Below are 72,089 nucleotides of genomic sequence, written 5' to 3' on the forward strand. Positions count from 1 at the left end.
ATATCTAAGTAAGCTGGTAAGCTTACCAGTAACATTATAACATTTATTCGCTCTTAACTGCATGCACAAAGTATATTTGTTATCTATCCAACCTATGTCAACATATAGTATATTCATTATCTTTTCATCTTAAAAAATTTACTTTAAAGGATAAATGCAATATCATTTTCTCTTTTGTAAGCAAGACCATTTCTTTATCTTTTTAAAATTGAAATTTAACTACAAAAGACTCTAGGGACCTTTAGACCAATAAGAATGATGCTTTCTTTTACACTTTTAGTATTGCAACACTTGATGCGTTCTAGAAGGTAAACTTGCAAACATAGCAAGAAAAGAAAATTTAAAGATAAAACATTGATCATTTTCATGAGATAAACCTGTCAAGCAGTATAATCATAGAGAAACGAAGAAATTAAAGAAAACATCCCATGAGAAAGATGATATATATATATATATACACACACACACACACATACCCGACAACGCCCACGGAAATTCGTCAATTCTTGGGATTAGCAGGCTACTATAGGAGGCTCATTCAAAACTTCTCTAAGATCGCCAAGCCACTTACCTCGCTTACGCAAAAGGGCGTACCATTCAAATGGACAGACAAACAAGAGATCGCGTTTCGAACCTTGAAACAAGCTCTCTGTAGCGCACCTGTACTATCTCTGCCTGAAGGAACGGAAGATTTTGTAGTCTACTGCGACGCGTCAAATCAGGGTTTAGGTTGCGTTCTCATGCAACGTGGGAGAGTGATAGCCTATGCATCCCGCCAGCTAAAGACGCATGAAGTAAACTACACGACCCATGACCTAGAGTTGGGAGCTGTAGTCTTTGCCCTAAAAATTTGGAGGCATTACCTTTACGGTACAAAGTGCACCATCTTCACGGATCACAAGAGTCTCCAACACATCTTAAACCAAAAGGAGTTAAACATGAGGCAACGAAGATGGGTTGAATTGCTAAACGATTATGAGTGTGAGATTAAGTACCACCCAGGCAAGGCCAACGTGGTAGCTGATGCATTAAGTCGGAAGGAGTACTCTAATCGTTGTACGAAAACTCTCTCGATAACCATTCAATCATACCTGGCCACTCAAATTGCAGTAGCCCAGTCAGAGGCCATGAAGACAGAAAATAGAGCAAGCGAAGTATTGCGCGGAATGGAAAAGAACCTGGAGGCAAAGGAGAATGGAGTATACTATTTCATGAACCGTATTTGGGTCCCTAAATTTGGAGGGTTTAGAGATGTTGTCATGAAGGAAGCCCACAAGACGCGATACTCCATTCATCCCGGTTCTGATAAGATGTATTTGGATATTAAAAAACACTATTGGTGGCCTAACATGAAAGCGGAAATCGCGACCTACGTCAGTAAGTGCCTTACGTGCGCCAAAGTAAAAGTGGAATACCAAAAACCCTCAGGATTGTTACAGCAACCGGCAATCCCTGAGTGGAAATGGGAGGGGATTTCTATGGATTTCGTGACCAAGCTACCCAAAACGTCGGATGGATTAGACACTATATGGGTAATAATCGACCGACTAACGAAATCTGCCCATTTCCTGCCAATTAAAGAATCGTACAAGATGGAGAGATTGACGCGTTTATACATTCGAGAGATCGTGAGACTCCACGGAATACCAACATCTATCATCTCGGATAGGGACAGTAGGTTCACGTCCCGATTTTGGCAATCACTCCATAAGGCGATGGGAACAACCTCGATATGAGCACCGCTTATCATCCACAAACGGATGGTCAAAGCGAGCGAACCATCCAAACGCTCGAAGATATGCTCCGCGCATGCGTGATAGACTTTGGAAAGTCTTGGGATACCCACCTACCCTTAATCGAGTTCTCATACAACAATAGTTACCATTCGAGCATCAAGGTGGCTCCTTTCGAAGCACTGTACGGGCGTAAATGTAGATCACCGCTATGTTGGGCTGAAGTAGGTGACACCCAGCTAGCAAAAACACACACGTCGGACAAAACACTAACGGGACCGGAGATCATCCGTGAAACCACTAAAAAGATCGTTCAAATCAGAGCTCGATTGCAAGCATCGCGTGACCGACAAAAGAGCTACGCTGACAAACGGCGAAAGTCCTTAGAATTTCAGGTCGGTGATCGAGTACTGTTAAAAGTCTCGCCCTGGAAAGGGGTTATACATTTCGGAAAACGGGGAAAGCTAAATCCACGATACATTGGACCTTTCGAAATCGTCGCTCGAATTGATCCAGTAGCATACAGACTGCAACTACCCATAGAGCTAAACGGTGTACACCCCGTGTTTCACGTCTCTAATCTGAAGAAGTGTCTCTCAGATGAAACACTCATCATTCCCCTTGACGAAATCAAAATCAATGAGAATCTCCTGTTCGTTGAAGAACCAATCGAAATCATGGACAGGGAGGTAAAACGTACTAAGCAGAGTCGCATCCCGATCGTGAAAGTACGGTGGAACGCAAAGCGTGGGCTAGAATTCACTTGGGAACGCGAAGACCAAATGAAGCAAAAGTACCCTCACCTATTCTAGCTTTCTCAAATCTAGCTTTCAAACAGAATTTCAGGACGAAATTCCCTCTAACGGGGGGATGATGTCACAACTAGAAATTTTATGTCTTGTAAACACTATACTCAAGTGAATGTGGAAATCAAAAACTCAAAAGCATGTATGATGCTTACTCAATGGAAAACTAAACCCCAAATTCACTACATCAAGCAATTGGAAAACCCTAGAAGTTCTTGTTAAGTCCATTTTGGACTAGAACTTCCTTATTGGATCCAAATGGACCAACAAGCTTCCAATTGGACTATCATGGGTTTAGAACCCTAATTGGGCTCTAATTGGACCCACATTCATTTATTTCAATATTATGGGCCATATTGGGCCTAGAATGAACTAAATTGAAAGTTTTGATCCATGATTAACCCAATCTAGCTTATTAAAACATAAAAATCACAATTTTATTTTATAGGCCAATAAATACCTAAGACTAACTCTAATATTGGGCTTAGGAGCAAAAATCCCAAATTTTCCTTTTTCCTTCCATGTTTTCGGCCCAAAACAAACCCAAGGAAGGTGGAAGAGTTGACTTACCATTGCCACCTCATTTTTATCTTTTGGACATCCATGCAACATATCACATATACCCATGCATACATCACCTCAAAGTCACTCTTCTTCTCCTCTCTCACTCACTCTCGTCCGAACAACACCCACACACACACACATCTCTCACAAACTCTCTCTAGATCACTCAAGGCTTCTTTCTTCTTCTCCATCCAAAATCTCGAGATTTAGGAAGCATTCAAGGAAGTTCTTCCACAAAAATCATCATCTAAGGTAAGGTTTTGCTTGGATCTATGACTTGTATTCCTTGTTTTATCAAAAATCTCTTCCTAATCCATGCAAAAATCGTGATCTTGCACTCTAGAAAACCCCATAAACTCGAAAACTTCATCAAGGAGTGCAAAGGCCAAAAATCACTTCATTTCTTCCATTCTTTCTTCAAAAACCGAATCAACACCCAAGGTGAGTTTCATACCCCCTTATTTTCGGTTTTTATAAGTTTTTGTGGGGGAGAATACAAGCAAAGGTGTAGATCCATCATTATGTGTATGTTGTGGTTGATTTCTATGCTTATATGTATGTTTTGTATGATTTTGATGCTAGATCTAGTGATGAAATACTAAAAACCGAGATATATATTTTATTCTAGCATAAAATATACTATTACATGCAAAGTATACTAAGAAAAATAGCCAAATGGCTTGACAACACTTATTTTGGGCTAAAAACTCATTTTTTTGACATAAAATGTTGAAAATACAAAGTTGAAGGGCCTAAAATGAAATATTTCGAAATCTGATGGGTGAGATGAGTCAAAACAGTTTACATAATGTATTTTCTGAAAATATACTATTTGGAGGGTTAAAAACATAAATTCCAAGCTTATTGGGCTAAATATGACATTTTCGGCCCAATGAGGCCCAATAAGCGAAATTTTCTATTTTGGAGGACCAAAACTGCATTTTTCTGTAAAACAGTGGACTATAAGTGTTCCATGTACTTTTCAAAGGTTTAAAATGCTTTTCAAATTTAAAAAGGACCAAAGTTGCAAAAATTTTCCAAATTGGGCCAAAAATGTAAAAATTGCGAAAAAGAGGGGTTATAACCGAGAAAACTGCAATTTCAAGGACTTAAGCTGTTTTCTATGAAAAATATGCTGGAAAATACTTATTTCAATAATTTTTGGTGTTAAAATGTCAAGAAAATTGATTTAAGGACCAAACCGGAAAGTTTTTAAATAAAGGGGTGAAAAGGGTAAATTTTACAAATAAGGAGGGACTGAAAACAGAAAATTCTCAAGGCTAGTTCAATACATGCAATTTGACCAAATGATGGTACCACGCCTATCGACGAAATACAATACATTACAATACCAAAAGTCGTTGTCAAACGAATTGGTTCAGTCTCGAACCAATAACAATCCGAAACTACTAACACGACGACACTATGACATTACGACATTACGATTCATAACTAATAACGATTGGGAAGTCACTATACATGCGAGTGTGCACAGACGTCTACGCACCATCTTTGGGCCCCAAAAGTGTAAAATCTTGTTTGTTGAGCCTAGCTAGCCCAATGACCTGATCTTAAGGCCCGAAGACCTCTCTCTCTTACGAAGTGTTGGATTTTACCGATCCGACATAACGTAAAAGGACTTTCAATGGCAAACATGCTGCTGGTCCCCAAGGGTCCTTCAGTGCTGCTAGTAAAGTCTGTAACTCACGATTGCGGGTTGGGCTTCGGGCCCTTCGCAATTGCAATGGTCTTGAACGACGCGGGGAAATACCGAGGGTTTCGCACCTTCTCTTCTTCCCTCCGGTCGTGGGACTACACAAGTCCGGGAGGATTGAGTGGTGTGAAGAATTACGAGTGACGCCTAAGGGATCGCTTGTAAGGTTGTCGATTGGACGTTTTCATTAACGCACGTCACAACACTTCACCACCCACTGTATTCTCAATGCCTCCGGAGCTCAACGGTTTCCTCTAACGCAACGAAACAACGGTACACAAACTAAGTAAAGCAAAGTGATAGGAAAACGTCGGGTTTTCCTAGGGTTTTCAACAAGTACAATTACGAATTACCGGTCGAATTTCACAACTCTTACGCTTACATCTATAGAATTCAAACAAGCATACTCATGGATCATCACATATTTTTACACTATTCTATTTTTAGAAAATATCGGATTTTCTGGTGGTTTTCAAAACGATACAAACATTGGATTTCAAACATTACTTATGAACTCACCAACATTTCATATGTTGACGTTTTTCAAAATACTTGTATTCTCAGGTAACAGATAAGGTGAAGGATGATTTGTACTCTATGACGTTTTGCTGTGGTTTAAGTAGTATCAAACAGTTATTTTTTTTTGAGAATGTAATGTTTTGAACAATGTAATGAATGTAACGTTACCAGTTGTATCATTCCAAATGTTGGTGATGTATAATGTTATGTTTCATGTATATGCATTGTGATGGTATTCAATGAGTCACGATAGCCCTCGGACGTTTCCGCCGTCTGGTTCGGGGGTGTGACAGGTTGGTATCAGAGCTTTCTTTATAGTGAACTAGCATATCTAGCCACACATGGATATGCAACTATAAACCAAAAAGAGGGACTAACATAACTCTGAACAAAACAAGTAAATAAAACACCCTTGCTTGCATTAGGAATAGGAACATAACGCCGAACCAAACAAAAATAATACTAGTGTCTCGGTTAATTCAGGACTGTTCTTAGTGATACCAAGGAGTGAATGCAGCCTGATCAACTACATTCTCTCCAAAGTAAAACTAACACACGTCCTGATGAGATCGGGATTTCTAGGGAATCTAAAACTATACCCCTACCACCGAAAAGAGAACGCCTACTTGATCTATGCGATAATTGTAGCATCCTAGGAATAACGTTAGCATAATTACACACTCTCGCAGACCACATGGCTCGTTTTCATCACCCTGGAGACCCCTACTTCCCTAACCAGGGGAACAACGGATGGTTAGAGGAAGAGCCCGAGGAAGAGCCTGAGGAGGAGCCTGAGGAAGACCCCGAAGAGGAATCTGACGGGGAACCGGAGGCCGAAGTTGAGGGCGAGCCTGCCGAATCAGAGGAAGATGAAGGAAGCCTCGAGGAGGATGCTGATGATGGAGAAGGGGGTGATTCGGATGCAGAGTCCGAAGTCATCAACCCCCCTTACCCGATCTGGGTGCCTGCCTATCGCGTAGGCCCCACTGGTCCTACACCTCCCTGGGGTATTGATCTTTGGAGATGGAGCAGACAGCAGGGACAACGACCCCCGTATGGCATGTCACGCGAGTTCTTTGACCTGAGAGACGGAGGACCGGCTGATCGAGCCCTTCCAGTCATGGTGAAACGGTTACGGAATACGGGCGACCTTGCCCAGGACACTGCGGATCAGGTGCGCCAGTTGAGGACTAGGGTCGAGCGTGCGGAGCAGGAGACGCGTGACGTCCTTCGAGAGTTTCACATGAGGCAGGTTCGGTGGGAGTCTCGACTTCGGGACGCAGAACGCTTGGTGGCTCGTCTGCAGGGAGCATCCACATCCTCGGCACCACCTCCGGGCGCAACTCATCGCGGTTAGGGATAGACTTATCATAGTAGGTCGTTAGGAAATATGCTATGTACCCCGACTCTATGTTTAAGTGACTACACTACTCATAGAGCCGTTATGCTGTCGAACTAGTATCACTCATGTATGCTCCTACGAGCAAATTTTCATGTATCAAATGCGGATAATATTAATAAATTTTTACGTGTTTTATTACGATATTGCAAATTGCTATGTGTTGAGATATTATTATTGATTGGTAAATGGTAGTAGTGTTTAAGTTCGTACCATGCACCTAGTCAGTAGGATAACGACCTCACCGAAACCACATACCCTCAACATCTTTCCGTTTTGTCACAAAAAGATGCCTCTCCGACCTACTCGCGGAAATCCAGGACCAACCCCACCTGAAGTTGACTCAGCCGCCTTCCAGGCAGCTGTATCTGCAGCAGTCACTGCAGCGATTGCGCAAATTCAACAAGGGAACAATGGAGGAGTCAATGGGCAAGGAGCCGGAAGTTCAAACAATGGAATGAATCAAGGACCCACCAAGACATGTACCTACAAGGACTTCACAAACACCAAACCACGAACTTTTAATGGCACTGGAGGAGTGATCACTCTGAAGCGATGGATCGAAAAGGTGGAGTCGGTATTCGAGATATGCGACTGCCCTGAGCACATGAAGGTGAAGTTCGCAGCCTGCACTTTGGAGGTAGCTGGGATACCTACCTTCCGTTGGCGGAGTTCTCGTATAATAATAGCTATCATGCGAGTATCGACCGTCCTCTCTTCGAGATGTTGTATGGGAGGAGGTGTAGGACCCCGATATGCTAGGGCGAGGTTGGCCAGAGGGTCATGGGGAGCACTGAAGTAGTGCTCAAGACGATAGAGAAGATTCAGCAGGTCCGGAGCAGGCTTCAGACTGCTCAGAGTCGGCAGAAAAGTTATGCCAATAAGCGCCGATCAGACCTGGAATTCCAGGTCGGGGATATGGTTCTCCTGAAAGTGTCGCCTTAGAAGGGCGTCATCCGATTCAGGAAGCAGGGCAAGTTGGGTCCCAGGTTTATTGGACCGTTTAGGGTCGTAGCCTGTGTGGTCAAGGTGGCGTACCGACTGGATCTTCCAGCCGAACTCAGTCAGATCCACAGCACTTTCCACGTCTCCCAGCTGTGGAAGTGCCTGGTGGATGACTCAGCGGTGATACCCTTAGAGGACATTCAGGTCGATGACAGCCTGAATTACATCGAGCATCCTGTAGCGATCCTTGACCGGAAGTCGAAGGATCTGAGGAACAAAAGAGTGGAACTTGTGAAGGTGCAATGGCAGCACTGGAAGGGGTCGAAGTGGAAGTGGGAGCCGGTGGACGAGATGATGGAGCATTACCCCGAGCTGTTTCAGGAGCGAGCATCAGAGTTCGAGGACAAAGTCTAAAATAAGTGGGGGAGATTTGTAGCACCTGATTCTCGGTACGTATTCTTGTATTTAATCCTCTATTTGATTTGCAGTTTTGGCCTTGGACTCGACAAGTCAAAGGACTGACTCACCGAATAGAAGCGGGGTGAGACATGAAGTTTAAGTTGGGACTCGACGAGTCGGGTCCCGGACTCAGCGAGTAGCCACTGTCTGGACAAAAACCCTAATCCAGGGGTTTTCACCCTATTTAAACACTCTAACTCGGCCTCCCGTGTCCTTAACACTTCAAGAGAGCTGTTGAGCGAAACCCTAGCCCCCTTGTTCTTGTGAGTGATTCTTGGCTTTGTGAAGGAAGTTTGGATCTTAGAAGAAGAAGGAGTAGGTTAAAGAGTGCAAGGAGGGGAAGTAGATCCGAAATCTACGCTGTGAGAAGTTTCCATTTAGGTAGAAAACTTCCTACCTTGATCACTAGTTCATTAGATCCCCTTTTTGTCCCTAATTGATGGTTTTCAAGCCCTACAACCTCAAACTCCATGTGGTTATGCTCTATGTTTTGAAAGGACTTCATATCTGGACCTTATGGACACCTTAGAAGTGTAAAGTCCCTGTGGTTGAAGTGATTGAGGTCCCTATTGAGTGTATGACCTCATAAAGAGCTTGGAATTGCCTTTTGGAGCTCATAGGGCCATGTATGCAACTTTACGTGATAAGCATACCCCAGGAGCTTAGATCTATGGTTTGGAACCGTTGCATGTATCAGATTTGGTCTGTATGGGAGGAGGGTTGAAGGGACTCGGCGAGTTCCAAAGTGGACTCGGCGAGTTCTATGAAGATGGTCTTAGACTCGGCAAGTTGGATGAACAACTCAACAAGTCCTTTGAAGATTGCCTGAAACTCGGCGAGTTAGATCGCGAGTCAGTCTAATCGTCCCAAGTAGTGAGTTAAGGGTGACTCAGTGAGTGGGAAGAGGGAATTGATGAGTTAATGCTGGGATAGTAGGAGAGGGACTCGGCGAGTCCAGTCAACTGGAAGTTGACTTTGACCAAGGAGTTGACCTTAGACCAGGGGTAGGTCAGTCTTTTGACCTAAGGTATTTAGGAGTGACTAATCTATGTTTATGGATTTATAGCCGGAGGATTGCCGGTGCAGCAGTCAATCGTCTAGCAAGCAGACTTTCAGCAACTACTTTTCGAGATGAGTTACCTTCCAGTCGCGGTAGGTCTAAGGCCACAATGCCGGCCCACCAGTAGGAGTTGTATATTAGATGATTATCTTTGTGATATTCATCTAGGTTTGCTACTACTTGATATGTTTATGTGCTAGCATGTTATGATGTTATGTGATAGTGGTAGTAGTGGTGAAATAGTCCCTGGTTACCGGTCGATATGACCGAAGGGGTAGTTTAGTACTCAGCTATGCTAGCCAGATTATGATATGTGTGATATGATATTATGTGGTAGTAGTAGGGATGAAATAGTCCCCGGTTACCGGTCGAAAGGACCGAAAGGGAGGCCAACACCCAGATATGTTAGGTAGTATCCGGTCGAAAGGACCGAAGGGGATGCCAGCACCCATATATGTTAGGCAGTATCCGGTCGAAAGGACCGAAGGGGAGGCCAGCACCCAGATATGCTAGGTAGTATCCGGTCGAAAGGACCGAAGAGGGGGGGGGGGGCGGTAGCACCCAAATATGCTAGACATTATCCGGTCGAAAGTACCGAAGGGGTAGGTCGGGCACCCAGATATGCCTGACAGTATTTGTATGTTATGTGATTGTATGGTATGTGGTACGATGGGGAACTCACTAAGATTCATGCTTACAATTTACAGTTTTGTTTTCAGGTACCTCTTCTTCGAAGGGGAAGGAGCTGGCGCGGTAGCGACACATCATACACACACATTGTTTTTCGCACCATGAGTTATTCTGGGATTTTATACTCTGACATTATGGTTGTTTTTATGTTTTGGTTTTTAGACACAAAATATGTTTTTGAAATGATAGAATCAAACGATGTTTATTCACAAATGTTTTCCAAAGTATTAATTTAAAAATGAAATTTTTGGACGTGAAAATCGGGTCGTTACAGTTAGTTTCATTTCATTCTTACTTACATTATATGTAGATTTAGGAAAATGTTGCTTGCTTTTGTATGCATCAACTGATGTCCATTCTGTCTCTCTTCCTCCTCATAAACTTGATTTCAAATATGAGAATTAGTAGTGGATTTAGCATGAAGTGGATGAGGTTCGAATTTTGTTGTTATACTACACGAGTGATTGAGTTCTGATTCCATGAGGGTAAATATGTCATTCTAATTTTAATTTTGAACAGGTTGTGTATCGGTCGAAGCTATTATTTTCAGAAATTCTCAACTTCATGATCCGAATGGTAGAAAAGAAAAACAACCAAGGGATAGGGTTAGTTAATGGTCGGACAAGAATCCCCCAATTTCTTGTTGGAGATGTCTCTTCTAAAAAACAACTACTAAACAAGCGATTAGAACTTACTGTGGATTTTGAAGAAGGGTATGCAAGTTTCCTTCTGTGGTTTTACATTTACAATGCAATTTCTTGTTACAAGTTCTTCAAAGTATGACGTTCTTGTCATAACTTATATTTGAATTGGTATTCTTACATGGAAGTTGTACAGTTCAGATTTGTACTAATTGCTATTAGTATGTATGGGAAGTTTTTCTAGGAAGTTATAGTCATGCAACTTCAATTCACAACTTGCAAATGCTCTCATCATTGACGGAGATTATCAGGGTTTTGTATCAGCACTGGAGCAAGGTTATATTTGTGCACCTGAGATGTATTATCTTAAGTTGCAAGTTTGTCTCAGTTAATGCATATTTCATTTCAGCTGGTGACTATGAATTCTTAACATTTGGCATTATGTTTGTGTCTCTTTTGTAATTTGACATTCTATTGTTGTTCTACCATATATATAATTATATTTGCATATGTCATGATGTATATAACATATGCATATTCATATGCATATGCATATACTTATTCATACACATATGCATATACTTATTCATATGCATCTGCATATGCATATACTTATTCTTATGCATATACATATGCTTATTTATATGTATATGAATATGCATATGTCATATACGTATATTTATGCATATGCATATACATAAACATAATAATGTATTTAATTGTTTTATGTATATACTTATTCTTATGCAAATGTAAATGTATATATCATATATTTATTGTCATGCATATGTATATACATAAGCATAGTCAAATGTATTTAATTTTCATATGCATATACTTATTCTTATGTATATGCATATGAATATATATATATATATATATATATATATATATATATATATAGACACACACACACACACACACACACACATATATATATATATATATATATATATATATATATATATATGCATATGCATATGCATATGTATGTGTATATACATATGCATATGTATATGCATATATTATTCATATGTATATTTATATGCTTACTTTTATAGATACATACGAAAGCAGTAAAAATGTTCTTTTAAAAATATGCATGTGCATATGCACATGTTTTTAAAAAATATGCATATACATAAAAAAAATATGAATATGCTTTTAAAAAAACATTGTTTGAAATATTCTTTTTTTAAATATTAATTCGAAATGTAAGGAATATATTCGTTGATTTAAAAAAAATAAAAATTTAATTTTTTTTTTCAATATGTGAATATATACCTTATATTTCGAAATTATGATTTAGAAAAAGAATTTTTCAAAAAAAAAAACATTTTTAATTCATATTTATATTATTTTTTGTGCAAATATACATTTTCAATAAAATGTATATATGTACATACATATAATTTTTTTTTTCAAATTTTTTTTTCTTTTGTAAGTGTCTTTTATATATATATATATATATATATATATATATATATATATATATATATATATATATATATATATATATATATATATATATATACCCATATGAAATTTGGTATCCAAATTCATAATAGATAAAAAGTTTGTTGGTTCTCTCATTCAGTTTGGTTTTACATTGATATTCTCTCTCTCTCTCTCTCTCTCTCTCTATATATATATATATATATATATATATATATATATATATATATATATATATATATATATATATATATATATATATGTTTTTTAGTCCTTTATGTTTGTTTTCACTTGTGCCTTATTTTATATCTTTTATTCATCACAAAAATAGTAATTACGTATGACTTCTATTGAATTGGGAAACGACATATTCATAAAAACATCTTTTTGATTGATCTTATAAATACGTCCCACACACGTTTATATACAATAATTGAAGACACATAATCGACCATGTAGGACCACTGATTGTAATATTGATTTTCTACGTACTACTTGTATTATGAATAGTTTGTTTTTTTAATATAATTATAGTTTTATGAAGATTCATGTATTCAACTATAATTAATCTTGAACACTAGCTATTACATGATATAATGTTTTCGGTTTCATAGTTGGTGACAATTGGCAGAATCTTTCATGAAAATGAGACTTCTGCTATTGGAAGACTTTACATAGGAATATCCATTGATTGGTTTGAAATGAAGCTAAGACGTAATCAATATTTACTTTAGTTGCTAATTGACGAGTATTCGATCTTCCTATTATAACTTTTATATAGCTTAACCACTATGGGTATAAAATGTTAAGATTTGGCAAAGCAATTTAGGCATACATGGGTTTTTTTGGAAGTTTTTTCAAATGAGAAAATTCTTAAAATTTGAACCTTTATTTTATTTTATTGAAGCAGCTTTTTTAAGGATCTCAATAAATAAGAAGCTCTCAACTTTTTCAATAATTTGGTGGGTGTTACGGATTTTTAAACAATTATAAAAAGATAACTTATAAAAACCATAATAAATTTAAAAAAGCAAAATTAGTCGACCTATAAAAAACGAATTAAAAAGCTTTCATATTTTTGAGATAAAGAGAATTTTTTATTTTTAAGATTTTTCATGAAAAAACTACACCGAAAAAGCTATTTTGTAGTAAATGCTCTAACGAGTTGCTTGAGCATACTTTGGAGGGGCAATTAACTTACGGGATATTAACAAAAAAAGAACACCAGAAATGTAGTATTTAATAAAAATAACTAATTTTATTGAGTTTGGGAAAATGATCTCTTAATGACTTAATCTGGAACACCATGTTCCAGACACACCATTTTGGATTTCGTACTACACTAAAGATTTCAGACTTACTGTTATGGATTTCGGACCACGCCAAATATAAGTTCCCTTTTCAAATATGTAATTTTAATGTCATCAACTTCTAAGAAACTCGGACCAACCATATATCAACTGATATTTTATTATCACACTACCACTCACATAACTATTTATGAGAGGTAACCAGATTCTCCATAGGCGTTAAAAATGATTAAATGAAAAAAAAAAAATATTAAGTTTAAGTATCCCCTAAGAAAAAAAAAAAATTCTAACTAGAAGAGATTATATGGACGGATGCAGGAATTGATAGTAGGTGTTACCGAATTTTTTTTTCCGACCAAACATAATAAAAACCGAAAAATAATTCATTACGTCTAATAAAAAAAAATGATCCATTACATAAAAAGTTAAAAACATAACAACGATTTATTACAATTTAAATTTGTTATTTTCATGCCGACATCTTTTGAAACTGCTCCAATACTTTTTCATTCTCAACTTTTACAAGTGTTTCGGTCTCAACATAGCAAAACAACACATCGTTTAAAAAGTCATCGCCAATTTTGTCGCGCAAGTCGGTTTTCAAGAGCTCCATCTTCGAAAAACATATTTCTACACTTGTGGTCGTTATGAGTAGTATCAAAGTCAACTTTAAAAGCTTATAAACCAAATGATAAGACCGATGTTTCCCCTTACTAACCATTAAACGAGAAAGGTCGGAATTCCTTTCAAACTAGTAAAGCGACCATCTTTGATGCAAGGGTGATAAAATATGTCAAGTTGTCTTTCAAGGTCTATCATATCTGAATCATTAAAGTCATATTTGTACAACTTACCCAACTTCGACAACTTTGATTTTTTCAAATTGTGCAAATGAATCACAATGACTCAAAGCACCCATGTATTCTAGTAGTTGGGTGGTTGTTTTATTATATTCCAACCAATCAAATCTTTAAACCATGAAGGCACGAAGCTTCTTAATCTATCACCTATTTTCTTTTTTGGAAACTTATGTGACATTATTTGACAAGGCCCTTGAAGTAAATAAGCTCTTCTTACATCAACTCTTACATATGATTTATAACTTGTAATCTCTGGCCTATCTACCGAGTCCTTTGGAAGATCTTTCAAATCAACACTTTCATTAGATTCATTAGAGCATGGTGTTTGTGGAATTGCATTAGAAACTGAGGGAATTGATTCATTGGTGATTGTTGTTTGGGAAGATCCTTCACCACTTTCATTAGGATTAAGTCTTGGTCTTTTTGTAAGAAAACCACTACAATTCAACATTAAGCTAAATAACTATTAACTTCAACAAATCATCCAACAACTTCAAAAAAAAAAAAAAAAAAAAAAAAAAAAAAACCAAATTGGTCAATAACATCAATAGAAACATAGAAATTTGACAATTTCAAGAATTCAAGATAAGTCAATAAAGACAATAAGATTGAGTGTTGCGACATAGCAATTTTATTTCACGAAATCAAGCAATAAGTCAATAACATCAATATAAACATAGCAATTTCAACAATTCAAGATAAAAACATAGCAATTTCGATTTCAGCCTAAACAAATTGGTAAAATTTCAACTCACTTGCTTCATTCTTAGGCTAGAGTTTGGAGATTACTTGGAGTCTTGGTGTCAAATTGAACAATTGGTGAGACTGTGGGAATGGGATTCAATTTTTGCTCTTGGAACGGAAGCACCAAGCAGTAATTGAGCGACTAACAATTTTTTTTTTTTTCTGTCGATTGTCGAAGTCGAGCACTGAACACAATGCCTCTTGCCTCTCTCAAGTCTTGACGTTTTTTTCCCGGTTTTTCCTTCGTTTGATTAATTCAAGTGTCCAAGTGGACTAAGTCCAAACTCCCAATTGGACTATTTTACAAATGCTATTGGGCTTTTTCTTAGGCTTATTTGTTTGTTTTTTTGTTGGGCTAAAATTTATAGGGTTTTTGTGTAACGATCGGTTCCTGGCATGTATTTGATTCTCAATTTATTCATTTTTGTATAGAAACTCAACAATTTGGAGGCCCCAAACTCGTCGAGTAGAGATGGATTTGGACGCGGGTTGTGAAGTCTACTCGACGAATCAAGGAGCCTCAATTCGCCGAGTAGGACTGGCAGAATGAAACACTAATTTTAAGGATTTTACACCTTATTTAATAACCTTAACCCCCATAAGCTGGCCTCATTTACAACCTCCATTGTCCCAAACCCTAGCCACAAAACCCTAATACACTTTTGAGAGTTTTGAGCCATTTTTGTGCATTCTTTGTGATTTTGAAGACGAAGGTACTTAAAGAAGGAGCAAGGACATGTAAGAGAAGAGTAGATCCAGAAGTTGAGCTTCATTTCTGGTTCATCAGAGATATAAAGCTCCTACCTTGCTTTTAGTATGTTTAGATCTAGTTTTAGGAGGTTTTCTCCGTATTTTGGTCGAAGAATGTTGGTCTTTAGGACTTGGACGTCCCATGCTGGAAAACCTTTCAGATGTAGGGTCTATAGGGGGCTTCATGGCATAAAGATGCCAACTTTATGGCCATGGAAGTCCCATGCAACTTGTGGACCACCTTTTTGGCCTTTTGAGCCAAGTAGTCTATGCATGCAAGTAAAGATAGGGACTTTACATGACCAAACTGTCCCTAGAATCCAGATCTATGATGCTATGGCTTATCTTGAAGTTTTGATGGTTTTTGAAGTTAGAACTAAGTAATTTTTTCTAGGATGGTTCTTAATGGGTAAAGTCATAAACGTTACCCTCCTAGATGTGTTTTCGACTCAGATCTAGAATATGGGACTTAGACTTGAAGAATAATGGCTTAAGACATTAAGAAAACTTAGCAGACTGAAGAACTCGACGAGTTGAGTCGAAATCCCCTGATTCTGAAAAAGGAAGGGCTCGACAAGTTCAAAGACGGACTCAGTGAGCTAGGTGGGAACGTCCTGATTCTATGGATAGGAGGAACTCGACGAGTTCATGAAAGAACTCGACGAGTTGGATCGCGATCTCAGTGTTTTATGATTTATGGAACTCGACGATTTGATGGGCAAACTCGGCGAGTTGAGTCAACCCAGAATGTTGACTTTGACCTTATTTTAACTTTGACCAGAATGTTGACTTTGACTTTGACCAAAGTTGACCTTAAGGGGTCATGAGTATGAAAGGGTAATTAATGAAATCTTTTATGTATAGGAGTTTAAGTTGGGTGGATTGTCGAAGTCGATGATTTCCAGCTACTTTACAACATTTATTGGAGTTTACTCTTTATTGCTTAGTAGCGGGTTAGAAAGAGATTTGAATAACTATTGCTTCTCGTCCGATATGACGAGAAATATTATTTTCTTTCATAGTTTGTATAAACAAGGTTTTACCTTTTCTTTTAATAATGAGAATGGTGGTATTTATGCTTATTATAATAGTGTTCTTTTATTTTGAAGCATTACCTTGCAATGGTATATGTGAAATTGTGATGTTTGTAGATAACTTAGGAAATAATTTGTTGTATATTGATTCATCCAATTATTTGGATAAGGCATGCTTGTGGCATTGTTGTCTTGGACATGTCAACAAGACGCGCATATGCCAACTTCAGAAGGCTAGAGTCTTGGAGTCATTCAACCTGAAAACGGAAGACACCTACGAATCTTGTTTACTTGGAAAGATAACCAAATTACCCTTCAATGGTACTTGTGAGGGGGGATAAGGTTTGTTGGATCTCATACACACTGATGTGTGTGGACCCTTCAGGTCTGCCACAAGGGATGCTAGCCGCTTCTATGTCACTTTTTACTGATGATTACAGAAGGTATGGCTATATCTATTTAATCAAGCATAAGTCAGAAACTTTTGAAAAGCTCAAAGAGTTGAAGTCAGAAGTGGAGAATCAACTAGGCAGGAAGATAAAAGTGTTACGATCCGATCGAGGAGGAGAGTATCTTAGTATCGAGTTCCACGACTAACTTAAGGAATATGGAATTGTTTCACAATTGACGCCTCCTAGGACACCACACCTGAATGGTATGGCTGAAAGGCATAATCGAACCTTGTTGGACATGGTTTGTTCTATGATGAGTCGAGCTTCGTTACCTATCTCATTTTGGGGGTATGCCTTAGAATGTTGCCCATATCCTTAATATAGTCCCTAATAAGAAGGTTGCCAAAACACATCACGAGATGTGAACAGGGAAGGTTCCCTCATTGGATCACATCAAAGTTTAGGGTTACGAGGCTTTCATGAGACACGAGACTCACGATAAGCTCGAACCTCAGAGTAAGTGATGTATTTTCATCGGCTACCCACAAAAGTCATTTGGATATCTCTTCTATAAACCGAGTGACAATGTTGTCTTCGTTGCGAGAAGAGGAGTCTTTCACGAGAGAGAACTCATATGCCAAGGGATAGTGGGATTCAAATTGACCTTGAAGAGCTTCAAGAGTCAAGAGGTGAAGGAACCTCAAACACTAGCAATCAATCTGAGGAGGAAACTCTTGTTGAGCCAATTGACGAGACCATATCTCTGAGATGTTCCAGTAGAGTTAGTGTTCAACCTGTGCTATATGGTTTTCATATAACAGCTAAAGGTGATACATTTATCAGTGATAGTACATTGATAAATCTGGATGAACCTAAAAACTACAAGAAAGCCATGGCATCCCCTGAGTCTGCAAAATGCAAAGAGGCTAGATTCAATCCATGTATGAGAATCAAGTTTGGAACTTGGTTGACAACATTCCGGGTCGAAAGACAGTCGGTTGCAAATGGATCTTCAAGAAGCAGACCGTCATGGATGGGAAAGTACACACATATAAGGCGCGACTGGTTACAAAGGGCTTTACTCAAACTTAGGGAGTTGACTATTATGAGACCTTCTCACCAGTAGCGAAGATTAAATCTATAAGGGTTATGTTAGCCATAGCTGCATTTCATAACTATGAAATATGGTATGTGGATGTCAAAATAGCTTTCCTTAATGGAAAATTGGTTAAAGTTGCTTTCATAGTCAGCCAGAGGGGTTTAATAATGCAAAGTACCCTAATAGAGTGTGTAAACTTAATAGATTCTTTTATGTAGTAAAACAATCATCTCGCAGTTGGAATCTATGTTTCAATCAGAAAGTCAAAGAGTTTGGATTTTTGAGAAGCGAGGATGAGTCCTGTGTTTATGAGTCAGCCATAGGGGTTTGACAATGCAAAGTACCCTAATAGAGTGTATAAGCATGAGAGATCCCGTTATGGATTGAAACAAGCATCTCGCAGTTGGAATCTTTGGTTTGATGAGAAAGTCAAAGAGTTTGGATTTTCGAGAAGAGAGGATGAGTCATGTGTTTATGTAAAGGCTAGTGGGAGTGTGGTTAGCTTTCTTGTGATGTATGTGGATGACATACATCTCATAGAAAATGACATCCCAACTTTGCAGGAGGTTAAGTCCTTGCTTGGGAAGTACTTTGATATGAAGGATCTTGGAGTAGTTGCATATATCCTAGGGATAAGGATATTGAAAGAAAGGAGTAAGAGACTAATAGGACATAGTCAGAGTACCTACTTGGACAAGGTGTTGAAGCATTTTAGAATGGAAAAATCCAAGAATGGTGAATTACCTAACCAAAGAAATAGCAAACTTAGTAAGACTCATAGTCCGAGTATATAGGATGAGATTGCAGAATGAGCTGAGTATCATATGCTTCCACATTTGGATCAATCATGTATGCTATGACTTGTACTCGCCCTGATGTGGCCTTTGCTTTAAGAATGGCTAGTAGATATCAAGGGAATCCTGGTAAAGGTAACTGGACTGCAGTTAAGAATACTCTTAAGTATGTGTGGAGGACTAAGGATTGGATCCTTAACCTCGGTGGGAGTGATGGATTAAGAGTGACAGAGTATTGTGATGTCGGGTTTCAGACCGACAGAGATAATATGCATTCTCAGTTGGGATGGGTATTTACCTTTAATGGAGGAGCAATAACTTGGAAAAGTTCCAAGAAGGAGACAATGGTTGATTCAACGTGTGAATCAGAGTACATTTTAGCGAGCGAAGCATCAAAAGAGCCGCTATAGTTGAAGAACTTCATCAGAGACCTTGGAGCTATGCAATCCATAAAGGAGCCTATAGAAGTTTTCTGCGATAATGAAGGGGCGGTTACCTTAACTAAGGATCCGAGAGATCATGGTAGATCCAGGCATATCGACAGAAAGTACCACTTCATAATACATCGGGTAGAAGAAGGACACCTCGTGGTGAAGAAGATATTATCACAGGATGACCCAACAGATCCCCTTACAAAGGGACTGAGTAGAGTTAAGTACTTGCGGCATTCAACAGGCATTGGGATAAAGGACAATCATAGTTTTAGTGATTAGATAAATTAGAAACTTGTAATAGCTAAATTGTAATTGACATTTTCATGATTGAATAAAAGGTATTTTTATTTATAAGTAAAGTTATTGTCTTGTGTCAGTTATTTACTATTGTTTCACTTTGCATATTTTGACTTCCAGAATAATAAGATTATTCAAACTATCCACACTCGATCATACTTTGGAAGTAGGTGCGAAAGAAGACTTTCATGAGTTGTCTTGTAGATTTGTCTAAGGAGTTAGACATAGAACAGGTTTGCTACACCATTCATGAGTACTTCTAAAATAAGATTTGAGTATTGGATCGACCCGCACTCACCTGAATCACTTCATGGAATTTATCACGAGTGATTATGAGATGATAATATCATATAATCTTCAAACCAAGATATATGAGTTGTTGACTACAAATTGGTTGTGCATTGATGATACGAAAATGCATCAATAACTTGACGTTATAAAACATATTATTGACAAAGATTTGACGAGTAGTTAGTACAAGCACATAATGTCGAAGTTTATCTGTTCCTTTTATCCTAAGAGGATTAAAAATGATATTTAGGCCCCTCAATGATTTGTTTTGACTCATGTGTCGGGCCCGGTCAGAACTAAATTAATGTGTTCAATTTTTTTCTATGTCAAACATATCTTAGATCGAGAAACTAATTGTAGGACAATAAGTATGACTGTATTCCATGTATTTGTCCATTGATATCTTGAAGAACAAAGGAATATGAGATCGCTTATCTAAGGATAATCACTAACTGGGTCAGAGTTCGACATCGGCTTTTGGAAGCTATGATTGCTAATCGGATCTTGAAGTTATATTGGCACTTATAGTTATTAGACTTATCCAAGTGGGAGACTGTTGGATTTGGTGTCTAAGCCTATAACTATATGTGGTAAGTACTCGACCCGATTGTAGCATGGTCCTTTTGGGTTGCCTTCACCAGTGCAATTTGATAGGATGGACTTTTGAGAATAAGGTTATTGGTGATTTATTAATATGCTATAAGTATAATATATTAATTGAGAAATCATATTAATTAATTAGTATTGGTCAAGAATTAAGTTGGAATTAATTTAATGGTCAAAATAGACTAATTAAATATATGGGGTTGATTGTGTAAATCGATCATTCTTATAGTGTGGGCCAATGATCCATTAGGATGAGCTAAATAGTCCATGGATTGTCCATGGAGCTTTAACCCATGGAGCCTAAGCAATATGGAAGGTCATGGTGCATTAGGGTTACATGGATGAAACCCTAGAGTTTGAAACACTACATAAAGAAGCCCCTTGAGCCAAAATTCGGTTGACCCTATCATACTAAGAGTGTGAGCCGATTTTAAGCTTAGTAAACCTATTCTCTAAAAGCCTCTGTTCCATTTGGTGTTTGTAACACATTAGAGGCATTACATTTGAGGCGCTAAAGCTTCATAGGCCAAGAGCTACACTAGAGGTAAGCCATCCAACTAGTTGTTATGTTCAATAGTATGCTCGTTAAGTTGTATGCTTTGGAAATTTTGAAAAAAATGCATGTATAATTAGAGAAAGCATAGTTCCAAAGCATATAGGGTTACATGTGCTCCATAGGAGTGTTATAGTGCTTAAAACCTAACCGTTATCTCCATTATCATCATTACATAATTAAGGACCGATATTTCTTGGATTATGGTAACGATTTCCAACATTACCACCATTGTGGTTTCTGCTTTTGCCTCCTATGTTTTTCCCCAAATTATCTTCGTTGCCAACATTGTGGCTATAGTTGTTTACGTTTGGTTGTGGTTGTGCTGTTGGGGTGATTGGCACACCAACATTCTTATTGTTTATGTTGTTGCCATTATTGTTGTTTGGGAATTGATGAGATACTAGTGGAACTACTGGTGGAGGATTATTGACCTTATCCTCATGCCTCTCGATCATATCATCCACAACCACATTATCTACACTCATAGTGTTGTGGGTAACCAAAACAAGATCTACACAATTCAAGCATAAAGGTAGAAGCTTTATACCTTCTAAAGCATCCCAAGATGGTGAAAACTGCAGATATACAAGCTTGATTCCTTCCTTGACTCCTTGATGCTCTTTCTTCTCATTCAATCTTACCAACAACACACTTTAGGCTCCAAAATTCTCTCTTATGGACTTGGGTTTGCTAAGAATGGTTTAAAGACTTGAAGGCTGGAAAAGATGATAGGAAATGGTCCATAAGAAGCTTAAATACTCTACAAGCCCTAAAAGTTAGGGTTTCACCCTAGCACTCGTACGCCCAGCATACATATGTGTATGCTCACCGTACTAGGGCACGCTCTAGTACGCTCAGTGTACTCACATGTACGCGCAGCGTACTACTCAAGTTCCCAAAATCGAAATCACCATTTTACCACTAAGGCCTCCCTTTGCCACTTCTTTCCAAACCAAGGGCCACAAATGACATAACTCAAAGTCCAAGGGATGAATTTGAGGTTACTTGAAACATGGGATGTTACAAATCTCCCCAAATTAAATTCGATTTAGTCCTCGAAATCATTCCTTACCATCCCCAGCAACCCGACATCTAGAGGGGCACATCCTTAACCATGACATTTGACGACCTTTGAAGAAGAATAACCCAAGAGAAATCTTTTCAGTCTGAGGAAGACGAATCCATAATCTCATGTAGAAAAACAACCCTACTTCACCTAAAAATCCTTAATCTAGAAACTTGAATTTGGTCTGACTCCCTTGACTGTCACACCCCAAAATCGAGAACGTCAGAAACATTATGGGGTGGATGACGTCATGTATAGTATCACAACACAATAATAGTAATAAGTAAACAAACATCATCCATTGCATTAAATATATAATTTTAATACATGTGTGTTCTGTGTAATGTAATAGACACCAAAAATGAATGATAAAAGACGAGTCTTTTCTGTGCTCCGTCTTCTCAAAAACCTGTCACCGGTACCTATCTACTGATGACTTGACAATACAAGTTATTTTGAAAGCATAGATCAACATTTAAGCTAGTGAATTCATAAGTATTTTAATGTCTTTGATTTGTAACTCCGTACGGAAAAGACTTGTAAATGTTTGAGGATACTGTTGTATAAGTGTGAAAACCCTAGGAAATCCTATATTTCCTACTAGTATAAAATGTAGTCTTCTACCAAGAGCCGACTGTTTTGTATGTTTGTTTCTTGTAAAGTGTGTAATTTTCCCATGTGTAACTATTATTATTAAAATATAGTCTACTTCATCGTTTATGTGAATGTGTCACAAAGTAAAAGTAAAAGGGGACATTATATAAACATGTAAGTATTATCCTTTGGTACTAAGATAAACACGCCAGAGTAACTTGCCGAATAGTATTAACCGTAGACATCCGTCGATGTGCATTTTCCCTCTGTAGCTAATAGCTGGGTGTAGAATGGTTAGTCCCGTACTTATATAACATTATCTACTCACATAATATGTAATAGTAACTCATCATATAGTATGTAATCATATCTCTTCCTATAGTATGTAATTGTATCTCTTCATATAGTAAGTAATACCATTGTATAGACTCATGAATGAACTGACTCTTGTATGTTCCATTTGTACTGAGAATAGTAGGTAGTATTTCTCAAACTATACCTATTATAGTTTGCTAGTAATGTAGTTTGAAGTGTCCATGTAAGTTTATACACCTTTGCTACACAAGGTGTTGGAGCTGAAGTCACAGCCATCCTATCAAATACATATATATATATATATATATATATATATATATATATATATATATATATATATATATATATATATATATATACTTACTACAAAAGTGTATAGATATGGTTTCTATGAATACATAAGGGAAAAAGAACTTTTGTAATACATTTAAAGGGTTTGAAACAATAAAATAATCATGACTTGATGTCAGTTTGAAAAGCGATTCAAAAGTAGTTTGTTTGATAAAACGGTTTGAAAGTATAGCAAATCCATCTATTTGGTAGTTATTAATCACATGTGATTGATACAATAGCTATGATATTCAGCTTATATTCCCCCCCCCCTCCATAAAAGGATTTAAAAGCATGCAAGAGTATTTAAAAGGTTGTTTAAGAGGTATGAACTCACCTAAAATGAGTGATGTGATAGTAGGATCGGTAAAGGATGCTAAGTGTCAAGTCAGGACTTGGGCACTCAATGATCCTAGTTAGCATATACGTATCTAATTAGTCAATTAACAAGTAATTAGTCAAGTTAAAACACCCTAGGACATGGAAACACCTTGATTCAAGTGTTATAGGTACCAACGGGTTGCATCTAAGGGGTTGTATGGCATGGCATTGAAGTTTATGGCCCAAGGACCACTCCTTATGGAATTTACGGCCAATGACCATTTACCCATGAGTTTATGGTCGTAAACTCATGGTACTAAGTGCCATACTGTGTTTTGAGGTCTTACAAGTCATGATTGAGCATCCAATGATCAAGTCCAAGCCTTAGGAAATCATTAGGGGCACAATAAGGGCACTTTGTGGAGTTTACGGACAAAGGACCATATCCTTATGTGTTTACGGTAGTAAAATCTCATGGGGACTTGTTTTGATTGTTGTTTAAGGTCTTAAACACTTCTAGGAAGGATCAAGGTTTGCATCCAAGGCTTAGGAAGGGACTAAGGTCCATTTAACCACCTTAAGAGTGGTTTACGGCCCAAGAACATCCTTAACCGTAAAATCCTTTGTTCTTATGATTCTTGATGATTTTCAAGTGTTATCAAGTTCATATTAAGCACAAAAGAAGCTAGGGCAAGTGTACTTACAGGATATAAGCTTATTTGGGTGTTTAAGGTCCAAGAACACTAGTGTGTGTTCTTGGTGTTTTGAAGAACACTTGAAGATCTAGTTGAAAAGCATGAATGAATGGATGAAATGATGTATAACTACTATATGTTAGGTTATAACAACAAATCAAGTCGAGAAACACTTATGTTTTCGGAATATCGGGTGAAGAACGGTATGCTAGTTGAGAGAGAATGGGGAGTAAACATGAGGGTGAAAGTGAGAAATGAGGGATTTGGGGAGTAAACTCATGCCTAAGGCATGAGTTCACGGCCATGTGGGAGTTCACGACCCAAACTCCCTCTTGTTTGGCCATGAACACCAATCCAACATGTTGGTTGTTCCTTTGCTATCCCGATATTCTAGAAATCATTCCCTTTTATCCGTTCGTTTCATGAATAATTAGTAAAAGTACTCAAATAGACTTTAAACTGGCTAGAATTTAGCAGAAAAGTATTTAACTTTTAGTTGAAGTGTTGGACTATAGAGTTTGTACGAATGAAAATTTCGGGTTGTCACACTGACAAACCGCCCATACTAACCATCACTAATTCCATTCCCATTATTCCTTAAATGGACAACTCAACCCTGGAACCTGAGGTTCCTACCAGAAAACAGAACCACAGACCAAACTCTATTGCCAGAAACTCTTTACTGGACAAAAGAGATTCAATAATCCTTCCAGAGAAGTTACTTCTGATGACAATATTTCCTAAGATATGATGAACAATGGGGAACAACTGGGAGATGAACCTTATGTGCCGACAAGACAATGCATCCTTTAACTCACGAATCATATACATATAACAACCATCTCACAAGCATGAACATTTATACCTGGCCCAATCAGCCTCAGGCTGGAATACCAGGCATACCTATAACGGGTTAAGTCATCCTCAAGAATGAATACCCTCGTCTCATGCACATGTTTGACCTAATCAATCCTCAGGTTAGAATACCAAACATGTCATGTCCAATCGATCATAGTGTTCGGTCATCCTCATGATGGAATACCATATATTGGAACACAATTTTATACATAATTCGAGCATAAACTCATAACCCAAGATCCAGGGACCTACCCTTGCATTTCACCCAAATCTTCTGATCCAACACAACACCTCACTAAACATGGATACAAAATTTCCTCAACCACCACTGAGACTACCAGTCCCACACCTGGTCCAGCCACCAGGTTCCCAAAAATCCGGAAGACAAGAATATTCAAACCTAGCAACCTTCGACTTCACCATCGATGACATTAGACCTTTTTCCTGGAACTCGCAACTCACCCCACAAACCAAAAGATTCTCTACTTTCCTCACAACCTCCCAGAATACAGGCCTTGTACGGATACACTTGCGATTCCCTAATTCGAGTTTCTAAAAAATCCCACTCAAAATCTTCTCGAAGACCCTTCTCTTCAACTGATGAGAATCCAATAATGAATCTACCCCCAGTTCCAGAATGGAGATACTACCAGAAACATTCGAAAATGATCCTCAAACACACCGATCATGAACCTCACCCAAAACCAAACCATATTAAACACCAACCCCCAATACACTCGACCCATGACCTGCCATTACAAACCCCTACCTTGATGACCAAAAATGTTCAGACCCAAAAATTCCCGTGATACTACAAACTCCTATCGACTTAGGTGTACCCCCACCAGGGCAACCACTCGAGATTATCATAATGGACTTTATGAGTTGCAACCTCCTGACAAATCCCCAACTTGAAATCCAAAATATTGACAACAGCTTGCGAACAAACAGAAATAACATGTGTACTTCTATAATACTTCCTAATACTTCGAAAGGACCTAAAAGACCCCCTTACAATGCTAACTGAGCACCAAAAATGGCTATCAAGCAAAACTTTTACAAAAACAAAGTCATACACAGCCCGCGGGTAGGATAACCGTTGCACTCTTGATCCCACATCAGAAACCGAAACCTAAGAGAACGACGCTCATCATTCGATCCAAGTGTCCCAATGCCCTATTGTTCAGCTGACGAGTAGCTAACACATTCCTTGACCTTTAACAGCCAGCACTTAAATTCTTCAAAGAATTCCCACTGAATAACAAACTCAATGACCAATGGTCTAGAACACCTTGGCACCCGAACCAGAGAAACCACATCACACCTGGATTCGAACATACCCATTTTGGAAGGGTTCACCAATCAACATCTACCCAACAAACCAGAAACCAACAACCAAACAGTGAACTAACAAATCCCTCAAAGACTAACACTCAACCTGAGAATCTCAATTCTCCCCTACATATAACTCGAACCACCACCCACTGGTGGTGAAACCAAACATAACCCAAACAGCCCATCCGGGTACAACCATACTTGACCATGGATTAAATCACAAGGTACTCATGCCACATCGATACACCTGTGCACACCAACGTTGACATATTGTCGCCAATCACGGTGACCAATAGTCCTTGAGCTGAAAATATAACCTAAACCTAAGGGTCACAAGCCCGGTCACTCCTTCAGACTCGAGAAACTGTAAGGGTACAACCCTTGCCATAGATAACGACATTCTGATCTATCAATCGACATTCCATTTTCATCTACAAAACTCCATCCGATCATAATCATCACTCCCTTCCTGGGTCCCCTAGCTTGCATACTCGGCCTCGAGCAAAACCCCCGAGGCCTCAAACCAAAACTCGCTAGGTTTGCACCAAAGAACCCGAATTCATAATGCCACTGGGCTCAAAACACATACCAGGTCCGTCCTCAGGCCCAAGAAGGCACAACCAAAATATTGACAGGAACAGAACCACTGTCACGATCAATGGTATCCAATCATTCTATCTTTCTTGACCAGCCCTTAGAATCCTCGAGAGCTTCCTTGGTTTGAGTATGAATCCGGTGCTTTTAGTAGTACGGGCCCAATACTACCTTCCACACCTATCCATAATTTCCTCAAGAATCATCTTGGGTCCTCTAAGTCATAGTCATAAAATACTCCTAAAACATGCTCAATCGTGAAACAACCGCTCTAACATACTTCCTAGGCTATCAAAGGACTCACCACACCTCCTCTTCCATCAGCTACAGAAGAAACCCTCCCAACACCAGCTAACCACTTCACGAATACAATTACATGCAACCGGGCTTAAATAATCCTTCGACTAAAGGACCCATCCCTACAACGTTTGACTCATACGAGAGCTACGCAATAGGTCCAAGTCCTTTATCCTAATATTATTTAACCCTCATAGCATGTAATTTTAATGTATTCATTCATGGTTATCTCTTCTCAACATGGGTCCCACAAATCACAAAGCAAGCAACATTCAAGTAGAGAAGTCGACTAGCACGAAGATGCAATAAAATCAGACATATCCTCGTATGAAATCCTCGATCTCAGACTTCTAGCACCTTGTGTACATCTTCGCCCTACCCTTACTTTCTCAAGAGTGGCTAATCCTTCCTCATCTAATAATGATATTGGCTGGCTGACCCCAAACGACTCATACATACCATCCTTTCCACACGAATCTCCCTCGGTGTCAGATGACTATTGCATGAATACAACTACATGCCTCATAATTTACACAATCTTAGGCTAAAATATTCAATCCCACAACGGTTTGACTTAGACGAGAGCTGCACAGAAGGACAAAACCTATTAGCCTAAGATCCTTTAAACCATGCAGAATGTGACTTGGCATATCCACTAAATAGCCAGTTCACACGTGAAAGAGTCACAGATCATCCAAACAAGAAAAATCTATAGGAACTAACGAATCACATAATCTTTGTAAATTTCTATGTGTATTCAAATAGGTGAGCTTTAAAAAATCGTGGAATTTCTTTGTCACACGAATCATCATCGCTATCACTTTCATTGTTTGTTATGTCCTCGACAATAATAGACTCCTTTTGAGAATCATAAGTTTTGGTTGTCAAAGATGAATCATTATTTAGCTTCATTGTTGAATCATCATTATCTTTGCTTGTAGCTATTGAAGTGGCATTAATGATAGACAATGTTGAGCAATCAACAGCTTTCACTTCCTCAATTTCGCTAATATTGTTAAAAATGATCTTCGATATCAACAAAATTTTGTTGAGTACTTTTTTTCGAGTTCTCTATTTTGTTTAAAAAGTTTATTTTTTCATTCTTGGTTGAAGTCTCATGCACAATATCAACCAATTCATCAGCATTCAAACAATCATCAATATTCACAACACCATATGCATTCGAATCATTAGGAACATTATCATAGTTAGCTACTTTACTTTCGCAATCAAAGTTAGTTTCACCCACTAATTCACGTTTGAAAACTATAAATGGGAGCTACTTCCTATGTTGTTCCTTACATATGTCTGATGAATTATAAAGGTCGGTTAATTTTCCATATAGATGCTTAGCTGTATTACAGTGAATGTTACAATGTTTTACCAACATGCTATTATATCTAAGAATAGAATCCCTATCAACCATTACATTTGTAATTTTTAACACTAGGCCTTCAATCCTAGTGTTCTTCTCTTCGAAATTATTACGTGTTTTGTAAAGCAATGTCTTAGATTTATCCGCTTCGCTACTCACATAGATCAACATATCATTTAGGTAAAAGCATGTATTATCAAAACCGTATAAAAAGAAATGGTAAGAATTTAAAGGAACAATAAGAGAAACAAGAAGACAACGTACCTCCACAATTATTGGAGACTTTGAGGTTGTGGTCACGAAGCACCTTCCAGTTAACTTCTCTTCCTCCTCTTCACTCTCTTCTCCTTTCTCCTTCTCCATATCTTCCCAATCACTATCTTTCACAACATCAGCAAACAAGCTGTTTCCTCCAGAATGACCCTCTTCATGCTTTGCGAACATGACTCCTTGAGTAGGACGACTCATTTCTTCGTCATCGGAGCCAGGGGCCATATTTGATATCTTCCTTCATTATCATCAGCACCTTTTTCCACCAAAGAAATATTCTTGAACTTTAAATTATGTTCTTCTATTTTCATCAGGCAGTATGTCTCATCCTTTACTTTCTCCTTCTTCTCCTCCTACTTTCTCAACATAAAGTCATTTGCAAGATGATTATGCCCGTTACAATAGTTATAATTGTAACCAGAATCACCTTTCAGCTTCTTCTCAATTTTCTCTCTTCTTTTTTCTTCTACACTTTCTCAACACCTTTTGCCATGCACTAGAGTTTGTCATTGGCTTGTTCTTAGAACTATTTTTGCATTTTCCACTGATTGGCTTTTTGTATCATTTATTGAACCTATTAATAGATTAATAAGCAACATCTTCATCATCTGAGTTGAGTAGAAAACCTTCTTTAGTTTTTTTTTTCCTTCTTCATCCGAGCCATTCACTTTCCCTATTGTCTTTTAAATTAGTGTCATTGGACCACCGAAATGCATCTTGTTTTTCTCCTCATCTATCTCCTTCACCTCAGACTCATGCGCTTTTAGAATGTTATAGAGATTCAATAAAGAGTAGGTCTCAAAATTCTCCTGAGTTTTGATCATGAGACAAATATTCCTCCATTCCTTTATTAGTCCCAAAATGAAGGTAAGATTAAACTGTGTGGTATGAAAAACTCCATATATTGTATACTTAAATAGATCTCATTCAATCTATGGTAATATGCTTCGATAGCCTCACTTTCCTTTTGCTTAAAATCAGCCAATTCTGACATGCATTGTGTCACGAAGCTCTTTTTGGTTCTTTCATTCCTTTGGTACTTATCTTTCTAACTCTCCCTAATCTCTTTCACTATCTTGAAACCTTGAACATAGTTGTAAACAATTGGTGGAAGTGCTCATCGCAGTTCATGGCAACATCTTTTTTCATTTGCCCTCTTCTTGTTACCTTGAGCAATCATGTCATCAACAATACTATCCTTTCCAATAGCTTGAACCAAATCATCTTGATAAGGTCCAGTTTTGATAGATCACCAAAGATCTTCATCAATCCCATTGAGATAGTATTACATACGATCCGCCCATTGATCGTAATACTCTGAAAGCAACATTAGAACTATTGTAGAAGATCCAAGAAGGTTTGTGTAGTCCATCACAGTGTTAAAGTTCAAATTTGCCAATTGATTGAGTGGAAAGAAGATTATGTTTAAAAAGAAAGAAATTAGATACAAATTTGATTGAAAAAACAAAAGTAGAATTGTTTAATCACAATGATCGAACGAAGAATTACGTTTCAGTCTTGCGGAATAATTGAATCGAAAAGAACGATTCAATAAGATGAAAACGAGAAAAAGATTCTTCTATCGATGTGTAGATTCATACTCTGATACCAATTGAAGAGATGTTTGAATTATGTTTTAATCAATCGTTAGTAAAATCAATGTAATATTTAACACGATGATCTAAATAAGATTTGTTTTCACCTTAATTACTTTTTCGGAATGAGTACAAGAGAATCGCAATGAGAAAATGATCAAAGCATAAAAATGCCTAAAATGTTACAACTTCCTAATGTACTTACCCTATTTATAGGATACTCATGGAAACAAAAAAAAATACTAGGACTCAACATCACATAGAGAACGACGATAGTTCCTAGTAAATACATTCATGCTGACCTTCACTATTTACATACTGTAAAACATCTAAGACATCACCTAAGGTTCGTCATCTCACAACATACATTGACTCTACAATAAATTATAAATTCAAGGAAGTGTAAAAGATGAAAATTGGAAACATAAATGAATTAGATGAAAGTGTTCACTCTTTAGAATATATTAAGATATCTATTTAATAATTAGTACGTCATTAAAAAGTCAATTTCAAAACATCAAATCAATTAATAAGCTAATTCATTTGTAAATATAATACCATTAGATTTATAGCTAGAGTCTTTCTTGTCTATGACAATATCTTGTAAATGGAATCACCAAGTTCCCTGCAAAACAACTCTAAAAATGTATACTCTAAGCATCTTATATGCTTATGTGGGTTACCATAAGGAAATCTATGATGAAATACTTCATCAACGTAGTCTTATTTACAACTCCATTAGATGTAATATACGCTCACTCAGTTGTCGAATCAACAATAGTCTCTTACCTGCTGCTCTTTCAAGTCACCACTGCTTTATTTCTTTAGAACATAAGACCAAAGTACGAACGATAATTATTTTTGGAAGTTCGCATCATGTAACTCTTTACACTTACCATTTCCTTAGTTTCTAATAACTAAGGCTATACTCAGCTGCGTGAGATTGGTCTTGACTAACTTTCTTTGGGTTTAACAGGCTTCTCTTAATGTCAATTTATCATGCCAAAAGAATACAACACACTAGGATTCATACATAATACAATTATCTTACAAATAAACAATATGTAGTCGACTATATATAGAGATCGATTCAATCATAAACCACAAGTATAAACTCTTTTTGAATTCTTTGACTTTACTCGATTGTTATCTAGTCTACTAGGTTCAGTTTTCCTTAGCAATAACTTATTCACTAATGGGCTTTAGTCCTATTCTTAATAATGACTTCTCATTTCAAGTATTTCATTAGTGGACCTACAATCGTATTTTGACTTTATGTAGTTAGTAAATATAATTCATCTTGAGAGTCATTTTCAGATCATATTATCTCCTTGAAAAATAAGTCTAGACCCACCATTATTTGCATGACCATGTACACATATAAGATATACTGATGTCACCCAAATAAACTGGAATATAGAGATCAATTTAGTCCTAAACCACTAGTATAAACACCTTTTGAATTCGTTGACTCTCTTCAAATGTTATCTAATCAACTTGGTTTGGTTTTCCTTAGAAATAACTTATTCACTAACGGGCTTTAGTCTTATTTAGGGCTGTAAACGAACTGAACGTTCGGCGAACCGTTCGTGAACTGTTCGGCGGGAAGTTCGTTTATGTTCGTTTATTTAATAAATGAACGAACATGAACAAAAATTATCGTCGTTTAGTTAAATGAACGAACATGAACAATGGTCTCGTTCGTTCATTTATGTTCGTGAACGTTCGTTTATGATGTTCATTTACGTTCGTTTATGTTCATTCGTTTAAGTTTATTTATATTCATCTATATTCAATTATTTTTTATTATGTTTCTATATTATATGTTCGTTTATGTTCATATATGTTTAATTGTGTTTTTTTTATCTTTATTCGTTTATGTTTGTTCGTTTATGTTCGTTTAGCATGTTCACGAACATAAATGAACGAACATGAACAAAGTAATTAGTTAAATGAACGAACATGAACAAGAAAATCTCGTTCGTTTATCCGTTCGTGTTCGTTTGTTGTTCGGCTAACTTAAACGAACGAACATGAACAAGACCTTGTTCGTGTTCGTTTGGTTCGTTTACAGCCCTAGTCTTATTCCTAATAATGACTTCTCATTTCAAGTATTCGTTAGTGGATCTACAAGCATATTTTAACTTTATGTAGTCAGTAAATATAAATCATCTTAAGAGTCATTTGAGATGATATTATCTCGTTGAAAAATAAGTCTAGACCCACCATTATTTGCATGACCATGTAACATATAGGATATACTGATGTCTCCCAAAAACTTACAAAACCCTTTAGCTCATTTTCCGAACGTGAATAAACTTCTAGATATTATCTCCTATATTTTTCAACTTATCTTGACCACTATCGTTATGGTTATGGCTACACCATAGTTACCATTGATTGATACAATTTGTGTGTGTGTGTGTGTATATATATATAATTATGTTAATATAATACGATAAGCGCGCACACACACATGCGTGCGTGCAATCTCATGTGGTGTATGTTTATAATTATATTTGGCCAATGTTAATACAAATTCACCGAATATATATATATATATATATATATATATATATATATATATATATATATATATATATATAATGCATTCAAAATGTGTAATCCACTCAATTTTAAGACTAAAGTCTTAAAAACAATGAGAAGAAAAGTAAACCTATGGATCAACTTTATATGGTGTAGATTAATTTGTAGTGATCCATGTGAACAAGAACTGGCCAATCAAATTAATAGTATAAGCCTTATTCCTTAATTTACTACTTTCAATACTTAGGGCGTGTTCGGCACGGAGCATTTGAGAGCTTCTAGCTTCTAGTGTTTGACAAAACGTGTTGGATTAGTGTCTAAGTCCATAACTATTTTGGTATGTACTTGACCCGATGGTGCATGGTCCTTTTGGGTTGCCTTCACCAAAGCAACTTGATAGGATAAATTATGGAGAGAAAGGATTAAATATGATTTATTAACGTATAATGAGAATAATATATTAAAGGAGAAATCATATTGTTTAATTAATATTAGTCAATAATTAATTGGTAATTAGTTTTGTGAATAAAAGAGATTAATTAAACTTAAGGGACTGGAATTGTAATTATAAGATAATTATAATTTGGGCCATGGATCACCTTATATTATAAGGTGGATGAATTCTATTAGGAAGCCCATATGAAATCGTCCAAGGCCTTAAGGAAAGGGCTCCATGGGTTGCTTAGGGCTTATGCATCCAAATTAGGGTTTCCTTGTTAGATAACCCTAATAGCCTTACTATATATATAAGACCCTTATGACCCAAAAACGTGGTTAATGATCTTTCTAGGGTTTCACACGTTTTTGGGCAGCCTCCAACCTTTCTCCTCTTCATCCTCTTGCTTATGGTGTTTGTGAACCATTAGAGGAGTGACACTTGTGAGTCTAAGTCTTCCAAAGTCAATTCAAGGAGATTTGGGATTGTTATTGCTACATAACAATCAAGGTAACAATAAGTGTTATGTTTTATAATAATCATCATGATAGTGGGAGCATAAATGTTATGATTGTATGATTATTAAGGAAATTATTGCAAGTTGACAATATTAATTATAGAAAACAAGAGTCATTCTTTGCAAAGTTGTAAGGATGGAATAGTTGTTTTGCTATAATTAAGGGAGAGAATATTATGCTTCATTTCAAATCTAAAGGCTTAGGTTGAGAAATGTTAATAAATTTAGTCAAAGGTACATAGTGTGTTCTTAAAATTTCGATTATGATTACGGCATTCCTCTTCACAATTCGAATTTTGAGAACATAGCAAATAAAACATTATGCGTCGTGTCCCATACGCTTCGGGTATAGGATCGATTGCAAATGCATTAATATTTCACCATTCTAAAATTTTCCAAATGTCTAGCGCATTTAGAGGAAAAGGGACTAGAATTGGTTTTGACTAAAATAATTAAACAACTATCAAAGGACAATCCAAAGTTCGACGAGGATTGGTTGGTTGTGAGTAGTTGGAAGCATGGTATTGAATGGACCATATCGACATTATTATGAATAGATAAGATTCTATTAAGAATAAGTTGTCATATGGAAAATATGGACGCGTGTCCATATTGGAAATTGAATATTGGAAAATCTATGACTAGATTAGAAACTTTTATGCAAAAGGATGTTCAAAGGAATGTACTTTGAGTGAGAGACGTCATATCTAAGGAATTGTCTTGTAACAATCTCCGATAGAGGAATTTGTAATATCATTGGCAATAGTCTTTGTGACTTTGGTGCAGTGACATTATGAAATGATCGTTGCATAGAATGTTGGAATCTAACATATTCTATAAGTAGCAAGAATTTGATATTCTTTCACTAATGAAAAAGGATTTGGAGTTGTGAAATGAGTATGATTGGAAATGTGTTCAATTGATCTATTTCACAAAGTAAGAACCATAGGTAAACATTGTGTGCATGCTAGGAGCATGGGACAAGTGTAATGATTCAAGTAAGAAGTTGATTACCCGAAACGACAAATAATGAGTAATCGATATGGTGATAAATAAAAGGAGTTTTATTTATACTCAAAGGTTTGAGGCCATATGGGATTAGTATTATTCTTGTGTTTCACTTTGCATGTTTTGACTTCCATAATAATTGAGTTTATTAAGAATAATCAAATTATTCAAACGGGCCACAGTCGTTCATATGTTGGAAGTAGATATGAATGAAGACTATCGTGAATTGGTGTGTGGATTGTCTAAAAGAGTATTAGACATAAGCAAATGTTTGTTGCAACGTTCATGAGTGCTTATGAATATGAATTTGAGCATTGGATTAAACGCACGCTCACTTGGATCACTCCATGAATTGTATCACGAGTGATTGGTGAGACGATAACATCTTATATTCTTGGGCAGCCTCCAACCTCTCTCCTCTTCATCCTCTTGCTTATGGTGTTTGTGAACCATTAGAGGAGTGACACTTGTGACTCTAAGCCTTCCAAAGTCAGTTCAAGGAAATTTGGGATTGTTATTGCTACATAACAATCAAGGTAACATTATAAACTTATTCTTATGGCTAATATGATTATTTGAATGATAGAATTAGGGTTTATAGTCTTGGATAACTTGCATGTACAATAGAGAAACCTAGATCCAAGCATTAGGGTTTGTATGAGCACATAGGATGTTCTTAGGACCAAAACCCCTCAAAACACTCCATTTAAAACAGACAACCTCGTTTGGCACTACAATCTTTTAACGTTTAGTTTAATCAAAATGCTCCAAATCCAAATGCTACTTCATGTAGTGTTTAAAAAAACGCTACAAGCTACAAACTACCCACTACCTGCTACAAGCTACAAACTACCAGCTAGTTTTGTCGAACACACCCTTAAAGATATAAAAAACACCTCTCTCATACGCATATAAAATATTTGACATATGTTGCTCCTGCATTTATGTCATTCGTATATCATTTCTCTGAAAACCCTATTGCCAGCCACCACTACAATTACACCACTTCTTCTTCTATTTGCCGCGACAAGCACCATCACCACCTATTACTACCGACACAACTGCCTTGATGTTGAACAACATTTTTTAAAGCCTCCACAACCAAGATCTAAACAAGCAAACAACCTATAATAACCGCCCCTATACCACCATCGTACCACCAAGAACCGATGTCACTTCTAGCCTCACCACGCACACCCACGGATAGATCTGTAAACCGTCATCGTTTCGCTTCTAGCCTACCTACTCACACCTACTACTTTCGTCGGTGTATATATATATATATATATATATATATATATATATATATATATATATATATATATATATATATATATATATATATATATATATATATATATATATATATATATAGGCTTAGGTTATTCTATTCAAACTAAGTATTGTGTGATTATATGCATAATTGTAGACCAATCATTTTACTTATTTCTGGAAAGTGAATAATACATATTATTAAATTAAAAAATACAATCTAATTTCATTCTAAGGGTATTTTAGTCAATTGACATAAATTTAAAAAAGGAAAATTGCATATTTTAAGGAAAATAGATTCTATTAATTTTAAAAATATGATTGTGTGGATGATACTTCTCCTAATTCGAAAATTTTGACTGAATATGTTTATCAATATATTGAAAAATAACAAATATGATTGAACCATACAAGAATACAAGATTCTATTATGACATAATTAGAATTCAAGATTCCATTCCAGTAGAATGTTGTAAGTTTCATATGTACCATGTTTTGCTTTGATATCTCTCATTTCTTACCTACAAAAATAATGGTATTCAACACTTGATCATTATAAACCAACAATATAAGATAACATTCAAGCATAAAGAAGCAAACCAAAATAAAGTCACACAAACCCATTAAAGAGAAATAAAATTTAAACAAAACCATGATGAAAATTGTTTAAAAATGGCAAAAGAAAGACAAAAAAACCAAATCCATGCCTAGATAAGGATATGTCTTGTTTTGGTCAACACTTTGTTTTCTCAACAGCATGAACATCATCGAGTAATTCAAGATTCTTCCATCATTCCATGGGATTGCCAAAAAAAGGACCTTCAGAAAAGACTGCTAACAATGGATTATGAATTCCTAATTGGTACACGATTAATAGGAATAAGGGACAATATTAGCCTTATGAGTTAAGATCAATAAAGTCCTCAAGAGAAACTATCATCAACAAATGTTAAATGAAGGGAAATTTTATGAGAGAAAGTTGTTGATTTACTTTAAAAAATGTACAACTTTATTACCCCAGAGTTAAAGAAATACCAATCGTGGGTAAAAAAATTTGGACATTACCACTCATGAACTCTTCTCCATAAAACTCTTGATGGACAATCCAGTTATCAATTCTCATATTGTTGAGATTCAGACATGAAATACACAGATTAATAAGTGTGTTTATCACAACAGTCTATCAAACTCAAATCATAACCTAGCATAGCTAAAACTGTTAAATTTTCATAAAGAAGTTAAAAACTTCAGCTATACATTATATCAAACAGTTGGAGTGCCGAAACTAAAAGTACAAAAATTCAAAACCACTATAAAATAGAAACTATCATTTGCATATTTAAAAAGCACTCAAGATGAAGAACCAAAATCATGTCAATAATCAGAAGATTATAAACACAATAAGTTAAAATTGAAACTCCATAGTGAAAGGGAGACTAATGTTCAGAGGTATAAACAAACCTTGGCAAATTTCCCTGAAGCCGATACCAACAAAATGTAGGAGGAAAAGGGATCATCAATTGTGAGTAATAGCAAAACCCATGAACCGTATTTATATAACAGACAACAAAAATCGCTTATCGTAGAACGAAAGGCTCTGCTTGAAGTCCAAGCACGAGCACGAGCCGGCAAGTAGCTTTAGGGAAAACGTCGACGCCCTTAACACCCCGTTCCCGAGTCTCATTTAACGGGGGAAGTGCAGAGAAAGGGAGGGAATCGGAGAGAAAAAGTAAACCATCGTGTTCCCGAGTTTTTTTTTTTGAATGATTTAGGAAGAAAAGAAAGGAAATCAGAGGAAAATCTTCCCTCCTAATCTTCCTCCCAAATTGGAGAGATTTGGAGATAAGAGAATCAATGATAAGGATAACAACACACAGTTAAATAAGATCACGATATCATTCTCAGCATACAAAAAATTGGGTTCGGTATTTCTTCCTACTGCTTCAACGACGCTGCTTCTTCTACAAGCCTGTTGCAGACCTCTTTTGTTCACAACATACAACAAAAAATCAGGTTCCATTCTTCTCCCCTGTATTTTTTTCACAATATATGTTACAACCTTTTTTTTTCTGGTTTATTATGATTGCTTTCTTCTTCATTATTGTTCTTAAAGTTGACTTGATTCATTAGGTTGCCTGTGATTTTAGGTTTAGAACGTCATTATATGAAACTAAATATAGATGTTAATTATATGAAACTAAATATGAAGTTAATGTGATTTGTTTATGTTGAAACATTTTACATTTAAAACATTATGTGATTGTTCCTTTTAATAGCAAATACATGCATAAACTATGAGACAATGCATGTATTTTTTAGGCGTGTGAAAATTTTTTGGGTGTGTAACCTGCTGTACGAAATTACCCATCCATCCATGCGATGATTTGTATTTACCAATCAGTTTGCCAACATGTATTCATATAAATTTACAATATAATATTGCTACTTCCATTTTATATTCAAGATGATGCTACCTAATTCTTTAACCAAATAATGGGACATTCTCACATCAACACCAATTCTCTTCATATAAGCATAATTCCTCAAACCATCACTCAACTTCCCAAAAACTTTAATTCTTTGCTTCACATTTAAACACAACTTTCAATTTATTTATTGGGATATGTTGATGAACCTTCCTAATATGATAAACTTAGAAGGTAAAAATTTTAAAATGATTTAAATTTTTTTTGTTCATTACCAACTTTCCCGTTTGACTGTTTTGCCCTTGCTTATATTTTTGGTGTGTGGCTATTTTTTGCTGCTGTTAGGATGCACTATTTACAATCTTTCACATTTTGTACATAAAATAGGTCACATGATTTCAATGGATATTGACCTTCCTTCACCCGCTCATATTTTGAAATCAAGACAAATGCAATTTGTTCATCTAATTTGCTTGTTGATTGCTATTTTGGTACAACGCAAACTTACCATCAACAATGATCCTAATTTACCTACTAGAGAAACTCTTTTAAAACGTCGACGTGTACGGGAAGAGTTGTTACATAACCTTTCAAATGGTGGTCAATGTCATCAGCTTATCCGTATGAGTGAGCAAGCTTTTAAGAAGCTATTTGTTATCTTACGACGTGATGGTGGTCTTCGACCTACTCAACGAATGTCTGTTGAAGAGCATGTTGCAAGATTTTTGCACATTGTAGGTAATGGTTTGAGAAATACATTTGTCTCTTGGATGTATCGGCGCTTGAAATCCACAACGAGTAGGTGCTTCCATAAAATTTTGCGCTCGGTTATAGCATTAGAAAGCCTATATATTCAACAACCACAAGGTGATGTTGTCCCCAAAGAAATTCAAGAGAAAAATAGATTCTTTCCTTACTTCAAGAACTATGTAGGAGCAATTGATGGTACACATGTTCGTGTCAAAGTACTTAATAGAGATGCACCTAGATATCGTGGCCGCAAGGGTTACCCAACGATAAATGTGTTAGCTGCTTGTTCATTTGATTTAAAGTTTACGTATGTTTTAACCGGTTGGAAGGGTACTGCATCAGACTCAAGGATACTAAAGAATGCACTTAATAGAGATGATAAACTAGTAATTCCAAATGGTAATTTCTAGTACCAACTTTTTATTTTTTAGTTTAACTTATTATTAAAAAAACTAATTACAATTTAATTATAGGTCACTATTATTTAGTAGATGCGGATTTGCCTCACTCAACTATATTAATGGCGGCATATAGAGGTGTTAGGTATCATTTAAAAGAATATTCCACTCGGGCACCACAAAATGCTAGAGAGTTGTTCAATCTTCGTCACGCTTCATTACGTAATGCTATAGAAAGGGCATTTGGTGTTCTAAAAAGAAGGTTCCCTATCATTAGAAGTACACAAGAACCTTTTTATTCTTGTGAAACACAATCAAATATTTTTTTGGCGTGTTGTATTTTGTATAACTTTTTGATAGTTGAAGATCGTGACAAAGATCTTGAAGATGAGGTATTAAGGAGGTGTTAAGTGTACCAACAAAGGAAGTGAGACATGATTCAAGTGGTGCGCGTGAGGGTAACAGCAGGGAAGAGAAACTTAGGAACTCAATTGCAAATCAAATGTGGACTAATTACTTATTGAATCCAAACAATGAAATAAATATGTCAACATAGTTTAAGAGTATTTCGTTATATTACTACATTTACAATTTGAATTTTTATTGAACATTGTTTTGTGAAATTATTTGTGTTATTTAAATTTTTTATGTTATTTTTTATAACTTGTACACTTTATAAGTATGTTCTTTTTATAATAATGTATGTTTCTTTTTATGTTATGTAGAACCCGATAATGAACAAGCAAAAACATACTGTAAATACCGGTAAGAAGTCACTCTTGAACTGGACAGAACTTATGGATACTGCATTTGTTGATGCAATGGTACAATAACAAGAAAAAGGAAATAGGCCTTATGGAAATTTTACTTCACACGCGTATGCGAATATGGTTGAGGAGCTCAATAAGAAACTTACAATGAATTTAACTAAAAGTCATCTAAAAAATTGTTTGAAAACTTTGAAATCTACTTTTTAACAATGGCATGACATGTTCAATGGGATTTCCTTGAGTGAGTTCGGTTGGAATGCTGATACCCAACTAATTGAACAGATGAGGAGGTTTAGGATAACTTAATTAAGGTTAGTTTTCATTTAAGGTTGTATTTAGTTTATTTTTATATTATGTTATTATTATTAATTTTAATGTATGTTGGGGTTTTTAAACAGTCAAAGCCTGATGTGGTTGCACTGAAGACAAAAAAGGTGGCCCGCTTTGAACAAATGTTGGTATTATTTGCAAGAGATAGAGCTTCAGGAGAAAATGCTGAAACTGCAAAGGAGAGAAATGCTAGGTTTAACAACACTACGGACATCAAAATAGAAAGTATTTCAGAGGTTGATTCTTTATTAGCAAATAATGATGTTAGACTGGAGAACCAACGTGTGGATGATGATGAAGATGACATTCAAGTGGTGTCTCCTACACCTGAACAAAATTCAAGTGCGAAAAAATGTAAAACTAAAAAAAGAAAACTCGTAGATGAAGTAGAAAAGGAAGTTGAACCTCAGCCTCAACCTGAACCTGAAACATTTGAAACAAAGATTATGAATGCTATTGGTGATGTGGCTAATGCTATGAGGGAAGGTAACAAAATATTTGAAAGAGCTTACCATCATGAGTTAACAGGTGATGAAATTTATCAAGAATTGCAGCCGATGGGTTTGGAAGCCCATGAAATACCAGATGCTCTCATGTATTTGGCTCGTAACCAAGCAGATGCAAGGACGTTGTTTACTTGTCCAATGAACATAAGGAAGGATATACTAAAAACAATGATGGGCGCAGGTAAATGATGAATTGGGAGAATAGGTGTTTATTTCTTGGTTCTTTGTTCAACTTTTTTTTGGTTTCACGAATTGAATTATGGTTTTTCGAATCGTAGTTGGATTAAATTGCATTGTTTTGGATGATTTTTATAGTTTGGTTTCTTTTCAATTAGAAAAATGCTATTAAAAGATATCCACAACTTTTTTTTATTTTAATATTATTTATGTTTTGCTACTCATTGATAATTTAATTTAATATTATATGAAGGTGGTATTTGACAAAATATATATGTATGTGTGTAAACGAATGTTTAGACAACAAATATGACGTTAACATGCAAATCAATATTTTTTTTTTTCAATTTCAACTATGTATGTAATAATGTTGCTAAAATAAATAAGGATAAAATTGTAATGTTGTTATTTAGCTTTCTTTTCTTTACTTTTCCTTCGAACTCAGGAACACATTTTTGAAAAAAACTTCCTTTCCTTTCCTTCGCACTCGGGAACACGAAAAAGTTAATCACTTCCTTCCCCTCCCTTTCTTTTCTCTCCATATTTTACTTCCATTTCTTTTCTTTCGTTTAATGAAACTTAATTAGACTCGGGAACAAGGTGTAAAGAAAACCCACGGTGAAGTCTCCTGCCTCAGCGTGAGGGGGAGATATATTGTAGGGTTTTAAACTAAATTCCTAATTCAAAGGGATATTAAATGTTTTCAATATCTACTAAAAATAAAATGGTTCAAGTTTACTATTATACCCCTTAAATAATTTATTAATTATTTAATATTTCTTAAAAAATGTTTGACTCACATTTATGCATATAATAACATGATAAATACATTAAACACCTGAACCTATCTCTCTATATATATGCATGTTAACTTAATATATTTTTATTTAGGTTTGATTTGCAGAACTCTTACAACGAAGAACGTAGAAGAAAAAGAAGTAACAAAGTAAATGTGTTGTAATGACCTGGAATCAAATCGACCGTTCTAAAATTTTTTATTTGCTTTGCATCTTCTTTTGCTTAAAGATTTTGACTTATCTTTTCTTATTATTCTTTTTGGTTTTATTTGATCATTCTCTTTACCTTGTGTATTAGATCTGTTTTTTATAGATGTCATACATCAAGTAAATACATCAACACAAAGCAACCATGAAGTATTTATTGTTGTTTGTTATAGAAAAACGATTTGTTGATGCCATGCATCTATTAGTAACTTTTGCTTTATTACTATACCGAACAAAGCTCCTCAGTTGATCTTTAACTTCTGGTTCTTTATGATATAAGTGTATTTGTTGTAATTTTTTTTTTTTTTTTTTTTTTTGTACGTTATGGGTTTATATGATCCGTTTGTTATAATTAATTTTTTCCATTTCTTTCAATTTTTGTTGTAATATAATGTTATTGTATTCAGAGGGTTTTTAGTTTTTGAATATCGAGGAGCTTTTTATTTGATTGTTTTATAATATGAATAAAATGAAAGTTGTTTCTGAGTTTTGCGTATGTTTTTCTAAAAATAATATGGAAGGAGCTTTACTATGGTTAATTATGGAGTTAGAAATGTAAATTGCAATAGTAAATAAGAAAAAAGAATTATAAATGAAAAAGAAAGTCTTAACTGGTTCATACTCAACAAAAGTTATAAACTTGGAAGGAATTGATAGAGAACATGGTAGTGCTAACTTAATTTAATAAAAACGGATAATGTAATAAACTTACAATTTCAAAACAAAAGTATGTTATAAAGTGGAATTACAAGCTCAAAACTAAAGCAAATAGTCTATATCATCATATTTTCAAATATTCAAAGGGAACTGATTCGTACACAATATTTTTTTCTCCGTACACAACAATTTTTGTTTTAAAATGTTGTATTGTACAACTCTATAATACATAAATTGTTGTGTATGACAAAAAACAGTTGTGTACGAATCACTTCTCATATTCAAAACAAACAACGTTATCTATACCATTTAATGATCTCCGTTTCCTTTGTATGTGTTAATCTTATATTGTAACATAGTTTTTACTTATCTAGACAATGCCGATATTTATAAAAATATTAAGTTCATTAATAATAATTAGACATTTGCCATCGAAGACATAGGGCAGTTATTACACATTCTATATTTTGTTTTTATTATATTAAATATAAGAATACAAAAACTGTATTTATTGTTATATCTATTATGTAATTTATATTTATTGTTAACTTCTATATTATATTATTTATTGGTAAAATATAAATAATATTACAAATGTATATGATAACTATTTTTTCTATTTAACTATTATTTTCTTTATTTATAACACATAAAAATAAGATAGTTCACCAAAACATTCCAAGAAGTTCAATACTTATATATAGAACACAGACGGTGAACACCACCCTTGATCCTTTCTTTTACCGGTGGTGTATTGTTGGAATGCTGATGATGGAAACTCAGCGGTGGTAAAAATCAAATTTATGTGGGTTTTACTGGTGGTAAACAAAAACCCCACATCCTACCTGTTTTTAAAAGTTGCAAAATTTGCAAAATATATACCTGACCATCGGTGAAAACGGTACGATACCGTTTAGTCTAGTAACAATAATATTGATACAAAATTTTAAAATTAGTGTCGAAAAATGAGAAAATAAAAAAATTGAAATGATACATATGAGTTGATTACCTACAACTTATACCTACGGAAGAGAATGGATAATAGGAGCTATGGTTTTTAATAATTAAGAAAAGTAAGTAGTTGTCCATTTTTTGCATCCAAAAGTAAATAAAAAAAAGCTCTCACTAATAATGGTTATATACATTTTAAAATTCAAAATTCAGAAATAAAATTCCAATTTCCAAAACACGTGTTTAAAATTCGATATTTAAAAAAATGGTATTTTTATCTAAACTATCTAAAAATAACAAACATAAAAAAGTAAAATTTAATATAATTAAAATAAAACAAATGACATGTGGCCAATAGTAAATGTTTTGAAGAAATATGTATCTCACCTAAATTTTGAGGTTTCAAGTTTGATTTTGTATTATTCAACATTAGCAGAAAGAAAACTAATTGCCAAAACTCTAAACATTAAGCGTTATCCGAAGCTATGTTTCGATTTTGTCGCTGCGTTTCTATGATTGTTACTCACGCCATATACACAAACAATATCCTACAAAAACGATGTGATCAAGCCTAAATTCAAAACCGAAAACTGAAACGCAAGACGCAAAACCCTAAAAAGAAACTATTAGCTAAAATATAATTACAGATATGTATACCTATTATAACCGAACGAAACTATTCGCATGTTACAACAAGTTATCTCCCGCCCGTCAATCCACGTGAATGGAAACATCCATATTGTAAATATCATAAAACTCATAAGACTTGCAAGTATTTTACTAAGATTTGTTAATTGATATTTACGTTTCCTATTGGTTTTAGTAAAATTAAAAATGAAAACATTAATACCTTAAAATTTAGAAGAAACTATTCATCGAAAAAAATTATTCACCGTCATTTGAAATAAAACTAAGCAACAAAAATAAATTAATTGTCGAAGTAAAAATTACACTCCACCCCCGACCGATGTCCGTTGCAACGTGCGGGTATTTTACTAATATATATATATATATATATATATATATATATATATATATATATATATATATATATATATATATATATATATATATATATATATATATATATATATATATATATGTGTGTGTGTGTGAGAATTTGTATTAAGATTGACCAAATATAATTATGAACATACACAACATGAGTCTCATTGCCAATATCATATCTTTCCATTCACAATCTTTTCAACCTTGTGAATATGTATCAAAAACCTCTAGAATTTTTTTTTTTTTTTTTTTTGATGAATTCACCCATTATTATTAGATTTATGGAAATAACTCTTCAAATAGTAAAGTAATTTTTGTTTATAACAAGCAAGAAACCGGTACATATTTCATTGAAAACACAAGCTAACATGTTTAAATTGATTCTTGTATATTCTTTAGCAATACAATCTCATATTTCACACATAGGTAAAGGTTTTATCTATTTAAAAAAATGTGTTTTGTATTATATATTGTTGATTGTTGATGTATTTTTACAAAGACAATATTTTTTTTTCAATACATGAAGCCGATACAAATTGCTTTCGGTTGCATTCCGTTGCAGAGTCAATAAACTAAACATTGACTTTAATAGGTGTTGAGAAAAGTAATGTTTGAATCAAACTTAAACATTAATCTTTGTTATGCACAGGGTAGAAATGGTATTATATGTATTTTTGTATGGGTGTGTTTTGTAAAGTGCAGGAGGAAACGGGTTTATACGCGGGTTGTAGATCGGGTTATGGATATATTCATGAAGTTATGACCCGGGTATATATTCTAGCTGAACCGATTAGTTGATTCATTCTTTCAAGATGTTTTATGAGTTCACCTACTTTTCTCTCGTTCACTGTAACAGATTAGGGTTTGTTCATAAGGTTACTTTGTTCTTAGATCACATAGATTCTCCAGTTCATATGAGTGTGAGTGGTTTATGTTGTAAGGTTTCTTTTGTAATCTGTTGATGTATAAACCATCTGTTTCATGATTAAATGAAATGATGAAGTTAGGAATTGTTGAGTTGATTAGATTTTTAGATGGTATCAGAGCCTAAGGCTTCATTCTACTTCGTATAACGCTCAACGAGTTTTGTTCATCACCTGATTGTCAGGTATTTTCTTCTCTTTTTACGTTTCTTGTTTGTTGAATCTACTTGTTTTTTCGATCTAAGTATTCCTCTGAACGCTATCGTTCTTTTGAGGAGACATAAATTGTTAATGTTAGATCTGTTTTTTGGATTGTTCCTATAAAGTTAAATCGAAGATATTACTTGTTTTGTTTTCTTTAGTTCCTGGTATTGCGAATCGTGTTTGTATGATTGCAGGTTTCTCTTGTGGGTCATCATCGGTGTCACACCCCCAAACCAAGGATGGCGGAAACGTCCGGGGGTGGAGGACTTCATGTATAGTATCATAACCACAATTTCAATAGTAATTTAAGCAAACACAACCAACATATATATAATTGAAAAAGTTACATCACTTGTATGAATTACATGTTTCAAAATCAATTACAATATGTTGACAAAATATGAAAAGTTTGACGCCTTAACGTCCCATCCTCAAAAGCACTTGATAACCTGATTAGTGTTTTCCTGTGAATACAAGTTGTTTGAAAAGTGTCAACACAAAGGTTGGTGAGTTCATAAGCTTTTATTAATAAACTTAGTAGAAGTCTTTCACATGTAAATGTCGCGTTTGTTTCAGAAAAATCCGATATTTTCCTTGAAATCCGAAAAATGTAGCCTTATAACCAAAGACTAGAATGTATGAGAAATCATCGTTTCTTAGTAGAAATGTTGTGAGTTTAAAATGATATGGAAAGTAAATTTCTTTTATCAACCTAAAACCTACTTCGGTTTTATGAAACCCCGTAAACTTTATGAATTGTTATCTCCCTAAGTGAGTCGCTATAATCATACTGTGACTATGTGAACCTGCCACAACGTTTCTCAGGCGTCGCGAAAATGAAATGACATTTGTCACCCGTAGACCTGCAGGTCCCACTGTAGCTAGCAGCGAGGTGTGGGGTGTCAAACCCAATATAGATCTATATACAAGTTTCACGTTCTCCCTCAAGGAGATTCTGATTATAACTACCAGGAATTATATCCCGCACTCGGACGTACGGGGAGAGAGAGAGTCTCACAACATAGGTTAACAAGTTTACGTGAAATGTGTGTGAATATAAATCTTTCTTGTATGAATGTACCCTTTTTGTATGAGTGCGTTGAGTGATGTATCATAAACTATACCTATTATAGTTTATCTAAAATGTATGTAATATGTATGAATTCTTTTATGGAAATGTATTAGTGTTATGAATTTATCAAACTATACTTTTTATAGTTAAATAATACGTGTTCTAAATGAATGAATAATATTTAATATAAATGACTTAGTTTCAGTTCATAATGATAAACTAACAAGGAAACACATTCAAATATTAGAACTTCTGATTATACACTTTGCTCAACATAATACAAAGTGTTATGATATTTACATGCTGTTGGCTAACTTTAGCCATTCTGCCCTGTTTTTGGAAAAATCATAGAAAAATCATACGAAGTCGAAAACTAGATCCGTAAATTCTGAGAGTTCACAAAATGTGTCTAGTTTACTCATAATTTTTATCACGATTTTTAATGACCTCCAACTTGGATGAAAAAGTCCAAAATCACAGACTGGTCCGGATTGTTGTTTGAAATGATAGGCAGTTTTGTAAAAATCACCATAAATTGTAGAAAAATCGTATGGAGATGTGCAAGTAGCCATTTTAAAGCTAAAAACTTGAACTATTTGCACCTTGTACAGTTTTGAAAACAAAAATGTTTAAGATGCCCAAAACAGTCCGTGAACGGAGTTGAACTTTTCTGATGAAGGCTGTTAGAAAAATTTAGTTATGTTCTTAGTGTTTTAACTTGTATTTCCCCCTGAAAACTTGAGAAAACATGAAAATGTAGGGGTATGAACTCACCTTAAGTGATTTCAGTAGATTATTGTTGAAGAATGGAAGTTTTTAATTCAAGAACACTTGGAGATGCCTTGAAGGTTTTCGAGAATCTAACATTATAGTTAGGGAGTTTGTGTAAGCAATCAAAGACTTGAGTAGAATGAAGTGAAATAATAATAGGGAGGATGAATTTTTACTTACTAAGTGTGGAAGAACACTTGAAATCAGCCTTGGATCTCGAAAATTTGTGTAGAAGAGTTTGAGAGAAAAGTGGTGTTTGTTACTTAGTGGAATGAGAGAAATGAGAGAAAATGAGGAGTGTGGTTGTTTGTTCCAGCTCAAAAACGTGGGAGTGAGTGAAATTTGAGTGTAAGGGAACATTGAAGTGACATAGGTAAGGTGGGGAGGTATGGCTGGTCATAGAGTGGGTGTGGGGTGGTTGCTTGTGTCATAAGTTAAGGCAAAGTCAACACTCCACCTTAAATAAATCCCCCATTAGATCTTTATTATTTAGATAATGATTTTCATAAAAGTATGTTTAAATTATGAATATTTAGAGTTTATTATGTTAAAATATAATTTCTGGAGAAAATCCCGCTTTAAAATCACGAAAAACGGGCTTAAAATGTTAAAAATATCAAAAATGGGCTAAAAGTGACATTTTCCCGAAGTCTGGCCGAGGTTCGGCCTTCTGGTGCTGAACCGAGAGGGAGGGAGGCAGAAACCGAGAGGGGAGAAGAGAGAGGGAAGGAACCGAGAGGGGGAAGGAGAGAACAGAGGGGGCGCGAAGAGACAGAGAGGAGAGAAGGCAGAGACCGAGAGGAGCAGAGCGCGAGCAGAGCAGAGACCGAGCGACACCGAGCAGAGACCGAGAGGAGCAGAGCAGAGACCGAGAGGAGGCAGAGACCGAGGCTCGGTCTCGCATGCCTCATCCACCAGAGGCTCGGTTCTGGTCCCTAAGAGGCCTCTCATTCCGGTTTCGGTTCCTAAAGCCTATTTTTCTCGTTTTCGCCCCGTTTTAAGCTGTTTTTGACCCGGTTAAGGTCCGGAATGATCCGAATGATTCTAAAAAGTTACGGGAACTATTTGAGGGAGATTTGGGAGAGATTTCTCATACTTGGAGAGATTTGGGAGAGATTTGACATTCTTGGAGAGATTTCTCATACAAAGCGATATTTGAGAGAGGTTTCACATACTTGGAGAGATTTGGGAGAGATTTGACATTCTTTGAGAGATTTCTCATACAGAGAGATACTTGAGAGAGATTTCACATACTTGGAGAGATTTGGGAGAGATTTGACATTCTTGGAGAGATTTCTCATACAGAGAGATACTTGAGAGATATTTCACATACTTGGAGAGATTTGGGAGAGATCTGACATTCTTGGAGAGATTTCTCATACAGAGAGATATTTGAGAGAGATTTCAAGTGTGGCATTTGTGAGTGTTTGGCTCCGTAATGCGAGTCTCTTGAGCCCCGTAAAGTCATGATTAAGGATCCCACACACTCCTAATGAGTATGCAACATGGTTTTCATCAGTTTAGTTCATTGATTAGTACTAGGGCTTAGGAAATTTTTAACACAAGACTTTTCTCAAGTGATGTTTTCCCATTAATATAGCAAGTTATACAGTATGAACATAACACAAACCCTAATACACAAGGTTTAATAGAGTTGACCGGCTTGACTTGATGACTTGACTTGACTCAAGATTGACGATTGTCACATCATCCCCCCGTTAGAGGGAAGTTCGTCCCGAAATTTAAATTCGGCTGGGACTTCAAGGGTTTGGGAAAAGATGTGGATACTTTTGCTTCATTTGATCTTCACGTTCCCAGGTAAACTTAGGCCCTCGTTTCGCGTTCCAACGAACCTTCACTATGGGAATGCGACTTTGTTTTGTTCTCTTGATCTCTCGATCCATGATCTCGACGGGTTCCTCCACAAAGTGGAGATTTTCATTAACTTCGATTTCTTCGAGTGGTATTACGAGTGTCTCGTCAGACAGACACTTCTTTAAGTTGGACACGTGGAAGGTAGGGTGTACATTACTAAGTTCTTGTGGTAGTCGGAGTTTGTACGCCACAGGACCAATCCTAGCAAGGATTTCGAACGGACCGATGTACCTTGGGTTTAGTTTCCCCCGTTTACCGAAACGTATCATCCCCTTCCAGGGGGAAACTATTAGTAGTACCCGGTCTCCGACCTGGAATTCTAAAGGTTTGCGTCGCTTATCCGCGTAACTCTTTTGTCGATCACGAGACGCTTTTAGTCTTTCCCGAATTTGAATGATATTTTCTGTGGTTTCCCTTATGATTTCAGGCCCAGTAAGGGTGCTATCAGGGACTTTCCCTCTGGCTAGCTGAGTATCTCCAACTTCGGCCCAACACAGTGGTGATCTACACTTGCGACCGTAGAGAGCTTCGAATGGAGCGACTCCAATGCTAGTGTGATAACTGTTATTATAAGAGAATTCGATAAGCGGTAGATGGGTATCCCATGCCTTACCAAAATCTATCACACAGGCTCTCAGCGTGTCTTCCAACGTCTGGATGGTTCTCTCGCTTTGTCCGTCCGTTTGTGGATGGTAGGCCGTACTCATGTCTAGCCTAGTTCCCAGAGACTTCTGTAGGGACTGCCAGAAACGCGAGGTGAATCTACTATCTCGATCAGAGATAATGGATGTTGGTACACCATGTAGTCGCACGATCTCTTTAATGTACGTCCTGGTTAACTTCTCCATCTTGTCTGTTTCCTTTATTGGCAGGAAGTGCGCGGACTTGGTCAATCTGTCCACAACCACCCATATGGTATCCATTCCACCTGATGTCTTAGGCAGTTTGGTTACGAAGTCCATGGTTATTCGCTCCCACTTCCACTCGGGTATATCCGGTTGTTGAAGTAGTCCTGATGGCTTCTGATATTCCACCTTGACCTTGGCGCAAGTGAGGCACTTGCTCACATAAGTAGCAATTTCAGCCTTCATGTTTGGCCACCAATATAACCTTTTGAGGTCTAGATACATCTTATCTGACCCCGGGTGAATGGAGTATCGAGTCTAGTGGGCCTCGTTCATTACAACGTCTCGGTACCCACCGAACTTCGGTGTCCAGATTCGATTCATGAGATAACGAGTTCCATCCCCTTTGACTTCCAAGTTCTTGTCCATCCCCCTTAGTGCTTCGCTTGCCACGTTTTCTGGTTTCAAGGCTTCTAATTGGGCATCCTTGATCTGGGTGGCCAGTTGGGAGTGGATGGTCATGGCTAGGGATTTTACTCGGCGACCCGAGTATTCCTTCCTGCTTAAGGCATCGGCTACTACATTAGCCTTGCCCGGGTGGTAGCGAATTTCACATTCGTAGTCATTCAGTAATTCCACCCATCTTCTTTGGCGCATGTTAAGTTCTTTCTGATTGAGAATGTGCTGAAGACTTTTGTGATCAGTGAAGATGGTGCACTTGGTGCCGTAGAGGTAGTGCCTCCAGATCTTCAGGGCGAACACCACCGCTCCCAGTTCAAGGTCGTGGGTTGTGTAATTAACTTCATGTGTCTTCAGTTGCCTTGATGCATAAGCGATGACTCTTCCCCTTTGCATGAGCACACAGCCGAGGCCTTGATTTGAAGCATCGCAATACACCACAAAATCATCAGTTCCTTCTGGAAGAGACAAGACTGGTGCGCTGCATAGGGCTTGCTTTAGTGTCTGGAAGGCGGCTTCTTGTTTATCTTCCCATTCGAACACCACACCTTTCTGAGTCAAGGTGGTGAGAGGCTTAGCGATCTTGGAGAAGTTTTGTATGAATCTTCGATAGTAGCCTGCGAGTCCCAAAAACTGTCGGATTTCTGTTGGCGTTGTAGGTGTTGACCAATCTTCGATTGCTTTGATCTTCGAGGGGTCCACATGTATTCCTTCCTTGCTTACTACGTGGCCAAGGAATCCTACTTCTCAGAGCCAAAATTCACACTTTGAGAATTTAGCGTAAAGCTTCTCGGTCCTTAAAACCTCCAGAACTAGTCGTAGGTGTTGTCTGTGTTCTTCTTCGCTCCTCGAATAGACCAAGATATCATCGATGAATACGATGAAAAATTTATCCAAGAAGGGTCGACACACTCGATTCATCAAATCCATGAACACCGCAGGCGCGTTAGTTAACCCGAATGGCATCACTACAAACTCATAGTGCCCATAGCGAGTTCTGAATGCCGTCTTGGGGATATCCTCTTCTTGAACTCGCAGTTGATGATAGCCCGACCTCAGGTCGATTTTTGAAAAGTAGCTGGCTCCTTGGAGCTGGTCGAAGAGGTCATCGATTCGAGGTAGGGGATAACGGTTCTTGATAGTGAGTTTGTTTAGTTCTCGATAGTCTATGCACATGCGAAAAGACCCATCCTTCTTCTTTACAAATAAGACTGGTGCTCCCCAGGGCGAGAAGCTTGGCCTGATGAATCCTTTGCTCAATAGTTCATTCAACTGGCTGGATAGTTCTTGCATTTCTGCCGGTGCTAAGCGATATGGAGCCCTGGCGACGGGGGTAGCTCCTGGGATTAAGTCGATCCGAAATTCGACTTGTCGTGCGAGTGGTACACCAGGCAGATCGTCTGGGAAAACATCAGGGAAGTTGCATACTTCTGGAATTTCTTTGATGTCCTTCACCTCCTGTTTCTTGTCTACGATGTGGGCTAAGAAATCATGGTATTGCTTTCGGAGGTACTTTTGGGTTTTAACACAAGAGATGATTTGTAGGTTCGCACTAGGTTTATTGCCATAAACGGTGAGAACGTTGCCATTCGGCAGATTGAGGCGGACGGCCCTTTCGTAACATAGAATGTCGGCACGATGAAGGCTTAACCAATCCATACCAATGATTATATCGAAGCTTTTTATGGTGACCGGCATAAGGTCAATTTTGAACAAGTGGTTGTCTAGAGTGAGAGTACACCCTATGTAAATATCATTAGCGCGCTCAACCTTTCCATTTGCCATTTCTACGATGTAAGAATCTTCTAGTGGTTGAGAATTTTACTTAAGTATATGTTTGAATTGATGACTTATGAAACTTCTTTCTGCCCCACTATCGAAAAGTACGCATGCATAAGAGTTATTGAGGAGGAACGTACCAGTAACCACAGAGGGATCCTTGACTGCTTCTCCCTGCCCTAAAGTTAGGACTCTCCCTACACCCCCAGCATTAGGGGCTCGTGCCTTGGGGCAGTTCCTCCTGAAGTGTCCCGTTTCACCACATCCATAGCAGGCTTGGCTTGCTCCAGTGATGGCGGTCGTAGCGACTTGTGTGGCGGGTTGGATAGTCGTTCTACAGAATCGTGTAGTGTGCCCCTTTTTGTTACAGTTATTGCAGTGTAACTCTCGACAAGCACCGTTATGGTGGTAGTTACACTTGTTGCATTTGGGAAGAGTTCCTGTATACTGTTTCGGTGGCGCTGGAGCGACAGCAGTAGTGGCGGCGCGAACAGCAACAATCTGTTGCTTTTTGGCGGGGTCCTGAATTGGTTGTTTCTTTTTATTGCCCCAGAACTTCCTCTTGTTGTTCCATCCTTTTGTTTGGTCGGTGGTGGTTATCACGGTACCACGGCTAGCCCTGTGATCTATGAGTTGTTGTGCCAATTCCTTGGCACTCTCAAAGGTAGCGGGTTGAGGCCAATACACTATCTTGAATCTGGGATGACAACCCCCAAAGATATCGTTCCACCTTCTTCTCTTCTGGAGTGACCATTGTTGGACAAAGGAGTGCTAGGTCGTTGAAACGGGCAGTATAAGTTTCAAGATCAGTGCCTGACATTCTAAGGTTCCAAAGTTCTTCTTCAAGTTTTTGTATTTCACCCCTCGGGCAGTATTCCTTTAACATTAGGGCTTTCAAATCCTCCCAGCTGATTGCGTTAGCTACTTCAGGAGTAAGTGACTTAACTCGGCCATTCCACCAAGTAAGTGCTTTTCCAGTGAAAGTGAATGCCGCATACTTGACCTTGCTCGCTTCGGGACAAGCGCAGATTTCAAAAACTGCCTCGGTCCTTTCAAACCATTGCACCAGTGTGATAACGCCCCCGCTTCCATTGAAAGGATCGGGTTTGCCATTCGTGAAGTCTTTGTAAGAGCACTCCCTCGTACGCCCCGTGCTGTCCCCATGAATGGAATTGGTAGCTCCGGATCCAGAACCGCCAGAACCATTGGTTCCCATTTGCGACATTGCTGCCGCCACGGCTGCCGTTACTGCAGCCTGGAACATTGCAGGATCAAACTGCGGAGGTGGTGGTGGAGGCGGCACTGGGTTGTTGGAAGGCCTTGGTCTTTTCCTTGGTGGCATGGTTCTGTCATAAAAAAATGACTAGTCGGTAAGACTTCAATAGTGATAACGAGTCGAGTGTTACTGGTTTCATCCCTCTTGTATTTTATCATAACTTTATTATTCGTAAACTGTTTGTGTGATCAGGTTATGATGTATAGTGCCAAACATTCAATAAATAAAACACGTGCCAAATTTCATTGATAGCTTTTAGTACATAACGTTTAGAGGGAAAAGTTTGACCTCATAAGGGTCTACATTACATCGTTACAAAAGGTAGTTTTTGGCATTACAAAAGCCCTTTGAATAGTGTAATCACATAGTCGCAGGGTCGACCTACATACAAGGAGTAGCACCAACGCGTACTCATAAAATTCTACTACCAAGACGGGAGAATAGCAACGAGTTCTAATCACTGCGACCCTTCTTTGACGGAGGCTGCGATGATGTCGATGCGCCTTGTAGTTCCGCCAATTTGCGTTCGGCTGCAACCATTCTCTCTTCGAGTGCCATGTATCTTTCCCGATACTCTCTTGTTTCTGCTTGAGCCGCGAGAAGGTCTTGAATGAGTTGGTCTCGGTGGTGGGAGTCTCGTTCCAGGTCTCTGGTGCGATCCGTAGTAGACTGTACAATGGCACTTAACTCCCGGACCTGATCGGTCGTTGTCCTACCACGATCATCCATACTTGCCATTCGTTGTATTGTGACGGGGAGAGCCCTGTCAGCCGGTCCACCATGAGTGAGATCATAGTAACCTCGTTGGTAGCCATATGGTGACCGTTGGCGTTGTTGTCGGCTCCATCTTTCGATCGTTGTTACCCAAGGGGGTTCAGGTCCGTTGTATCCAAAACGGTGCGCGGGTACCCTCGCGATGTAGGGAGGGTTGAATACTTCTGGTGGTTCCTCCGCTTCGTTCCCAAACATGACTATCTCATCACCTTCCTCTTCTTCCTTTTCATCTTCCTCTTCTTCTTGGTCGTCTTCCTCTTCTTCTTCTTGTTCGTCTTCCTCCTCGGGCTCCTCCTCGGGATCCTCCTCGGGATCCTCTTCGGGATCCTCCTCGGGATCCTCTTCGGGATTCTCCTCGGGCTCGTCTTCGATCCATCCCGCGTTTCCCTGATTGGGAAAGTAGGGGTCCCCGGGTATGTGAAATCCTGCCATGTCGTCTGCACGAGAAACGGGGTTAAGAAGCACGTATCGGAAAATAATAATTTGGCGCTATAGAAACGTACAAATACTCCTATAGTATTTTTAAATGTTTATATTTGGTTCTTAGCGTGTTCTTTATGGAGTGTAATTAGGTTTTCAGATTTGTCGCTCATTACGACTATTCCTTAGTGTGCGTAAGTTACTTCTTGGACGGATATAGTTGATCAGGCTATATCCTTCCCAGAACTGATTACACATGCTAAGGCGTATTAATAATGTTCGACTCCTCCTCTTTCAATTTATGTTCTCCTAAGTTATGACACCATGCTAGTATAGAATGCATGCAAGTATACTTTAAAACAAGAAATTATTTGTTTTCTAAAAGTACAACTCGTTAAATCACTTTAAGAATCAGAGACTTTTAGTCCCAAATGTGTTTATAGTTTGTATATCTTATGTGGTTTGACATACTTAATTCACTATAAACCGTGCTCTGATACCAATCTGTCACACCCCCAAACCAAGGATGGCGGAAACGTCCGGGGGTGGAGGACTTCATGTATAGTATCATAACCACAATTTCAATAGTAATTTAAGCAAACACAACCAACATATATATAATTGAAAAAGTTACATCACTTGTATGAATTACATGTTTCAAAATCAATTACAATATGTTGACAAAATATGAAAAGTTTGACGCCTTAACGTCCCATCCTCAAAAGCACTTGATAACCTGATTAGTGTTTTCCTGTGAATACAAGTTGTTTGAAAAGTGTCAACACAAAGGTTGGTGAGTTCATAAGCTTTTATTAATAAACTTAGTAGAAGTCTTTCACATGTAAATGTCGCGTTTGTTTCAGAAAAATCCGATATTTTCCTTGAAATCCGAAAAATGTAGCCTTATAACCAAAGACTAGAATGTATGAGAAATCATCGTTTCTTAGTAGAAATGTTGTGAGTTTAAAATGATATGGAAAGTAAATTTCTTTTATCAACCTAAAACCTACTTCGGTTTTATGAAACCCCGTAAACTTTATGAATTGTTATCTCCCTAAGTGAGTCGCTATAATCATACTGTGACTATGTGAACCTGCCACAACGTTTCTCAGGCGTCGCGAAAATGAAATGACATTTGTCACCCGTAGACCTGCAGGTCCCACTGTAGCTAGCAGCGAGGTGTGGGGTGTCAAACCCAATATAGATCTATATACAAGTTTCACGTTCTCCCTCAAGGAGATTCTGATTATAACTACCAGGAATTATATCCCGCACTCGGACGTACGGGGAGAGAGAGAGTCTCACAACATAGGTTAACAAGTTTACGTGAAATGTGTGTGAATATAAATCTTTCTTGTATGAATGTACCCTTTTTGTATGAGTGCGTTGAGTGATGTATCATAAACTATACCTATTATAGTTTATCTAAAATGTATGTAATATGTATGAATTCTTTTATGGAAATGTATTAGTGTTATGAATTTATCAAACTATACTTTTTATAGTTAAATAATACGTGTTCTAAATGAATGAATAATATTTAATATAAATGACTTAGTTTCAGTTCATAATGATAAACTAACAAGGAAACACATTCAAATATTAGAACTTCTGATTATACACTTTGCTCAACATAATACAAAGTGTTATGATATTTACATGCTGTTGGCTAACTTTAGCCATTCTGCCCTGTTTTTGGAAAAATCATAGAAAAATCATACGAAGTCGAAAACTAGATCCGTAAATTCTGAGAGTTCACAAAATGTGTCTAGTTTACTCATAATTTTTATCACGATTTTTAATGACCTCCAACTTGGATGAAAAAGTCCAAAATCACAGACTGGTCCGGATTGTTGTTTGAAATGATAGGCAGTTTTGTAAAAATCACCATAAATTGTAGAAAAATCGTATGGAGATGTGCAAGTATCCATTTTAAAGCTAAAAACTTGAACTATTTGCACCTTGTACAGTTTTGAAAACAAAAATGTTTAAGATGCCCAAAACAGTCCGTGAACGGAGTTGAACTTTTCTGATGAAGGCTGTTAGAAAAATTTAGTTATGTTCTTAGTGTTTTAACTTGTATTTCCCCCTGAAAACTTGAGAAAACATGAAAATGTAGGGGTATGAACTCACCTTAAGTGATTTCAGTAGATGATTGTTGAAGAATGGAAGTGTTTAATTCAAGAACACTTGGAGATGCCTTGAAGGTTTTCGAGAATCTAACATTATAGTTAGGGAGTTTGTGTAAGCAATCAAAGACTTGAGTAGAATGAAGTGAAATAATAATAGGGAGGATGAATTTTTACTTACTAAGTGTGGAAGAACACTTGAAATCAGCCTTGGATCTCGAAAATTTGTGTAGAAGAGTTTGAGAGAAAAGTGGTGTTTGTTACTTAGTGGAATGAGAGAAATGAGAGAAAATGAGGAGTGTGGTTGTTTGTTCCAGCTCAAAAACGTGGGAGTGAGTGAAATTTGAGTGTAAGGGAACATTGAAGTGACATAGGTAAGGTGGGGAGGTATGGCTGGTCATAGAGTGGGTGTGGGGTAGTTGCTTGTGTCATAAGTTAAGGCAAAGTCAACACTCCACCTTAAATAAATCCCCCATTAGATCTTTATTATTTAGATAATGATTTTCATAAAAGTATGTTTAAATTATGAATATTTAGAGTTTATTATGTTAAAATATAATTTCTGGAGAAAATCCCGCTTTAAAATCACGAAAAACGGGCTTAAAATGTTAAAAATATCAAAAATGGGCTAAAAGTGACATTTTCCCGAAGTCTGGCCGAGGTTCGGCCTTCTGGTGCTGAACCGAGAGGGAGGGAGGCAGAAACCGAGAGGGGAGAAGAGAGAGGGAAGGAACCGAGAGGGGAAGGAGAAAACAAAGGGGGCGCAAAGAGACAGAGAGGAGAGAAGGCAGAGACCGAGAGGAGCAGAGCGCGAGCAGAGCAGAGACCGAGCGACACCGAGCAGAGACCGAGAGGAGCAGAGCGCGAGCAGAGCAGAGACCGAGCGACACCGAGCAGAGACCGAGAGGAGCAGAGCGCGAGCAGAGCAGAGACCGAGAGGAGGCAGAGACCGAGGCTCGGTCTCGCATGCCTCATCCACCAGAGGCTCGGTTCTGGTCCCTAAGAGGCCTCTCATTCCGGTTTCGGTTCCTAAAGCCTATTTTTCTCGTTTTCGCCCCGTTTTAAGCCGTTTTTGACCCGGTTAAGGTCCGGAATGACCCGAATGATTCTAAAAAGTTACGGGAACTATTTGAGGGAGATTTGGGAGAGATTTCTCATACTTAGAGAGATTTGGGAGAGATTTGACATTCTTGGAGAGATTTCTCATACAAAGCGATATTTGAGAGTGGTTTCACATACTTGGAGAGATTTGGGAGAGATTTGACATTCTTTGAGAGATTTCTCATACAGAGAGATACTTGAGAGAGATTTCACATACTTGGAGAGATTTGGGAGAGATTTGACATTCTTGGAGAGATTTCTCATACAGAGAGATACTTGAGAGATATTTCACATACTTGGAGAGATTTGGGAGAGATCTGACATTCTTCGAGAGATTTCTCATACAGAGAGATATTTGAGAGAGATTTCAAGTGTGGCATTTGTGAGTGTTTGGCTCCGTAATGCGAGTCTCTTGAGCCCCGTAAAGTCATGATTAAGGATCCCACACACTCCTAATGAGTATGCAACATGGTTTTCATCAGTTTAGTTCATTGATTAGTACTAGGGCTTAGGAAATTTTTAACACAAGACTTTTCTCAAGTGATGTTTTCCCATTAATATAGCAAGTTATACAGTATGAACATAACACAAACCCTAATACACAAGGTTTAATAGAGTTGACTGGCTTGACTTGATGACTTGACTTGACTCAAGATTGACGATTGTCACAATCGGTTGATAAGAATCTTATCGTCCTATGGATTGTCATCGGTGAAAACCCTATTCGACTTGAGGATCATCGTCGATAAAAAACCCTAATCGATTAATCTTCTTATCTTAAATAACTCTCTAGGGGTCGGATTTTATCACCAATAAACCCTAGTAGGGAACGGATAAGGAGAGTCAATTCCTCTTCTGTTAGCTTCAATCACTGTGAGAACGTTTCTTGTTCCTTTTTGGTATCTCTTTTTTTTTTATATCTGTTCTGGGAGATCCTGGTGTCTTGTGTACACAAGTTACTTTTCATGTTCATTTTACTTGGTTAATTCTTTTTGCCTGAATAGTTCTTTTGTACTGATTGTCTTGGGCCCCGATATATGTGGTGACCATCTGGACTAAATATCAATACAAGAAGTGTGGTCTTGTTTAAGTTTTTTGTTTTGTTTTGGTTCTTGGTTTTCTTTTTGTGTGTTCTAAATGGCTGGTGGTTCTAATGATCCACCCGGTGGAAGTGGAAAGGATGATCAAGTTAATTTTGATGATCCTCTTTACATCCATCCTTCTGATAATGCTGTTACATCAATTATTACATCAAAATTAACTGGAAATGAAAATTTTAGACTATGGAGAAGTTCTATTTCTAGAGCACTTCAGGCAAGAAATAAACTAGGGTTTGTAGATGGAACTTTTAAGAAAAGTAAAGTTGATGAGTCCAAACTGTCTAAATGGGAAAGGACTAACGCTGTTGTCTGCTCTTGGCTTTTGTCTTCTATTTCTGATTCCATTTATCAGAGTCAAGCTTATTCAGAAGTTGCAGAAGAAATTTGGGAAAGTCTTTTTGAAACTTATAATAAATCTGATGGATCTGTTGTGTTTAATATTCACTAACAAATTAATTATCTTAAACAAAATGGTGTTTCTTTGTCTGATTACTTCAGTAAGCTTGATTCCTTATGGAAGGAATTTGATGGTCTTACTAGCTTAACTGAGTGTGTTTGTGATGCTTCTATTAAACTTAAAGATCATTCTAATCTTATGAAACTTATGCAGTTCTTATCTGGTTTAGATGATTCTTACAGTCAAGTTAAGAGTCACATTTTGTTAATGGACCCTTTACCAAATGTAAAAATTGCATTCTCTATTGTGTCAAGGGAAGAATCCCTTCAAAGAAATGGATCCTTATCTTCCTTTCAGTCATCTCAGTTTGTGACAAAGTCTCAGTCCACTGCCTTTAATAGCAGATTTAATAACTGATCTAATACTAAAAATAAGGGTTCAACTGTTCAGTGTAAAAATTGTGGTTTTAAAGGATATATTATAGAGAAATGTTATAATTTGATTGGATATCCCAAGGATGTGAAACCAAGAAACGAAAATAATAATCAGAATAATTTTGTGAAAAAATTTTCTGCTAATTCTTCTACTACTTCCTCTGGAAATGGAAGTGCTTCTAATTTTCCTGATTCTAATGGGGATTCTGAGTTTCATCAACTCACCAAATATTAATAGTTCAATTTTTTCAATTGATTGGTGATAGAAATGTTAGTGAAGAGTCTTCTGTCAGTGCCAATATGGCAGGTACTTGCTTATTTCAAGCTTATAACTCTTATGTTAATTCACCTAAATGGATTGTTGACTCAGGAGCTAATCAACACATGATTGCTTCTGAGTCACTTCTTCATGATACTTTGGATGTATCAAAATTAGATTTAGTAGTTAGTCATCTTAATGGCACATCTGCTAAAATTAATAAAATTGGTAATCTAAATTTTTCTGACTCTTTAACCCTGTTTAATGTATTTGTTGTTCCTGATTTCAATGTGAATTTACTGTCTGTCCATAAGGTTTGTAAAGATAGTAATTATGAAGTTGTGTTTAATGAACATAGTTTTAAAATTCAGGGTATACAGTCAAAGGTGATGGTGGGGAATGGTAGAGAGTCTGGAAGTCTCTATTACATAAATAGTGCACCTTCAGGTATTACTTCTAGTCTCTCTAAGTCCTCTTCAGTCTGGTGTGTGTCTAAATTGACTTGGCATCATAGGCTTGGTCACCCTTCTGATCAAGCTTTGGGTGTTTTAAAATTCAAACTTAAAATTGGTAATGAAAATCTTCCTCCATGTGATGTTTGTCATAAAGCTAAATAGACTAGAGAACCTTTTCCTCTTAGTCAACACTCTAATTCTAAACTTGGTGAGTTGATTCATCTAGATGTTTGGGGTCCCTATAGGGTGACAACTGTAGAATAATTCATATATTTTTTAACCATTGTGGATGATTATACTAGGGCTACTTGGGTCTATTTGTTAAGATCAAAAGATGAAGTGTATGATTGTATTGTTGTTTTCTTTAATATTCTTCTTAATCAGTTTTGTGTTAAAATTAAAACTGTTAGATCAGATAATGGGACTGAGTTTTTAAATAATATGATGAAATTTTTAATTGAGTCAAAAGGGATTTTACATAAAACTTCTTGTGTTCATACTCCACAACAAAATGGAGTTGTGGAAAGAAAACACAGACATATCTTAAATGTTGCAAGGTCACTTATGTTTCAGTCAGCTGTTCCACTTAAATATTGGGGAGATGCTGTTCTAACCTCAGTTTTTTTTATCAATAGAACTCCTACTTCTATTTTAAATGGTGCTTCACCTTATGAACTTGTTTATAAAAGTGTTCCAGTCTTTGATAAACTTAGAGTGTTTGGTTGCTTATGTTTTGCCACCAAATTAAATAATTCAGATAAATTCTCTGAAAGAGCCGATAAGTGTATTTTTCTTGGATATTAATCTGATAAAAAAAGTTACAAAGTTGTTAGTCTTGATTCAAATCTTATTTTTGTTTCCAGTGATGTAAAATTTTATGAGTCTGTTGTAACACTTGTGTTTCTGGGCTTGTCATTAATGTTGATATAATAGTTTAGGTTAACCTTTGTAACCCGTTTTGGAAAAATAAAGATGCATTATTTGAGTATTATGTGTTTTGTACTTAGTTATGTGACTTAAATGAATTAAGAATAAAAATAAGCGTTAGAAATGAAATGTTAGATAAGCTCGATATCTATGGACAATGTTGTAGTAGTTGAAATGAGGTTTCCGAATATATAAAGAATGCAGAAATCCGAGTTATAACGAAGAAGTTATGACCTGTCGAAGTTTTGCGACAAAACTGGCAACGCTGAATGATGTAAAAAGAGAAATTTACGTTAGAATAATATTTATCCCAGGTGATCTAAATGAATGTTGTAGAGTTCGTTAAACCAAGAGCGTGCATAAAAAGAACGCCCAAATCTGACTTCGTATGAGGAAGTTATGATTTTTCGAAGTTTTGACTTAGCAGCATGCAACCCGAATACTCGATTCGAGATCGAGTGATTATTGGTAGAAACAATCTAAACGAGAATCGAAGATCTCGTTGATAGTAGTGCATTGGTGAAAAGACAGACGAAAACGGATGTCAGATGAAAAAGTTATGAATTTATAACAGAGTTTTCTTGTCCCGGCCTACTAAACATAAATAATAAAAAGAAAATTCAAAATTAGCCGATTGAGTTTAAACGAAAGTTGTAGAGCGTAGTCTCACCTACGCGTGGATATAAAGAACGTCGAAAACAGAGTTCGTATGAAGAAGATATGAATTTTTGAAGTTTATTAAATAATTAAAATATAAATTTAATTATTAAACCCGATATTATCCGAAGGGGAGTCACCGGAGTTATCCAGGTTACGCCCAACGTACAGCGAAGCATGACGCGCCTCGCACTCGAGTACTTCGGATACGTAAGCAGTGAGAAGATTCCAAGGCGTACGCCTCGCGTAGAGCATTACGCCCAGCGTAGTGCGAGGCCTCATCCTCTATAAAAGGCATGCGAGGGCAGCCGGCTTCTTTTGCCAAATTCTATTCTCTCTCTCTCTCTCTCTCTCTCCCATTTTGCATCGGTTTGCGTGCCAGAAGTATCCCGAAGCCCCGGTATTAATCCCGAGCCTCGAAGAAAGTTTCGAAGCCCCGAAGGTCCCGAGAAGTGAAATTGTCGAGCCGAAGCTCTTCCAGATCTACCGAAGAATACTACTTCTACAAGTCATAGTGTTGTCTGATCATCTTCTGATCAACTGAGTGTGTAGTTACTTTCTTCTAACGCATAATGATGAAGTATTTTATATAAAATACGTGTTATGTGTATATTTTGTTGTTATATGTGTGAGTGTATATTCACTTTCTTCTATCTCTTAGATCTGATTTATTCTCTATGAAATACGTGTTATGTGTGTGTGCCTCATCTGTTATGTGGAATATGTATTGATTGAACATGTTATACAAGTTTTAAACTATGTATAAAAATATATATTTTTATCTACTAATATGTTGGGTAGAACATGGGTAGATAGTTGATGTGTGATAAACAGATGAGAGGCATCGATGTTGTTGATGTTGACCTAGTCATCTAGCGGAGTATGGATGACGACCACAAACTCTTTCTAGATATACAGTGGAACGCTAGCAGGTTCATAACCTGTAGGTGTTGTGAACGATGTGTTCACCGGTGTACTCTATCCCCCTCATGGTTGCCTTTAGGATATCTGTTGTTGAGGAAACCCCTTAGCAGTAATGTCCGTCCCGATGAAAATCATAGATTAGGTCCCTTGAGATAGATGTTGTTTTAGGGACATAAAGTGAGGATAACGGGAATGGGTAATCGGGTTATTGTTGGTTGGTGAAATTAAATATAATTATTTATTGTGGGTTGAAAACCCTATTCACCAGGCTCCCAAGCCTGACCCCCTCAGTTTTATTTGTATTACAGGAAGTGGCGCAAGGGCATAAGATGGAAGAATCATCGAGTTGTTTTGTTTACAAGTCTGTATATGTATATATTTTTTGAATGACTTGTAATGTTATCGTTTATGCTTTATGGTCTGTATGGTAACATGACATCCCGAGTTTTGATTATATAATGAAAATGCATCTCTTTATGAAATGCTTTAATAAATATTATCTTATCATATTTTGTTTTTGGGAACAAATTCCGAAACTCTTTTAAATCAAAAGGATTTACTCTGAAATTATTTTAAAAAACATAAATGAAATCGGTCTTTTCTGGCTGAGATTTTGGGGATGTCACATCTGTGTTCCCTTTCAAGCTTAAATCTTCATCTTTGGCTGATAGATCTAATGTCCCTATGAATCCAAATTATTTGTTTTCCTATGATGAGTATTTAAATTCTAGTTCTGTTCTTGATGACACTAGGGTAGAAAACCTGGATAACAACCATCAGTTGGATGGTGCTAATGCAGACCATGGCCTGGATGAGACTTGTCCCTCTGATGTCAGCAACCGGACAGGTGAGGCATATGTGCCTCCTACTGGTGAGATGTTTCCAAGTTCTTCTACATTGACCGAGGAAAATGTTATAAATAATTCTAATCCTTCTGATAGTTTGTCAACTAGGGAAACTAGATCTGGACGTAGTACTCACATGCCAGTTAGATTTAGTGACTATGTTATTGAGGGAAAACATAAATATGGTATAGAGAGGTCTATCAATAATTCAACTCTTGATAATAATACTTTTTTTTCTTTCAAGTCTTAATAAAACTATTGAACCAAAAAGCTACAGTGCGGTTGCCCTTGATCCAAATTGGGTTAAAGCCATGAATGAGGAAATTGAAGCTCTTTATAGAAATAATACTTGGGAAATTACTAATCTTCCTAGTGAAAGAAAAAAGTTAGAGGTTGTAGATGGATATATAAGATTAAATACAAATCTAATGGATATATAGAAAGATATAAAGCTAGACTTGTTGCTAAAGGATATAATCAAAGGGAAGGAATAGATTATGAAGAAACTTTCTCACCTGTGGCTAAAATTGTGACAGTTAGAGTAGTTCTCTCTTTGGCTATTCATAATTCTTGGCCCCTTTTTCAACTTGACATTAATAATGCTTTTTTGTATGGAAACTTATCGGAAAGTGTTTTCATGAGTCAACCTGAAGGATATCACTCAAAGGGTGATACTAGAGTATGTAGATTATTAAAATCTCTTTATGGACGTAAGCAGGCCCCTAGAAAATGGAATGAGAAGTTATGTTCTTCTCTTTCCGGTTTTGGATTCAAACAAAGCATGAATGACTATTCTTTATTTGTTAGAGTTTTTCAAGATTCTTTTGTGATTCTTCTTGTTTATGTAGATGACATTATTTTAACCGGAAACAATAAAATTGAGTTAAATAATGTTAAAGATTTTCTTAAATCACAGTTTTTAATAAAATATCTTGGTGATCTAAAGTATTTCATTGGTATTGAAGTTTTAAGAACTGAAAATGGTATTTGTCTTAATCAAAGGAAATATTGTATGGAGTTACTTCATGAATTTGGAACGCTAGCATGTAAACATATTAAAACCCCTTTAGAGTCTAATCTTGTAATTAAAAGAGAATAAGACCTAGATAAATCAGATTATTTGGTTGATATTACTGAATATCAAAAACTTATTGGAAAATTGATTTATCTAACCATTACAAGACCTAATATCTCTTATGTTGTTCAGTTGTTAAGTCAATACATGCATAGACCTTACAAATCTCATGTTAATGTTGCTTTCAGATTATTAAGGTATTTGAAAAATGCTCCAGGAATGGGGATTCATTTAATAAAGACAAATTCTTTTGATCTAGTTGGATTTCAAGATGTTGATTGGCTAAATGTTTGTTTAGTCGTACGTTAGTATGGAAAGCTAACACATAGACCTTACAAAAAATAGAGTACTGTTTCTCGCTCCTCCAGTGAGTCTGAATACAGGGCCCTAGGTAGCATAACCTGTGAAATTATATGGATTCTAAAATTGCTTTTTGATTTGAATATAAAACCAAAGTTACCAGTAAATATTTTTTTGTGATAATGAAATAGCAATTAAACTTGCTTCAAATCATGTTTTCCATGAAACAACTAAACACTTTGAAATTGATCTGCACTTTGTAAGAGAAAAAATTGAAAATGGAGTATTAAAATTTAATAAAATTTTATCTTCAGAACAAAATGTGGATATTTTAACTAAGTCTCTTGGTAGTAGTCAACATGAATATATTGTGGATAGACTTAATATGGTAAATGTTTTTAAAAAATAACTGGAAATTATTTTTGAAATTAATGTTTAGTTTGAGGGGGGCATGTTGAGAAAAGTAAAGGTTTAGATCAAACTTAAACATTAATCTTTTCTCTCGTTCACTGTAACAGATTAGGGTTTGTTCATAACGTTTCTTTGTTCTTAGGTCACATAGATTCTCCAGTTCATATTAGTGTGAGTGGTTTATGTAACGCCTGTGTTTCTGGGCTTGCCATTTTTAGCAATGTAATAGTCTAGGTTAACCTTTGTAACTAAATTTGAAATAATAAAAATGTATTATTTGTGAATTATGTGAATTATGTGATTTATGTGTTTATTTTCTTGATTTTTATAATTTAATGAATTAAGAATAAAATAAGCGTCAAAATTAAAGTGTGAGATAAGCCCGACATCTTTGCATAAAGTTGTAGTGGTTGAAACAAGGATTCCGTAGATATAAGGAATGCCAAAATCCGAGTTATAACGAAGAAGTTATGACCTGTCGAAGTTTCGAGACAGAACCGATACAACGCCGAGCGACGTAAAATATGAATTTAAGATAGAGCGATATTTAGCCTTAACAATCTAAACGAAAGTCGTAGATTTCGTTAAACTGAGAGCGTGCATAAAAGGAACGCCCAAATCTGACTTCGTATGAGGAAGTTATGATTTTCTGAAGTTTCGACGTGGCAGTATGCAGCCCGAATACTCGATTTGAGATCGAGCGGTTTTTAGCCGAAACAATCTAAATGAGAATCGAAGATCTCGTTGTTAGTAGCGAAACGATGAAAATTTAGGCGAGAACGGACGTCAGACGAAGAAGTTATGAATTTATAACGAAGTTTTTCTGTCCCGGCCTTCTAAAAATAAATAATAAAAATAGAAGTCAAAATTAGCCGACAGAGTCAAAATGAAAGTTGTAGAGTATGGTCTGACCTTCGCGTGGATATAAAGAACGTCGAAAACGGAGCTCGTATGCGAAAGTTATGCAATTTAGAAAATTGACAAGTCAATTACGCCCCGCGTAATTTGAGTACGCCCCGCGTAATTTGAGATTACGCCCCGCGTAATCCCAGACCCAGCAGCCTATAAATAGAACTCGAATTCAGTCATTTTCTCTTGTTCAAAGTCTTCCCTCTCTCTAAGTTTTGCCTTGTTTTGCGTGCCGTTTATACCCCGAAGCCCCGGTAATATTCCCGAGCCCCGAAGCAAGATCCGAAGCCCCGAGAATCCCAAAGAGCATTATTCCCGAGCCGAAACGCTGCCCGCGAGGAGCCCGGTTTTGTGAAGATCTTCCAGATCTACGGAGAAACACCTCTTCTGCAAGCCGTAGTGCTGCCCGATCATCTTCTGATCATGTGAGTGTGTAGTTATTTTCATTCCAACGCAATATTATGAAGTATTTCCTATAAAATATGTGTTATGTGTATATATTTGGTTGTTATACGTGTGAGTGTATATTCACTCTCTTCTATCTTATAGATCTGATGTATTCTCTATGAAATACGTATTATGTGTGTATGCCTTATCTGTTATGTGAAAAATGTTTTGATTGAGCATGCTATACAGGTTTTGAAACTACGCATAAAAATGTATATTTTATCTACTAATATGTTGGGTAGAATATGGGTAGATAGTTGGTGTGTAATAAACAGATGAGAGGCCTCGATGTTGTTTTGATCCAGTCATCTAGCGGAATTTAGATGACGACCACGGACTTTTCTAGACAGTCTAGTGGAACGCTAGCAGGCTCATAACCTGTAGGTGTTAATGAACTTGGGTGTTTATTCGCTGTATTCCATCCCCCCCCCCCCCCCCCCCCATGGTTGCCTTATTTGACTTATATTGCTGAGGAACCCCCGAAGCATGTGTAGTCGCCCCGATGAAATATTCTTAGACTAGGTCCCTTGTGTTAGTTATTTTAGGGACATAAAGTGAGAATAACGGGAATGGGTAACTGGGTTATTGTTGGTTGATAATAATTAATTTAATTATTTATTGTGGGTTGAAAACCCTATATGCTCACCAGGCTCCCAAGCCTGACCCACTCAGTTGATTTATTTTACAGGAAGTGGCGCAAGAGCTTAAGATGGGCGAACATCAAGTTGTTTTGTTTACAAGTCTGTATATGTATATATTTATCGAATGACTTGTAATGCTATCGTTTATGCTTTATGATCTGTATCGGAACATGACATCCCGACTTTTGATTATGAAATGAAATCATATTTCTTTATGAAATGTTTTGATAAATATCTATTTTATCATGTTTTGTTTTTGGGAACAAATTCCGCATCTCTTTTAAAATTAAAAGGATTTACTCTGAAAATTATTTTAAAAAGCATAAATGAAATCGGTCTTTTCGGGCCGAGATTTTGGGGATGTCACAGTTTATGTAGTAAGGTTTCTTTTGTAATTTGTTGATGTATAAACCAGTTGTTTCATGATTAAATGAAATGATGAAGCTGGAAATTATTGAGTTGATTAGATTTTTAGAATAGGACACCCCTACTCTTCCAAGTGGTTTTAAGAACATTATTCCTTTATTCCTTTCTATAGAGGTACCTTAAAAATAACTATCCACTAAAATGTCTTCCCCACAGTTCAATGTATGTCTATAACTTAGCCAAAATTATATTTTGCAACATTGCTTTATAAATTTATAGAAAATCTATGTGATATTAGATTGATTCGATTCAAGTTTATATGGAAAGCTAACACACACACATATATATATATATATATATATATATATATATATATATATATATATATATATATATATATATATATATATATATATTATTTACATGTTTTTGTATTGTTTCAATATACATAACCATTGTGATTCAAAATTCATATGTTATCGGGATGAAATTATTGAAACTTTTGTAGAAAATTAATTGACATAAATTTCTACAACTTTCATGTTTTAGTTTTCGAAAATTCAAAACTACTTGAGGTCAAAATTAGGTTGTAACAGAAGTTTGTTCGTCTTCCAAACAGCTACCCGACATGGTACTAGAAGAATCAAATAAATTGCATATGTTATCAAAAATTAATCCATTCAAATCGTTGTAGAAACCAAACACATATGTCTATAATTTTCATGTTTTGAGTTTTCTAAAATTAGGAGGTTTACTAGGTCAAATTTATAGTTTTTTAAGACTCTGGTCAAAAACATTATTGTCATTTAAGATAGAAAAAAATTGTTTTAGGCTTGTTAGAAAATATTAGTGGTTGATATAAACCCAACACGGAGCATACAACCCAAAACTAGGAAAACCATAATTGAACGATACGACTTGAATTTGAGTCGTGTGTTGAAAACAATTTGAGGCACATGTAAACACTTCCTTAAAACAGATTGTGTCCACACTATTGGACGTCTGGACGTCTGTCTCTCAGTCTATCAAAAAAAAATGATGGTATTGTCTATCAGTCTATTAGTCGAAGCACAATGTTTGAGACAAATATACAATCATTTCCGTATATATTCGTTTAGTATTGGATGATATTTGTGCAACCTTAAAGGAATGGATGCAAAGGGAATGTCCCTTTACTTCGTTTTCTGTGAACACTATAAACCAGTCGAATTTATAATTCATGCGATATGATTGATAGAGGATGATGGAAAGCGTATGTATTAATTTTTCAAGGTTAAAATGTTCACAAACGAAATGTTTAGACGCCAACATGACAAACCAAATTAACAATTGTTCCTCACATTTATTTAGTATAAACTAAGGTAAATTACTAAATTATTGAAACATGATTGTCTATTAACTTTTTCGTCCCTATAAGTCATGTCCCACTTTTTATGGCGTGACCACTTCGGGCAGTGGACAAGATAACCTATCTTTAAATCAGGTTAGGTTTGGTTCTTGAACATTTATAGACTAACAATGCTATATCATAACATACTTTAATATATTTTATGAACTATACATGTTTCATACATTATCTTAATCCCTATTAATTAAGAATCTTGAAAAATAATAGATAATAAATAATTAGAAGATGAAATACCAATATTAAATACTGTTCTGAATTTTATATAATATTTATATGAATAAAATAATGATGTTGATAAAATTGTTGAGTAGAAGACAAACTAATCATGCTAAAAAAACAAAAACATAACATGTGAAATAGGAATCTTACTTTATTTCCCCCTTTCCTTTCGTTCCTTGTACTTCCATCAAATAGGTTGCTAAACAAACCAATAACATATATATATATATATATATATATATATATATATATATATATATATATATATATATATATATATATATAGAGGATAAAAAGACACCTTATATTACAATATGGACATCCTAATTAATTTTTTTAATATTTTTATTGGTTGAAATTACATTGTTTTCCGAAAAAACTGATTATAAACAGTTAATTATTTGTTGTTTTTATATAAAAATGTCAATATGGTGTCTAAAGGGTATCATATTAGCAACATCAATATAAAAAAGAAAATATAAACGATTGATAATAAGAAAGACTGAGAATAAGGGAATAATTCTCAACAAATTATTTATTTTTTTCCGCAAAAACCCTTTGTCGTACCGGCGGAAATGAAAAATAAATATACATGTATTTTTCAACGAAACATGTTACCTTAAATTATGTTAATCCTTACCTTAATATATATATATATATATATATATATATATATATATATATATATATATATATATATATATATATATAAACATTTTTTTTTAACTCTAAGCAACTATTTTTATCGAAAAACTATTTTAAATATATTAAAATTTATAATTTTTTAATATCTATAAACAATCATCCATATTGATATAGTTTTAAGATAAAACCAAAATTTTATTTTTTATATAGTTTCAGCTATCTTTATTCATAAGTGAATAAAAATATAACAGATTTTTATTATAATATATTCGTTAATCATTTATGAGAAAAAAGTATGCTTAATTTTTTTACAGTTTAGGTATCATTCATATATGAATATAACATGTAATAAACTTTTTACAGTTTACATCCTCTATTGTCACATGTTATATTCGCATATGAATAAAACGTATATTACATTTTCCCACACGTTATATTCATATATGAATAAGATATTTATCAAAATTTTGTTACACTTCATTTGTTAT

General features: G+C 36.2%; 1 protein-coding gene and 1 pseudogene across 1 annotated transcript; both read left to right on the forward strand.

Moving 5' to 3' along the window:
• Positions 1 to 40,885: 40,885 nt before the first annotated feature.
• Positions 40,886 to 41,946, forward strand: LOC145047580 (uncharacterized; annotated as a pseudogene).
• An 18,373-nt stretch (positions 41,947 to 60,319) lies between these two features.
• On the forward strand, positions 60,320 to 62,631 carry LOC145046266 (uncharacterized). Its single transcript, XM_078994562.1, has 7 exons — positions 60,320 to 60,714; positions 60,781 to 60,964; positions 61,196 to 61,323; positions 61,380 to 61,420; positions 61,484 to 61,686; positions 61,744 to 61,819; positions 62,297 to 62,631. The coding sequence occupies exons 1-7, from the start codon at positions 60,320 to 60,322 to the stop codon at positions 62,629 to 62,631; spliced, it is 1,362 nt and encodes a 453-aa protein (XP_078850688.1).
• Positions 62,632 to 72,089: the final 9,458 nt, after the last annotated feature.

This window comes from Lactuca saligna, chromosome 5 (assembly GCF_052625555.1).
Source record: "Lactuca saligna cultivar CGN05327 chromosome 5, ASM5262555v1, whole genome shotgun sequence".
NCBI lineage: Eukaryota > Viridiplantae > Streptophyta > Magnoliopsida > Asterales > Asteraceae > Lactuca > Lactuca saligna.

Excerpts from the sequence above, each read along its gene's own strand:
- LOC145046266 (XM_078994562.1), top strand. The coding sequence starts at position 60,320 with ATGGCTGGTGGTTCTAATGATCCACCCGGTGGAAGTGGAAAGGATGAT. Across the intron at positions 61,324-61,379 it reads GATTCTAATGGGGATTCTGA|AAATGTTAGTGAAGAGTCTT; the intron begins GTTTCATCAACT and ends GATTGGTGATAG. Across the intron at positions 61,421-61,483 it reads TGTCAGTGCCAATATGGCAG|GAGCTAATCAACACATGATT; the intron begins GTACTTGCTTAT and ends TTGTTGACTCAG.